Here is a 50502-nt window from a genome sequence, read left to right as displayed (position 1 = left end):
CTTGAGCATTGAGGAGTCCATAGGAATACCACCCGACATCGATCTTAGGACAAGTAGCTTGGAACACCACATCGAGCACTTTGAAGCATCTTGAGCGGGTAGCACAAGTCTAATTTAAGCCAAGTCGAGGTCAGATGATAGCACTTACATAGTAAATAACATAATATCCAAACTGATCTTTTCTTACTTAATTATTGGAAATCAGATATAGGATCATTTTAGTTACCCTATTAACAAAGAATCTCAAAGTTATAAAATTAGGTTGGATTATGATGAAGTATATTTTGAATGATAATTTTGATAAACAATATTTATACTATGTATATATTTATTTATTTGGTAAGTACTTAAATACATATCTACAAAGAAGACACCTAATAAACATGATAACAATCAAATATTCTCCACAACCCAAACTTGTATAATGATTATATCATTGGTCACAATCCAACTTATCATAAGTATGGGTTAGGCAACATTTAAAACATGAACAAGTGTATGCCACCCGGTGGGCCCGCCTGGTCTGCACGCTCCGAGAACGCCACGTCGGCGTCCTTTTCTGCGGTCGCGCTTTTGCTGACCAGGGCCCCTGATGGAGTCGCCGGCGTGCGGTCCGCTGTGGCTGACAGTGTGTGCCCTCGCTTTTGTGTTCGGTGTATGGTCCGAGTCACAGGGATCGCACCCTTCCGATGGGAGGCTGGAGAAGCGCGTCGGACAACCCCCTGCATCCGTTCCCACTCACTTCTTGTATGGAATGGAACAGCAGACTTCCCACGTCCAACCTCTATCTCTTCTCCACGTCGGGTGTAGGTAGCGATGGGACCCGCGAGTGTCCATGGCCGAGTACTCTTGTAAAGGGTGGTCCCACCCTTCGTTTGTCTCCGTTCCTCTATAAGATCTCTGCCCCTCTCTCTCTCTCTCTCTCTCTCTATATTTTGGAATCGGCGACTTCGGGACTTCGATATGCGAGCGAGGGGGCGAGCGCAGCTAAGAGGGGCAACAGGAACGAAAGAGGCGAATTGGAACCCTAGATGCGTCCATGCGTGCCGATCCACGCTTCTTTCGGACGAGCGATCTCGTGAACGCAGGAGGATCTGATCTCTTGCTTTAAACCCCTTTATCTTTATTCTGGTAATGGTCGTGCGCGCGCCTTTCTGGTCTCTTTCTTTCGTTTTTTTCTGTTTAGATGACAATGTTGTGATTTCAGGTCAGCAATCGGTGGTTCTAGGATCAGGGGGTTAGGTTTTCTGCCGATGATACCGGGAGGAGGCTGTGATTAGTTTGTCCTCTTGCCTTTCTTTGGAACTGCGGAGATCTTACATTTTGGCTATTTTTCCCGGCTGTTTTCTTTTGGTGAGTATTACAGAGGGTTTCGTGTTGCACCGCAATGGCGGACAAGCGCATGAAGGCGGTCGTCGAATATGATGACGCTGAGGATGGGAATAGTGAGGAGGGAGAGAAAGAGGACTCTGATGATTTAGAGCTTGGTCTCTCACTGGCCCATTCGGAGATTAGGGCGGGGTTTATGGGTGGCGGGCAGATGGAAGGCCATAGCAGGAAGAACTTGCCTTGGGAGGACCAGGGTGTTGGGTGCTCGCAGTTTGGCTCACCGCTGGAGCCTTTGAGGCAATTTGATTTTGGGCAAGGGAATGTGAAGGACTGGGTAGAAATGAACGATTGTAGAGAGGACGTGGTGGAGGTAGGTTCTGTGTCTCAGGTGAATTATGTATCACGTGACATCTGTTTGGAGATGTCCAATTCTGAATGTCAGAGGTTTGCTCAACAAAAGCGGCGTAAAGTCCTTGCTTCTCCAGAGTACTTTCTTGGTGCCTTGGCTCTTTTCTAAATCCATATTTTACTGTGTAGCGATGAATTCATCAGAAGCTTAGTTGTTGACTCATATTGTTGATGATGCTTTTTCTTCATTGTATTCTTATTTGTATCTAATGCATTAAGTTTCATTTCTTGCAACTTATCATATGTCACTAGAATGGTCAAGATGACATTGCATTGTCTTATACTTTGTACATATCCCTTGAAAATGATTGCTTTTGTTAGTTTACTATCCTATTTCAAATGTATAATGATGTTTCTTTGGACTATTAGAGTTGATCTACATTCTCGGAGTTACACCCCGTTAGCTTCTTGCATTCTTCTCATTATTTAATAAAGTACTGTTATTTTTGGATAGAACACCAATTTGGGTGTTATCACTGTAACTAACTCACATAGAATTGGTCCTGGGATGTTGGCACCATGTTTAGCATTTTTGGACAACTTTGCACATCAATAGGATGTGATCATCCATGATAATCATAATCACGTGTTAAGCATTCTCATTGACACAAAGATACTATGATTCTATGCCTATTCTATAATGATTGTGCAGTGGGGCAAGAGATACACTAGGCTTTTTGCAAATTTAGTCATCTGCAACCTTAGATCAAAAGCGGACTGATAGACGTATGTAATTGTAATCATATGAATGCATCATGATTGACCTTAGACCCAAAGTGGATTGATAGTGTTTGCACAGCCATGGGTTATTGGTTTTGTCCACACTGACCTGAATGTGTGAATGAGTGGGACCGTTTACCTGTGAAACTTGGATTCCTTGATCACTATCACATCATTGGAAATTTGTTGTCTTAGGGTAAGCCACGTTAAATGCTTTATTTGGGTAGTATTATCCTAGTGTTTCAAAGGACTTCGTGAGTACAAAGTCACATGTAGGTAAATTTGTGCTTTAATAGTTCTGCCTATTTAATTTTCCCTGATCTGGTTCAGAGGATTGGGTGTAATTATTCCTTGAATTTATTCAATCTTGCAAGATGCATGAAACTGTGGACATTAATTAATTTATATGTTGGTGGCTATTGGTTTGTCTAGTCAGGCAGTGGTCATTGGGTTGTCCTGTGGCTCATTGGAAACCAAGCCATGGCATGGTAAAGTCCATATTCTCCCTTTTCAATCTCCCTATAACTCTGGCCTTTTGCTTCGGAAAGGGTAGAACTGGAAACCTCAGGCTCCTAGATCTGGTGCATTTGCACTGTTAGATTACATACCAAAGACCGAAGTGCTTAATTTCAACCTTGTTGACTCCTAAAGAACCAAATCCATGAGAATATTTAATAAACTACTAGTTCAAAAATCAAGTATTTATATTATTTTTAACAAACTTGAATCAAATGTTGACTTCGCCAGATTGGGCCAGGTTATTATGAAAGTTTTATTAAGTTAAGAGATATTGCTTATGAACATTGGTCGAAGGTGCTTTTATTGTCTTATAGCAGTCATTTAATACAAAACTGGTATTGGTGATGACATCGCGCATAACATCAACCTAGGGTGGTCAAAGAGAAACATATCCATGTTATTGTGAGTTATAAAGTACCCTTGGATTAGTCAAAATGTTATTTTTTTGGGAACCTCAAGCAAAGTTCGTCATATCGCAACGTATCACTTGGTATGGGCGGTACATATCAATCTGATAGGGGACTATTATGGGTAGTATATCAGTATGTCTTTATGTACCATGTGTCAGTATGCTTGGTACAACTCAGTACAGCTTGGTACGTACCATACATACCAAAGACCGAAGTGCTTAATTTCAACCTTGTTGACTCCTAAAGAACCAAATCCATGAGAATATTTAATAAACTACTAGTTTAAAAATCAAGTATTTATATTATTTTTAACAAACTTGAATCAAATGTTGACTTCGCCAGATTGGGCCAGGTTATTATGAAAGTTTTATTAAGTTAAGAGATATTGCTTATGAACATTGGTCGAAGGTGCTTTTATTGTCTTATAGTAGTCATTTAATACAAAACAGGTATTGGTGATGACATCGCGCATAGCATCAACCTAGGGTGGTCAAAGAGAAACATATCCATGTTATTGTGAGTTATAAAGTACCCTTGGATTAGTCTAAATGTTATTTTTTCGGGAACCTCAAGCAAAGTTCGTCATATCGCAACGTATCACTTGGTATGGGCGGTACATATCAATTTGATAGGGGACTATTATGGGTAGTATATCAGTATGTCTTTATGTACCATGTGTCAGTATGCTTGGTACAACTCAGTACAGCTTGGTATGTACCATACTGACAATTGGTCGATATATCGGTGCCGACTTGTCACGGACTTAGCTGGTTTTGCCTAAGTCGTGCGGCACTCTTGCGTGTCCGTCCGTAAAGGTCAGCCTCCCCGAAGCCTCCCATTGTCCCTTAGGACCAACAAAAGAGAGAACGGGTTAGAGAGAACGCCTCAATCGGGATCCACAAGCAAACATCTCCGAAAAACACTTCATAGACAATGCAAATTACAAACAGACCTTACAAGCTCTGAACAGTGGCACAACAAAGGGTAAAATGGTCCATTACAGACCGAAAATCTCTCGCACGTGTTCACAGGACACAACCTTTATTTACAAGCCTAAAGAGGCCACCGACCCAACTAAAATGAGATTATTAAGCCTTCGGCCGCCCCTCTACATGCTGTACAAGGCATGAACTTGCCAAAAGACACGAACATACATAAGCATTACATCAAACATCTTGTTTAGAAGTTTGTCCGTGACATTCTCCCCCACTTATTCCTTCGACGTCCTCGTTGAAGCCTTTGTCGACACTGCAACTCCTCGCCTTTGCTGAGTCTTCAATCTTTTGCTCCAGCTACAATGCGCCTCTTGGCTCCCAGCTGCTCTCCGCTGCTGTTTTTGAGTAGTCGAACCTTTGATCCGCCATGCTGCTTCAACTCACCAATGACTCTGACTCTGGTGTGGGGTTGGCTGAGTTGTGTTGATCCTTGTTGATTCCTGCGGATCCCCCAGATGAAGGAAAAGACCATCCTTACTGCGCCAGTCTCTCAAATGCCTCATGCTGCTTGAACTGGTTGGATGCTTGTTGGAGCTTTAACGAGCATCGTCTCGCAAACTTATGAAGTTTTGGGTCCTTCCTCCACAACATTTGCTCATTGACTCTTCTTTCACTTAGTTGTCACATCCAAGTAGGTTCGCATCACTTCCGCTTTCGATTGTCATTTCGTTGGGAAATGAAGCGGACAATCTACTCTCAGTAGCACCGATCACCGTTGGTGAGGATTTGACAACTATTGTCTTCCATTATCTTCGAAGGGTCTTTGAACTTGTGCAGAGCTCCTCTGCTGGATAGATAAGAGAATTGGGGTACTCGGTTTCGCCCATTCTCTTAAGGGTTGAGAAGGCAAAGGTTACTTGACTTCGCCCGCCTCCTCCAGGTTGTACTCCATGCATCGAGCTGGTTACTAGCCTTCGCCTGCTCTTTGCTCACACTTCTGAAGCACTTGAAGTGTTTGCACTCCTTGCGTTGAGTTAGTTACTGTGATTCACCTTTTCAATGCCATCGAACTTCTGGAATGCAGGAAGTTTTCACCCCAACTTGGAGTAATTCTCTCATAGGTTTGGTCGCCTCTGGGATTGTACCGTCTTCTCCATCAACCCTGCCGCCTACTCCACTGAGTAGCAAAGGTACAACACCGCGTACTGCCTACTTCGTTCCTTGGTTATGCACTCTTGCATGACCCGAAGTCCTTCACTTTCGGCTATCTTGATGAGAAGCCCATTGACACCGGTCTTACGAAGTTCTTCGGCCTCTGCCCTTCAGCCTTGTCTCGGTACTTGGAGATTGCCTCTGCATTCTCCACCTCCTCGGCCCCTTTCACGACCAAGCGCTCTCCCTCCCTGAGAGCAAGGGATCAATGACTTTCACGGAAGTCCCGCCTCTGTGGTACCATGGCGCTACCATGCCCATGGCACTACTATCCGTCGCCTCGCATCTACATCCCTTTTCTTCACAATCAGTAGATATGCCTCCGTGACACTCCTCCGAGTCCACCTTCATTCTAACTGATTGCTTGATTTTGGGTAGTTAAGTCCCTATGGAATCGTCGTTGCATTCTCGCCCCTTTCGACCCCCTGCTTCAACACCTCTGTGTTCTCCAAGCAGTCTGTTTGGTCGATGGAAAGACAGACTGCAACTCCTATGCATGGCCTCTGCCATCACGTTGTAGGGTTTGCACTGATTCTGTCCTCCTTAGCTTCCTTGGTAGCAACGTTCTCTTACTCGGCCTTATCCTCTGACTTGCCGGGCTCCCTTAAGCGAATATGAGCTCTGGAGCAGTCTAACTCTCCAGCTGCTTCGATCATACCTCTGCATGATCAAGTCCCTCCCATGGAACTCACTGGTACTTGCATTCGAACTTTTCCCTTGGTGGAACCCAGCCCCCATATGCCGATGACCAAGGCTTTCATCCGATGCAAAATTCGATGCACGCACGGAAGACCCGCCTCTGCGGTACCATGGCCTTCACTCCTTGAATCCATAGCTTTTCTTGCCGTCGTGTTGTTCACCGAAGTGGAGCTTCCAGTAGCTCCCGATCATACCTCCATATGATCTAGTCCCACCCGGGACTATATCGTGTGTATCGCATTGCCACGAACTGTTCCACCACGATCCGCTGCACCATGTCGCCTCTTGGTGACATCCCCATTGCATTCTGATTCTTGTGGAATAAACTCGAATTGTGAACCCTCCATGTGTGGCAGTTGCCAATACATCGCAGGGTCTCTTCCACCTTCGATTTTGTTCGCTCCTTTGGCAATCAACCTTCATCCACCCACTCTTGGGTCACACCTAGATGAAGCACCGCTCTAGGACAGTCCGTCGCCTAGTAGCTCCCGAAGTCCACTAACTTCACTGTAATTTGTGCACCATTGTCTGGATCCTGGGCCTCTGCCCCTACCAGCCCAATCTCCGCTGCGCACCACTTCCTTCATGGCAACTTGAATGGCAACACTGTGGCATATTCTTCAAGAGTACTCGCCTCTGCGTCCTCTTGCCTCGTGCTAAGGCCTTCTGAACCCAACTTCGCCCCCGCAAATTGAGTCGCCTTAGTTCCTCCATCAAATGCCCCTCCGAGATAAGGTGCATGTGCCCAGAAGCTCCCTTCATCTTTAGCACCATGCAAGATGAGTCCTCTCTGATAGAATGAATGACCCATGGAACAACATGATCCTACTCTTGCCTCTGCAAGAGTTCATATCCTTGACCTCTATCTAGGGAAAGCACTGCGCCTCAGCTCCATGTTCCAACTTCTATGATGGCTCCCTTCATGCGGCTTAGGTACTTCGTTAAGTTACACCCAAGTTGCTCCGCTCCTCGTTTTTTGCATTGAGTCGATGGTGGCCCTCGCGCCCACCATTCCACGGGTCAGCCCTCCCTCGAGTCCAATCTCCATATCGACTCCAAGTGTACCTTCATTTAAGTTGCTTTGGGTCGCTCCCCCACTTGATCTCGCAATGCATCCACCAATGCATTCTCTCAAGCGAGATCATGCGACGACTCCTCGCCGTTTGCTCTGTCCATCGAGCTTCGTGGAGTTGTTGTTTGTTGAGGTACTCCTCCTCAACATGTGAGGTCCGTCTCACATGATTCTCCCTCTGGAGAGCCGGGACTTATCCCTCCTAGATAACTGTCCCATTGGAGCAACATCTCTCTTCGTTTCGAAGACCACCATCCCCTTGGACTACTTCGATATGCTGAACAAACTGTGCATTGTTCTGTCTCCTGCAAATGCACTTGCTAGATTGCTACTCCACGTCAATACAGCCCTCGCTGCACCACTCAAGGCCTAGCAACATGCTGAACTCGTTGCACACTTCAGCCTCCTACATACGTATCCTTCACATGCCGAAGAGAAAGTTTCAATGCTCTATGGCACCGAGTTTCGGTCGCCTTGGGATGGCCGCGAACATTCCATCGTCCGCATACAAGCCCATGCATGAGTACCGAATTCTTTGAGTTAGCAATTTCCCTCACCTCTGTGAGCTTTGCACAACTCTTTCGATCGCTGAGCAACTCATTCCACCTTGCATGGTCTCATTCTTACCAAGTGCCTCGCTTGCCTTGAGCACCATCAAGTATGGTTGTCAACGTTGAGCCGTAGCTCAAACTCAACCATCCCAACCTTTGTGCGCTCCGCATTCTTCCAAGTTTATCTGTTCTCGTGGTGCTTCTTGCGCGAAGGGTTGGCCATTCCTCTGAATGCCAATCTCAGATGCCCGCTCCTCCGAGCGACTCCTTTTCCCTACATCTCCATGCCCGTTTTCCCCCAAACGGCCGCGCGTGTGCTGACTGCCCTCAACGCAGCCCCACTAGGTCCCCCACGTTTGCATGCTAAGTGTTTCTATGAGTGCTTGTCCCGCTCTGATACCATCTGTCACGGACTTAGCTGGTTTTGCCTAAGTCGTGCGGCACCCTTGCGTGTCCGTCCGCAAAGGTCAGCCTCCCCGAAGCCTCCCATTGTCCCTTAGGACCAACAAAAGAGAGAACGGGTTAGAGAGAACGCCTCAATCGGGATCCACAAGCAAACATCTCCGAAAAACACTTCATAGACAATGCAAATTACAAACAGACTTTACAAGCTCTGAACAGTGGCACAACAAAGGGTAAAATGGTCCATTACAGACTGAAAATCTCTCGCACGTGTCCACAGGACACAACCTTTATTTACAAGCCTAAAGAGGCCACCAACTCAACTAAAATGGGACTATTAAGTCTTCGGTCGCCCCTCTACATGCTGTACAAGGCATGAACTTGCCAAAAGACACGAACATACATAAGCATTACATCAAACATCTTGTTTAGAAGTTTGTCCGTGACAGACTGGTAGGGGGAACCATGCCTGCAAGAATATTTCTATGAATATCCATGCTTTTTGGGCTCACATTTAGACAATGTGGAAGCGATAGAAAATGACTTTTGTTTAATGAGAGATGCCAAGGATGTATTCTGTTACTTAATATGGTGAATAATGATTGCATTTGATTTTTTTTCTCTCTTGCCCCTACAATTTGAAAGATTGTTAGAGGATGATCAAACCAAGGGTTAGGAGTTTTAAATAGGTGTATTTTGAGTCTAATTTGCTTTTGAATCTTAATTGCAGTGTCTCAGCTAAGTTTTCAGGACTGTCCTTGATAGAGAATCAGTTTTTTTGTTTTGATCATTTTTGGGATTTCCAAGGGATCAATTAGTGTCTGACCGGAATGTCTGGTTGTTTATCAAAGAGAGCCATTTTCTGGGTAGTTGAATGAATTGAGCTTAATGAGGTTGCCTTTCTCTACTCCTTTTGTCATTGTATTTACTGAATAGTTCTCCTCTTTTCTTCTATCCTATACTTCAACTGCTGTAACTGTATTTTGCTGTCCTTTGTGACTCCAATGAGACCTTATCTTTCAGTGTATTTTGTCTCCCCAGTGCTGATTCCTACTAAATCTGTGGTCAGTCCTAAAATAAATGATTGGCCTGAATTGCATGGTCTGTGGTCAACTAGTTCCCGTTGGGAAGTGAGTTGATTCAAGGGCATGTTTGGCTGTTTATCATGTACCGAGATCTGGAGTCTTTCTATGAACTTTCTCTCTTTTCCCTTTTCTTTCTGTTTTTTTAAGGCTACTTCACTTTTCATTTCTTTTTCCCATATATTATTCTTATAGTTGGAAGATAATTATTGGCTTTTCACTCTCCATAGATAGAAAGTTTGCTTGTTCCTAATAGAAGTTTGCAGTGCTCACTGTCCCTCTGTCGTGTGAGAAATCCATGCTGTTTGGTCTATATTTTGCACAATGATTTAAAAAGGTGCTCGGACGAGGCGAGGCGAGGCCCGAGCGCCTCGCTTCACTTCCAGGCGGCGCGCTTCAAAGAGGCGTCGACGCTCGCCCGAGCCCAGGCGTTGGGTGCTTCGGGCAAGCACCTGGGTTAAACCAGGCGGCTGAACCAGCGTTTTAGGTCTGGTTCGGTCTTCGATGCTTTAGTTGGTTCAAAAAAACCAACTAAAGCACCGATATCAGCTGTCGCTGTCGCTGTCCAACCCTAACCCTGCTCGTTGCCGCTGTTGTTGCTCGCTATCGCTATCGCTGTCGCTGTCGCTGTCGCCGCTCCCGCTGCTCGTCGCTCCCCCCCGCTGCCGCTGTCGCTGCTCGCTGCTGCTGTCGCTGCTCGTCGTTGCCGCCGCTGCTGTCGCCGCTCCCGCTCTCGCTCTCACTGTCGCTGCCGTTGTCGTCGCTCCCGCTCCCGCTCCCGCTCCCGTTGCCTCCTTACACTACCGCTGCCGCTGCCGCTTCCTCTTTTCTCAGTCAGCACCCCCTTACACTCCTCTTCCTTCTTCTCCTTCTGTGTACGGTTAACAGTATACTAATAATAGTATTTGTATTTATTAGATTAATAATATATTATTTTGATTTTGTATCTTAGATTTTCTTAATTTAATAGCATATTTTTATTTAAAATTTTAAATAATTATATTTATTAATTATATTATATATTTTTATATTTTAGTGCATCGCTTTGCTCGGGCGAGCGCTTAGCGCCTCGGGCGTTTTTGGATCTTGATGCCTTTTGACGCCTAGCACTTTTTAAATCACTAATTTTGCACATAACAGAAAAATCAAAGCTTTAGGATGGCCTGCTGTCCTTCCTATGTCTTTTTTAACAATAGTCAATTAATTTATTTAGTTTTCTCGGTTTGTCTCTTGGATTACTAAGTCCAGCTACAAATACTTTTAAATGATTTGTAATATAGGGTTAGGGAGCTGCAGCCACTCTTTTCTAGGGATTGCATGACTATAGTATTAGTAAAATCTCTGCAAATAAACTGCTGCTTTCAAAGCCTTCTGACATGTCCCAGTAATTCAAAAAACAATCACTTTCAAGCATTAGTTTCTCAAATCTGTATGCTAAAGTATCTGCTATTGAATGGGCTCCTAGAATAAAACCCATTCATTGTAATATTGCTAAATTTATCAAGTCCTACCCATCTCTACCAATATCTAAATTGGTAGGATATTCTTTCCTTTTTTTTGTCTGTATTCGGTCATTTACCTGATGAAGGTAGGAGATTCTTTCCTTTTTTTCGTCTGTATTTCACATTTCAACATTTATATATTTGTTGATAACTTAACTTGCTGAGCTGCAATTCTTGATTATTGATTATGATTCAAGGTAAATGTCAATGGATAGCTGATATTTAATGGATCTGGAATATATTATTATGTTCGTTGGATATGCTTGTCAAGGCCTTCGTCCCTTCTCGACATATATCCCTGCATCGTTGTGTTTCAGATTTACCTATATACATTGACCTGTGGACACACCAAGAAGGGTGGATTTGTTCCAAGAGAAGGAACTTGTGAGAGAGTGGGAGATGCTCCACTCAGTTTCTTGAAGGGAGCAGTCACAAGTTGTGATCCCAACTCACTTTTTTTTTTCTTTGATCCCAACTCTAACTACCTGTTCTTAGTAGTCTGACATCTTCTGAAGTTTTTAAAATTAATTTTGAACTGATTTTTTATCTTCCTGTAATTGTTAAATTCTTTTTGGCAATCAAATCTTCCCTGACGACTTGAATTATTGGATTGTCCTATCTGCTTCTGGATCAAACCTGACTCACTTAAACTGGTAATTTAAGCCAGTGTCCCACTATTTTTCTATTCATTTTGAATTTTCTCTCACGTTTTTCCTTCTTTTTCCTCTCTTTCCTTCATTGTCTCATCTCACCAGCCACTCCTAATTGGTGGTCATTAGCAGCACAAGAGTTGTCACTGTTCTGAGGAATTCTATGAGAAGTGACTTTGAAGTTTAGTGCAGAATTGATATTTTCTTTAAGAGAAGTGTTTTCAAACTGTAGCATATTATTGACATGTTTTTTTTTGTGTTAGAATTTCATTCCTCAGTCTAATACGATAATTCCAATCTCTTTTTATAATCTTTTCATAGATGTATTGTATTTCCATGACTTTATCATTTATAATTATCCTGAATCAAGCACACACTGTATATGTACTTTCAGTGGACTTGATGCCTTAATCATTTATGCAATACCTATGATAAAGTTCAGCCCTTATTTTAAAGAACTGACAAGTTTTTGTTAAGATATTGCTAGCCATAATCATGAATTTTCGTTAGGATATCAATGTTAAGACCTTTGTTCCTTGTCCACATATATCCCTGCATCAATGTGGTTCAGATATACCTCGATGCATTGACCTGTGGACACACCAAGAAGAATGAAGTTGGAACAAGAGGAGAAAAGAACTTGTGGAAGAGTTGGAGATGCTCCAATCCCTTGTCTCTTAAGGAGAGCAATCACAAGATGTGATCCCAACTCTCTCTTACTGCTTGTCCTTTGTAGTCTGATGCCTTTTAAGGTTTTCTTTTAGGTTAATCTTGAACTGATTTTTTTTCTCATTCTGTAATAGACTAATAGTTAAATTCGTTTTGGCAATCAAATCTTCCCGTACGACTTCAATTAATGTATTGCCCAATCAGCTTCTGGATCAAGCCTTACTCACTTAAAATTATTGTTTAAGCAATAAAAATCTCACTTTTTACCTTTTTTTTATTGTTTTCCTTGTTTTTTCTTCTTTTTCCTCTCTCCCCTTCACTGGCTCATCTCCACCAACCACCCCTAATTGGTGGTCAATAGTGGCATGAGGGTTGCCACTAGTCTGAGGAAATTTATGAGAAGTGACTTTGAAGTTCAGTAAAGAACTGACATATTCTCTTTAGGAGAAGTGTCCTTAAACTATAGCATATGATTGACATGTTCTTTTGTGTTTGAGTTTCATTCAGTGTGATAGGAAGATTCTAATCTCTTTTTAAATTCTTTTAGTAGATGTTTCGTATTTTTTTGATTTTATCATTTATAGTTATCCTGAGTCAAACACTCACTTTATATGTACTTTCAGTGAGTTTGATGCCTTAAATCATTATCATGATATCTATGATGAAGTTCCACGTTTATTTTAATGAACCGAGTAATTTGTGTCAGGATTTTGCTAGCCTTTATGTACATAATCATTAATTTTCGGTCCCTTTCTCCTGAAACTATCTCATTTTTCCAGAGACGCAACTTTCTTCCTTGCTGAAGTGACAGCAGCAGCAGTGGCTATTGACTTCATTCCACTAAGTTCATCATATTCAGTTGAAGACAAGAAGGCCTACCACTTGAGCATTTTCTCAAGTGATGATGCTTTTGTAAAGTCCAGCAACACCATTGATGGAGTAGGCTTCGATGGAGACACCATAACTGCAATAAGTGCTAAAAATGTGGAATTCAGGATGGATTTTTCAGATGATCTGTTACACCTGGTGTGTCTTGCACTTGCTTTTGATACTTTATTCACTGTTGGTTGCTTGAAGCTTAAACTACATTTATGTTAAGTAGGATATGCTTTGCAGATTTTCTCTTTCCTTGAACAAAAAGATTTATGTAGAGCAGGAGCAACATGCAAGCAGTGGTTAGCAGCTAGCACACATGAGAATTTCTGGAGGTGTTTAGAGTTTGAAAATATAAGGATCTCCCAGCAGAACTGTATGATTTCTTCTCTATTCTTATTATTGTCTCATGAATTGTGAAACTGTAAGTGAAAAACAGTATTGGCAAATATGAGCTAGTTTATGTTCCTGAATTGTAAAATTTCATCCACCTACTTCTAGCAGGTGCAGAGTGTCCATCTATGTGGACCAATCTTTTTCTTGATGCACTTCGCAAAGTTGTATCCCACAATTTGTTAAAGTTAGTGCTTTTCACAATGAGACCTACTGCTATAGAATATTAGCTTACGGTGAACCTTGAAATAAGAGCAACCAGTGGTCTGGGAAATGCAAAATAATGGAAAAGGAGAAATGGGCTAACATAACTAAATTTTAAGCGGAGTGGAGATTTTTAAGCAGAATAGACACTTTTTATGAAGCATTGGTGGTCGATCTCATGGTATTAGGCCTTGTTCCCTAAAACTTAAAAGAATGCAAATTTTATACTGCCAGTTTAACAACAGGTAGAGTAGGATAGAAGAACAAAATTAAGAAAAAGGTCAAAATTTTCCACTGAGTGATTTATTTGAAGCTAACAAACTACTACTGTTCAAGTCAACAGTTTCATGTTATGTACTCTGAGCAGAAAAATGCTGGGATCCAAAGTGTTTTTTCTTTTCATTCATATTTCATTGAGCACTATAATTCAATAGAAAGAGACTTGAGTGCCAGTTGAGCACTTAATAGTATCCTGATCTTATACTAATGGGGACCATTAAGCAAGTAGCTTGTGCACTGAGATCAGCATCTTTTATTTAGTTGTTCATGTTTATATGACATTTTAATGTTATTATCCAGAAAGAAATACAACCATGAGACACTTAATTTCCATCCTGTTCTGACTATCCATCCATCTTTTGTTTCCAAACTTGCGCATTCATTCTCTGAGTTTGTTGTTCTTCTGATATTGAACTTCTAAGCAACTGGAAATCTTCTATATTTGCTTCGTGTATTGAGTGCATCTTTTATATTTGCATCTTGTGTATTGAGTGCAGTCAAAGTGACTATTGCCTTTCAAAATTCTCTGATGTTTGTTTATGAAAGACGTTGTTCCTAATATTAGTATTATATTTTCAGAGTTATAAGCAGCTAACTTTTTAGGAAAAAAATTTACTTGATCTAAAACTTCCTAATTTGATATTTGAGCATTTCCTTTTTGTGGAATCCCTTGATTTAGTGAGATTTATAGAGTTGTGTTTCATCACTTTGGTTATTACGTGTTAGCAAAATTAGATGATTTCTTAGATAATCTATCAACACTCCCATGCTATCTAATATTATGAAGTTTTTAAAGAATTCATGTTCTATGATGCTGACTTCAATTCAATCACTATGTTGTGTTTTTAGAGGCTATGTACATCTTAGATTGTCATCATGGAACTATGTTTTATAGATATGGTCCTTTAGTCTGTCCAAGTTTATGACTGAACAACGTCTAGAACTTAAAAAAATGAGCAAGTTGCGGAACATATTCTCCTATATGCAGAACTACAAGAAAGAAATGCAGTAATCCTATTTGATATTTGAAATTAACTAAATTATTGGTATTTTATTCTAGAGTAAGTTCAGACTACTTGAGTAACTTCCTTAATCCAAAGGGTATATACCAATTTTCACAAATTAAACTAAATTTCTAGAAATTATAATGAAAATTTTGGTGTTTTTATGACTTAATTTGTCCTTTTTTTTCTGTTGACAATTTAGGATATACTCTTTGGAAATGAGGCCGTGCTGGCATTTGTTCCAAAGCACTTTTTGCAGATTTAAATAGCTTCTTGCTGTCTCATATTGCATAATACCCTCTCCATTGAAAGAAAGAAAAAAGATCAACTGGGTGTGATATGCCCCATAATGGACTAGCATGCGCATTATAGAAGTATTTATCTTTATTCTATGGTGGTAAACACTCATGTATGGCTTATACTGGTGCCTCGATTCATGCTTCCCAGCAGCAATGTGCAATGATCTTCAAAATGACTCATCAATCATTTGATGATTTTCTGAATATTTAGTATGCATATTATATTATTTACCAGTGAGGATGCATATGATACAAAGCTTATTATCGGTATCATTGAGTAATTTGCTCATTGCTGACATGTTGACTCAATGTGTAAATATACTTATGCAAATGGAAGCCAACATAATATCATCCAATTATCTTGTTATGTTCCTGAGAAATTTTTAGTCAAGAGCATCAACTATTCATCCTACAGCAACAATAACAAGTCATAATGTTTGAACTATTTGGGGTTGGCCATATGGATTTTTTGGTGTTGTGCCAGTTAAACAAAGAGTATCTAAATTTTTAACTGGTAGAGTCTTCTTAGTTTTCCATCTTTCTCGTACCACTAATACTAATTATCTCACTTTTCTAAGTATAATATTTATAGATCTCATAGGGACATGTTTGTACCATCTTAGACAAATTTCCTCATTTTATCCTCTGTCAAAATTGTTCACAATTGAATACTTTTTCCAATCTAACCTGGAAGTTCACAATCCACTCCACTTTTCTTGTCTGAGTACAACCTTTATATATACACACGCACATACATGTTGTTTCTTAGTCATCCAACCATAAAGGATTGTTGGCCTGACACTTGTCATAAGGAGTTGGTAGAGGAAGGGAGGAGGAGGTACGGAGGAGGATTATAGGATCAGAAGGTGATAGAGGATCATGAGGAGGCGGCGACAACAATAGTGGAGGATGAGGAGGAGAAAGTACCACAGGTATGTGGCGGGCGATGAGCTGGGGAGGGGTTGTGTGAGACGTGCATGAGTAATGTGTACGATGAATTTTAGGGTTATTACTTATTACTGTTAGGGTGAAAACTAACAAAAGAAAAGGCCATATTGCTTGATTATCAGGCTTGGATTGGGCGAGAAGTCTAGGTCATAGGGCTTGTCAGGTGGTAAGCCCCGGACAACCTATGGTTTGCTTGTCAGGTGGTGAGCCCTGTACCCCCTATGGTTTACGAGTTGATTCATGCTCAAATTGATACTCTCTGGTTTGTATCAGTCTGGGTGAAATTGCATATCTTGCTTAAAACTTTTACTTATTAGAAAGTTTTCTCCATCCAAGTTAAGTATGCTACAGTTTGATTCTTTTATATTATTAAATTTGCATCTCATATATATTTTCTTTATCCTACTTAATTTAAAACCCTTAGTTTCCATGGTTTCTCTCCATTACTCAAGTTTAGAAAATTTCATTTAAATGAGCTATGCTTAATGAGATTTGACATAGTTTTATGTTAATTGTCAATGTCTTAATACAATCATTCATCTTTTTCATCTGGGTTTGGGATTAGCAGTAGTGGTGTTATAACTATTTATTCTTCTAACTAATGGTCAGGAGTATCATTGTTGACTTTTGTACCATTCAACGCTAATGACCATAAAAATATTCTCTTGGTAAATTTCTTTTATTTTCTTTTTGTCATTCTAAAACACATCTCAGAACTTTAATTTTCATTACCTCTTGGGTTTCCCCTGCTTGTGTCATGTGCTTATGAATTTATTTTCTTGCAGTTGTTGCTATTTGCCATCGTTACCCCAATGCTACTGAAGTAAAACTGCGTGGTACTCGAAATGTTGAGGGCCTTGTCATTGTTGCAATGACTTCTTTAAGGTTTGTCTTCCATATATCCCTGGATTTTGCCTCGTGCCATCTTTTTGTTTTGTCAAATATTTGGTCATTGTTGCCCGTATTGATTTGTCAAATCTTTCAGGCATCTTGAAACTTTAATCTTGGACAAGGGGCGGCATAGTGAATCTTTTTTTCTTAGTGAAGCTTTTTTTCTTACCTTGACTGATTGTCCTGCGTTAACTACTTTGAGAATTTCTGATGCATTTATCAGTAATTGCACTCAAGAGGTAACTGTATGCCATGAAAAGTTACATGACCTTCAGTTGGTAAAATATCGAGCTCTCCGTATTACTGTCAGGTAAATATATTGCTTATTCGCTGCGATATGTTCTTTTGTTATAAGCAATATTGCAATTTTTTAACCAACTGTTTTTGCATAACATGGGTACTTCATAGATGTCCTCAACTTCAGACTTTGTCCCTGAAGCGCAGCAGCATGGCTCATGTTTTGCTTAATTGTCCCCAGTTACGTGTGTTGGATTTATCTTCCTGCCACAAATTACCTGATACTGCAATTCGGTCATCTGCTATGTCATGCCCTTTATTGACATCACTAAACATGTCATCTTGCTTATGTGTTACTGATGAAACCATACGTGAAATATCTTTCACATGTCCAAATCTGTGCATTCTTGATGCTTCGAACTGTCCAAATATCTCATTTGAGGTTAGTCTTTGGGTCCTGATTTTTTTCAGCATTCATTTGTTTGGCATTTGATGAATACATGCTTATACGTGTACACGTGCTGGAAGTCGGTGACACTCCCCATGTTGATGGATTTGAGGCTTGAAAGTTGTGAGGCAATAACTTCTGCCTCTATATCTGCCATATCTCAGAGCCAGATGCTAAAGGTTGGAGGTTTTGATTCCTTGTCTTGTATTTAGTGAGTTTATATTAGATTCTTTCTCTCACCATCAGATCCTGCAGTCATTGGAGCTTTATAACTGTGGCATGCTTACTTCTGTCTCACTGGACCTGCCACACCTGCAGAATATAAGTCTTGTATATTTGCGCAGGTAAAACTCAGTTTATCTTCTTTATTCTCTCCTTTTATATTATGTAGTTTCTCCTGTATCATCGGGTGCTAATAAACTTGTATGATAGATTTGTTGATCTTAATTTGCGGAGTCCTGTGCTCAAGCAGATCAAGGTTTCTAGATGTTCAGCACTTCACCGCATTAGCATTACATCAAATGCACTTCAGGTCTGCTTTCCTTTTATATGACTAGAAATTTTGTGTTTATTTTATTTTTTAGTGTTATTTGAAATTGAGTGGTTTTGAACTCTACAATTCTGATTCCTGTTCATGCAGAAACTGGTATTGCAAAAGCAGGAAAGTTTGACTACTTTGTTATTGCAATGTCAAAACTTGCAAGAAATGGACCTTAGTGATTGCGAGTCTTTGATGGATTCTATTTGTGAAGTGTTTAGTGATGGGGGAGGTTGCCCAAAGCTACGGTCATTGGTTCTTGACAATTGTGAGGTTTGCAATTTATGTAGCCATTGTTTTTCCCTAATATTTATGAATTTTCTGGACTACATAATTTTTAGTCTCTTCTCATTAGGGCAGCATACCACAACCATCTATGGTTTCTCAATATCGCTTTTGCATCATAAATGGTTGTCCTCAGATAATGTAGCTTTGGTTGCAATAGTTAATTGTTGCCATATGTAGTGTTTTTAAACATAAAATTCTTAAACAGACAGGTTATGGAAATTTTTGTAATGTCAGGATAATTGGAAGAATGATGACATTAAATAATGAGGTAATTTTATGACATTGCTCCATGTAGGTCTTTTTGTGCATTGTTGTATAAGCTTTTTTTTAACTCAAACTACACTACCTTTTTTTTGTGTTAAACTATGTTGATTTTCACAAACATTTCATTATTTCCATTTGTGGTATTGATTACTCTTGTATATTATTCTTTAATCATTTCTAACAGCCATTTATATTGAGAATAGTCTTCAAAAATCATGGAGTGCATTGACTAACCATACCTTTTTTGCCAATTATTCCTATCACTTAATATGCAGCACTGGAATGACAGACATATATATTCAGTCTAGCAGTCATCTGGAGTATATCTACTTATCACTTTTTTTGTTTCATTATAACCTTGACTAGGCTTGTTGCTCTTCTTTGATTATTATTGAATATATCTAGGATTTGTCCTAAATATACTTTTTTCTGATATTCTGTTTGTTCAGCGCCTAAGTATGGTCAAAATTAGCAGTTGCACTCTGGTGTATCTATCACTGGCTTGGTGCCATGCTATGAATGTGATTGAACTATCATGTCCAAACCTTGAAGAACTAAATCTCGATGGCTGTGATCATCTTGAAAGTGCATCATTTTGTTCGGTCAGTTGATCATTCTTGACTCAGTTTATAAATATGTTATTATGACACGCTTTAAATTGTGAAGGCATCCGTCTGCTAGAAGTTTGACGGTTGTTGTAAGTACTGTTGTTTTCTTAGCTTAAGTTATTGTGCTATGTGATTAACTTTTTTTTGGCCTGTAGGGATTTGAAGTTGGAAAATCAAATTGGCATAAATTTATATTCTAAGATTTTACCATTAAAGAATGTGTGCAATACATCCTTAGTTGTGTATCTCAAATGTTGTTCCCCCGAGAAATATGAAACAACCCTTAATACTTTGCACCCACAAATTTGAAGCATTGCTCATGAAAATTGTCTGCTTTATCAACAGCCTTTATTCATTAGGAAGCTGATCCATAGGTGAGAGCAGGAAAAATTAAGTTTACAAATGTTAGGATTATTCTTGAAATTATAAATGAAATCATCTTAAATATTAAAATTGTGGAAAGTTGAGAAGAAGTGCAACGCTGTTAAAGTTTTTCATGTACGGGTATGTTGGTGGAATAAGTTTGATGCACATTTTCTTGAGTATCATTTTAGTAAAGAATTTTTTGGAAACTGATGCTATTATTTTGTCTTTTTCACCATATTCACTTTTACTTGTTTTATTCAGCAGTTATCGTGTTTTTCGTTGCCTACATTTCTGTTTTTGTTTTTCTACATAGTTCATTTTGGATGATTATCAAAATTTTCTGATATGCAATTTTGTATTACGTCAAATTTTACTGTTTTAGCATTAAGTGGATTGTTCAATATCTAAGTAATACTGATCGTGCAATCATTATCTGCCTTGGTTGCAATTCTGACTGGTCGCTTTTTTAGGTTGGTCTTGAGTTGCTTAATTTAGGTATCTGCCCAAGACTAAGTGATCTACGGATTGAAGCTCAAAACATGTTAGTCTTGGATCTTAAGGGTTGTGGTGTGCTATCGCAAGCATATATTCACTGTCCTCGCTTGAAAGTCTTGGATGCTTCGTTCTGCAGGTTCCTTCTTTGCCTCTTCTGTTTTTGAGTCTTCATCATCTTTAAACATAACTTATTGTGTCATCCTTCATGCAGAAAATTTAGTGATGAATCATTGTCTACAATAGCTGCATCATGCCCTCATATTGAATCTTTGATCCTGTCATCGTGCCAATCTGTTGGACCTAATGGGCTATCTTCCTTGCATTTTCTTCGACGTCTGACTCTGCTCGATTTGTCATACACATTTTTTATGAGCTTGCGGCCTGTTTTTGACAATTGTTTGCAGTTAGTGGTAAGTTCATTATTCAAGTTCCCATTCAATTTGTATGTTGTGTAGATTGGGTAATTCTGATTTATAATCCCATGAGGTCTTTTATTTTTCCCTTTCTGTTTCATTAAATGGGTTGTTCGCTGTCATTCATGCTGATTTCCAGTGCATAGTTTAGATCAAAGTTCCCTTTGTTCTTCTTTAATCTGGTTTCAGTAACTTGAGCAAATAAGTAGTGTTAATAAATTATTCTTTGATAATGATTGCTCTCAACTTCAATTAGGTGTATACTAATTATTTACTAAAGGAAACTGGACCTGATGAGATTCATGGAATTTTAGTTGTACATTTTATAGTAAAACAGGGTTATTAAACTGTTAAATGTTAAATTGTGCTAGACTCATTATTTCAAATTTAACTTTCTCTCTTGTCATTATGGCATTGATCTGAGCTACTATCTCTTAACCTATAAAAAGATTTTGTCCTTGCACTTTTAAGGGTGACATTATTTGTACATCAAATGCAATCTTTATGCTTATGAACAGAGTTCTATGCATGCAGGAACAAATAGGTGTTGATGATTGATTTGGGTATCTTTTCATGCAGGTCTTAAAACTTTCTGCCTGCAAGTATCTCACAGATTTTTCTCTTGATGCCCTCTATAAAGAAGATGTGCTTCCAGCCCTTCGTGAGCTGGACTTGTCATATTCATCTATTGGACAACTTGATATACTAAATCTAATCACTTACTGTACAAATTTGGTTCATCTGAATTTGAATGGTTGTGCAAACATTAACGAACTTATCTGGAGCTCTAGTTATTGCCATTCATCTAATATGGCCATCAATAACTGTTCGTCTGCAATATCAAAAGAAAATGACGAGAGCTTTAGGAAGACTGGCCATCTGCTTCAGATTCTGAACTGCACCGGTTGTCCAAATATTAAGAAAGTTCTCATTTCTTCTTCAGCTAATTGTTTGCGTTTATCCAAAATTAACCTCAATTTGTCCATAAATTTGAAGGAAGTATATCTGACATGTACCAATCTCTGCATGCTAAATTTGAGGTAGGTGATATTTTGAAGATTTTCCTTTGTTGACGATCTGTTTGCCTTTTTTTAATGTATTTCTAACCTTCTGTGTCTCTGTTTTCCAGCTACTGTAGTTCCTTGGTGATCTTGAGGCTCAATTGTCCAAGACTTAACAACCTCCAGCTTCTGGTAATGGTCGCTACCCATGGTTACATGATTGTGTTGCCACAGTTATTAAAAAATTCTGCTGTCTTTTTTTTTTAATACTTTCTTCAACTTCCTCTCATTTCTGATGTTTTATGTTCAATCATGACTTTCATATTTAAGCAAAGACAGGCACTCCTCACACTATTATATTCTTAACTCTTAATTCTCTTTTTTTTTTTAGAATAGTTGGGTTTCATCGCACATGTACATATATGGGACAATCGTTGCCTTTGTGGGTCTGTTTGATGTTTATTTAATGCCTTATGTATGCAAATGTTCAACTATCAAGAATTTGCATTGTTGTAGTGTACCAAAAGGTCTTCTTGTATACACTGTCATGTGGTTATATATGCAATTATTTAATGGGTGTTATATATTACGTCAATTGCAAGTAATGTGTTGCACTGTTCATGTGTCATGCCTGTCCTGCAAAAGCATTCTGTAGGTGCCATAATGAAAACAAGTTATACTGGGTATCTCCTTCTGCAGTTTGTTTCTCGTTTCATGTTTTTCTTTCATGACATTAATTTTTTCTGTATCTTAATTTTTTAGGCTTGTAGCATGCTGACTGAAGAAGCATTAGAAGATGCTATTTCCCAGTGTCAAGAGTTGGAAATTATCAACATCTTCTCTTGCTCCAAGGTGAAATAATTTATACCTATGAGCTTAGTGAAGGATTTTCTTGTTAGTGTCCTGCTACTTGGTTATGTATCAAAATGAGATATTAGATAAGCCTTCAATGTTGTGGAGTTTCAATATTTTTTAAGTGTTTAATATAAATCAGCACAGAGGAGACAAACTGTGAAATGGCTATAAAAGCTTTGACAGTGGTATGTCCAGCAAATGCCAAAATCTAGGGACCTATGTGAAATGGCTATAAAAGCTTTGACAGTGGACCTATGTGACATCAGCTATGGGTTGAAGAGATAGGGGGAGACAGCTGTCTCAATTCGTTACTTGATTGGGCTTAAATGACCGATGTTGTCTAATTAAGGTTTTTAAATTTAGGGATTTGTAGTCTGTATCATATATTTGCATTATTGGGATCCTATAAACGGATTGTTTAACTAGTATACTCCCTTGGGATAGAAAGTTGTTCATATATAACCTATGTTTGTTGTTGTTTTCATTTGGCAGATACTTGCCAAAGATTTTGATAGATGGCGAATGGTTTGCCCGAGCCTGAGACGAATCCAAAGCAGTCTATAAAGTGCTATTCCATTTCGAGTTTTCAGGTAATCCATCTGTTGCAGCCGGTACGAGAGAAGCAAACACTTGTTTTATCCTACAAGGCATTTTGCATCTTTTTTTTATTGTACATAAACTGTGTTGCCTTTTGTTTTTTGTTGGGTTCTTTTTATTTGTACATAAACCGAATTGACTATTACGTTTTGCTGTTTTATCATTTCATCAGATAATGAATCATCATAGCGTACGATTATATGGTCACATTGAAAAGAAAAAAGAAAAAAAAACTGTTCGGTGAGCTTGATATAGGTGTAGTTTTCTTAGGACAATGTATTTAATTACTTTTGTATAATTGTCATGAAAGTTCCATGAAGCTGTCTGTGTTCTAACTGTTTGTAATTGTAAAATTTTGTGCCCAACAAACTTGAAGTTAATGTACGTATGTGAAAATAGAAGATTGGAAATTAGTATGATTCTATAAAAATAATTTTTAATTTATATAAAAATAAAAAGTAGTAAGGAAGGATTTGTTGGTGTCCTCCCTTCTACCATCAGGGGAGAAACAGCCGAAACGGAGAACAAATAATCCACAGAACCAAGTATCATGTTTTGATAACGCAGCGGGATTCGGCGGAGAGGGCATGAGCAACGGAAGATTTCGTGTGTTTTTTTTTTTAAATCTTTTTAAATTTATTCTTTCAATTTTCAGGCAAACAAAAGAGAAAGCTGCAGCAGGGCTGGTTTCGTGGACTAGTAAAGTGTGATCCTAATATATGATTTTTTAATAAATTTTTTAAACTTGTATTATTGATTAAAAATAACACTGCCAATTGGATCAAAACATATTGGAGTTTCTTTTCCTGCAGCGAGCCACAGTCCACGAACTCCAGCGAATCACTCGGTGGGGAAGCGTCGATGGGAAGATAAAACCCGGGAGAAAAAGAATACTTTCCTCCGTCGCAGGAAGAGTTTTATTCTGCCGCCGCTGCCCGAGCTCTCCTCGTCGCATCCTCGCCCGTCTTCCTCTCGCCATCATGTCTCTGTCTCTCTCTCTCTCTCTCTCTCTCTCTCTACCCCTGTCCGCTTGATCTCTCTCCTTCTCGACTATTCTATTGGGGTATCCAAGGATTCTGACATCATCGCTTGTCAATCTGTGCAGATGCCGCTGCCTCTGCCTCGAAGCCTTTTATCATCCCTCGCTTTTCCCCCTCCGGCGCTTCCCCGCTCGTTTCTTCCTTCACGCGCGCCTTCCCCAGTGGTAATCAATCCTTCCTTCGGCATTCTGCTGAGTGCTCCATTTCATTTCAAATATGATTCTTGTCAGAATTTGACACGGTTGACGCTATGTCAAGGATTAGTTAGACATGAATCTATGCTACTAGGTATTCGACACAGGAATCTAGATTTTTAATCTCGTATCACATCTTATTCAACGGATAATCTTGTGATCCTGTCCTGCATCATGGGAATCTTTGTGCTTTCTCACTGTAAGTGGATTTGGGTTATCCAGCTGCAACCATATATGAGACACAGTGTTTGATTTGTGGTGGAGTCTCCATTCCAGTCAATTTCATCATAAGGCTATATACTTCTAGCTGAATTAGATGATACAAGGTACAAGTAACCAGTGAGTAAACTACAACACTTAAATCTTTCTGTTTCCAGTGTGCCATTTTTTTTTTATTCGGGTAGATTAAGAGTCAATGAATATTGTCTATTTATATTTGTATCTAGATTCACAGTAAAGTTCCCTCATCAATGTAAGCTTGATAGGTTGGTAGCATGATTGAGGATCTCATTATTTTTTTCATTGTACTTCCAATGATATCCTACAGATATCTTTTATCTCTAAGAAACCTAAGCTTTATCAACAGACATCATTCGCTTTTTGACTGTAGATTCTGGGTGATATTGGACTTCGCTTGAAAATTGGCATATCATGTGTGAAAACATGGTTTAAGATGTTATCTACATGATGATATAATGTGTTTCTATAATGCTCCATCTCGAGAAACTATAAGGTGAACTCTTTTATCAAAATAAGAAATTCTTTTGCTCCAGTAACAGTAAGAGAAAATAGGCTCAGTACCCTTATGGCCTTTTATGATTGAGTCGGATGGTTTAAGGACATTGGTAGTATTGTAATCCTTATAAGCTTAGCTTTGTATTCAGACATACTATCATCGTTTTCCTATTTGTTCCTATTTAAAATAACAAGACTTTACTCACTGTCTTAGTAGTATGACATGATGATCCAGCTATCTTTGCGGAACAAGAGACCATCTACTTTTCTGATTTGCTCCTCTCAACATCAAGACACTGAAGAATTCACTTATTCTTATACTGATACTTGAATGTATTTATATGCAGTCATCTGGATTACATCCAGGAGAAGGAAGGTTAATCTTCAAAGAACATCTGTTTCTATTAGGTGTGAGCAGGGAACAAAGGAGAACAATGGATTGGATGTATGGCTGGGTCGCTTTGCTATGGTTGGATTTGCAACAGCGATAACTGTTGAAATATCAACAGGGAAAGGGCTTCTAGAGGTATGAACTTGAAATTATCCATAGAGATCTTCAATATAGATTGTTGCATGTTATAAATACTTGTGGGTAATAGTTAAATTTCTTTAGATGATATTTTCTTGCCTCTTATCCTGACACTTTTCTTGTTCCTGCTCTTGTAATAACTTGATCAAGAGAAAATTATTGTGAAATTTTCAAAGATGATCGAATGCTTATACTAGGAAATCTTGTATTGAAATTCTGAACTAATACATTGTGTGTCTAATTGCTCACTTTTGTCGATTAACATTCTCTCATTTCTTTTGATACTTGCGCTAAAGAAAGAAAATGGCCTTCATAGATTACATTGGACATTGAATTCATCGTGAAATGCTAACGGCAATCTTTGTTTTACAGAACTTTAGGTTTATAATACCACAACCAACTTTGGCATTCATGGTGACAACACTTGTGGATGCTCTTTCAGTGTTCTTCTTTCAGTCTGCCTCTCAAGATTAATTATTTTACTTTGTGTCATTATTTCTTTTATCCCCTTCAATGAGACAAGAATTGTTTGACTGTGTCTGATATTTTGTATTTTACAGTTCCTTATACTAGATAAAGCATACACTCTTCTCTATTATCATTCTAGATATTGTTGGGATTGACAAGTATTATGAAATTTCTTAATCCTATATATTAGAAGAATAAAAAATCCTAATATGCGAAAGTGTGTTTGTGAAAGAAAGAACACTTGAAAGGGGGTCTGATTCTTCTATAAATATTTTATATAATTTTAATTTTTAATTGGGGAAAGAGACAAGAATTGTTTGGTTTTGTGCTAGATATTTTATATTTTACACTTTCTTATACTATATAAAGCATACAATTTTCTCCATTATCATTCAAGATATGTTTGATATATTGGATTATATAGTTAGTTTCCTCTTTGTGAAGCTTAATAATGCTTTGCATTCTCATTCAAGATATATTTAGAGTCTCATATCCATGTTTGCTCCATTATCATCATCATCCTTATCTTTCTCGCATTGAATTCATTTTTCTTTTGTATTTTGAAGGCCTCGTTGGCAAGGACTTTCTAATCCTACGTGGCTCCACCGTTCCACATCTTGGCACGTGTACTTTGAGCTCGTTAACATATAAGTATGCTCGGGACCCACAATTACATTTTATATTTATTTTATTAACTCGTTGGCTATAAATATCTCTCGGCAATCGGTCGCCTTCGGCTAGGCCTGCGATTTCCGGTTCCACCAAGCGCTAACTTTCCAGCGAATTAGTCGTCTCCGCTCGCAGCTAATTTTCCAGGAACTAAATCTCCGCAGATGAACAGAGATCAGGAGTCGGCGTGGCTTGAGGCGCAGGGGATCGACATCAGCGAGGACCTCGTAGCGGCTGCCCGGCGGCAGCTGGCTTTCCTCGCGGCCGTCGATCGGCTGAGGCGTCTCTACGATGGCCCCTTGTTGGATCGCGCGATCTGCAGGTACGGGCATCCTTGGTGGAACCTTGCGTGTGATAGGGTTTACACGGTGACCTCCGACGTCGAAGATTGCAGGTTGCCTTTTTTGAAAGGTTGCCTCGATTTGATGAGGGATTAGGAATTAAAACTATGAGATCAGAACGAAAACTTAAACGTGCAAGTTATAACCTATGTCGATGTTGTTGCCTGGGTGTTGCGACCAACCAAAAAAATCCTTTTGTCAACCATTTATTGTTTACTCATTCAATCAGGCGGATGGGGAACGGGAAAGGGTAAAAGTCAACGAATACTTTAAGAATTAGGAAGATGCGAGATTGACGGCAACCATGAGGTATGTCTAATGCTGTTGTTCATTATTGGTTAACCAAATGATTCGATGAGTGTTGAGCCTACTTTTGTTGTCCATATGCGTGACATCAAATTTTTTTTAAAGCAAATTGGAGGGCCCTTTCATTTCACAAGGGGTGAAATAGTCAAAATGTAAGTTCGAAGGATAATATATTATACTGCGAAGATGGATGGCTTTAATTCTGTCGTTCTACAGGATGAGTGGTACAACCAAAGAGAAAACATATATTTATATATAAGATCTCACCTCAAACAAGTACAAAAGATGAATATGTTATTACAGATTAAAGCTAATGTGGCATTACTTTCTTTGGAATAATCCATCTCCATGCACGTTGATAGTGCCTGGTTGACAGCTGATCTATGTTCCCAGCAGATTGCTGAACGATAAGCCTATTTCTTTCAGTCCGCTATGTGCAGCACCAGCCCAAGCGACAACTTCTATCTTATTAGTTGATGTTGTGGTTTGTCCCTGTCTCCTCATGGTTTTGCACATCTCTCTGATCAGATTGGTATTGGCTCTCTTCTATCCAATCTCTCTTATCTTCAACTGTGTATGCTACGAGTCCATCCAAACACTTTAATCCTGATAGTTAGCATCACATTGGTGATATTTGCTAACTGAACTTGAAAGCTTCGATGTCGAAGATGTCTTGCCTGTTGTAGAAGTTCATAGATGGATTTTTCATAACTTAATCTAAAAATACACATCAAAAGTTTGTTTGCCATGACTTAAGGGATATCATGAGGTCATAGTAAGTATTTCTGAAAATTCTCTTAACAAGATTTTCCTTCTTTAGATTCTTTCCTCTTTCTCGTGAAGGTTGAACCGATCTTTGAACTTCTGTTTCATCAGAATTGAACTTTGGAGAATGAGATCCAGATTCCATGTTTTGACATGCAATAATGTGAGAAGAAGATGACATATGGACATTTTGCTTTCTAGGTACAAGGCTTGTTGGCTTCCTTTGCTGGCCAAACACTGTGAATGTGGAGTAACAGATGGATCTCTGTATGTTCCATTGGACTGTGAATGGATATGGCACTGTCATCGACTCAATCCGGTGGTCATCTATTCTGAGGATTATATCCTTTTTTACAACTGCTTCTTTCAATGTGTTTTGGTGGAAAATACCTTATTCTGTTTCACATTCAGGTTCAATACAAAAAGGACTGTAAGGAAACTTTTGGGAGGATCCTGAATAACCATAATGTTAAATCCTCTCTGCAAGGAAATTCCAAACTTGAAATGACAGAAAAATGGTCTAGGCTGTATCCTGAGGAACCTTTTGAGCTTGACTGTAGCAGTACTTCTTCAGAGGAAATTCTTGATAAGTACCCCGGAGCTGCTTCAAGTATTTCATATGACTTGGTTTCTGCTGTCAAAAGGCAGTCTTCTTTCTGCTACCAGGTTGCTAAACCATTACTGCCTTTTCAGTGTGCTGACAGTATTTGAGGTTCTAGTCTAGTGTAGTATAGCGATTGTTATTCTTTATTCGTCTAACTGTAAGAAACAGGAATGAGTTTAGCAAGGTATGATGAACTTGCAAAAAATTACCTTTTCTTATTTTTATCCTGTTCAGTCAAGGATTTCTTTGTCTAGCCTTCCTCTTTACGGTCAAGGATAACATAAAGGAGTCACTTGTACATGCCATGCTGTTTTGGTCAAGCAAATGAGCATGCTTACATGTGATGACCAGGAACTGTACAATTTGACAAGCTATAAATTCATAACAAGCAAGATCTGTGACTTTTTGATGAGTTATCGGTTCTACAGAACGTCATGAAGATGGCTAAAAGAAATTTTGAGTCTGGGAACCATATAACAATGATTCAGGACATAGTTCATGAACTAATTTCTTCATATAATAAATACTAGAGAATAGAGGTAATGATATTAGAAAATATATTAGGGCTAATAGAACAGGCTGGTTATGGACTTATGGAGATGACGTTTTCATGCTTCTGCAAATGATTCTGATTCTTAAAAAAGAGGACAATAAGATTAGAGTGGCAAATCGTTCTGCTATGTTAAGTTGATCAAGAAAGTTTGAAACGTTTTATCTTATCAACTTCTAGATAACTCAGGGAATTTGACTGGCACTGATGTCAAAACATATTGAAAAGAACTGTAAATGCTTGACTAGAATTAAGAATGGTGGCTGTTGACTTGAAACTGGATTGCCATATGCTTTTGCAAAGACTGATCCAGTACATGCCTATTGAATCTTTCTTGCCTATTAAGGCAAGAAAGAAAGTTTTTAATTTGTCTTCACCTTTCATTTTCCCATTAGGTGAGCTACTATTTATGTTGGAAAATTCCTCAAAGGCATGTCAAAAATAATAAAGATGTAGAATCATATTAATATAGCTTTTGAAACTGAAATCTTGACCTGAACATAGAGCTATTTAAAAAATGTGTAACATTTGTGGTTTTACAAATATGTATTTTAAATTTGATTTATGCTTATTTTGATGTGATTAGATTATCTTTTAAAAAAAGCTGTTTATTTTGCATAATTCTTTGTATGTTTCGATCTGAAACCACAAGTATAGGCATAATTCATGGTTTCTTTTTTTTCTTTAATGTTTGAAAATGGTCATTTTGCTCACACTTCTAAGTCAAAATTGATGCACTATTCATTTAAAGTCATTAGGCAGTTTTGTAGCCAATACTAGTCACACAGGACCACCTGAATATCTGGTTACTTGCTTCAATTTCTACATTGTGTGCATTTGCTTAATGTTGGATTGTTTTAGACTTTTGTATTATGCTTTCCAGTGAAGATTAGTTTTTGGCTTCCTCCAAAGTTGTTTATCACTTTCTGTAAGAAAATTTGTCAGCAGCTACTATATCTGTAAAGGACCAAGTGAATGATGGGATTCAAGTATTATTCAATTTTAGCTGGCCTTCTTGATACTATATGATGTACAGACAAGTATACTTTCTAAGGGATGCATGGGTTTTTGTCCTGCATGGTGTCTGATCTCTTTCAGTTTTAGAACTTATCCTTGCTATCTTAAGTTCAACTGGTTCATGCTTGAATGATCTTCTTACCGTAAAACTAATGTTGACAGATTGATGACATATCTAATTTGAATTTGTGTCCATATGATCTCTATTTGGCATGCTATGTCAAATTATCTCGTCGGAGTTGGGTGGAATGCTTTTTCATCTACATCATCTGAATATTTCCACTCCTTTTGGTTCACAGGAATGCTTCTTTTTTTTTTTTTTTTTTTTTCTGATTTCACCCTTGTTATTTGATAGGTCTCAAAACCAAGCATGCATGACAACCGCTTTCTTGAAGCAGCAGTGAACAGATATAAGGGGTTTCTGCATCTAATCAAGAAAAATCAGGATCAGTCAAAGAAACTCTTCTGCGTACCAACTTATGACATAGATCTTATATGGCATTCTCACCAGCTACATCCAGCTTCTTACTGCAATGACATGATTAAGCTGCTTGGGAAGGTATTGGAGCATGATGACACAGACTCTGATAGGTCCAAAGGAAAGAAACTTGATGTTGGATTTAGTGAAACTACAAAGCAATGGGAAGATACATATGGTTTGAGATACTGGAGAGCTGGCACAATGTACAGGGGCAAATTCCCTTCTCAAGTAATATCCCATTCATATTTCTCTAGCCATCGGGATGTAAACAAAACAATACCTTATAATTCCCAGCATTGCATTGCACTTACTCACCCAATGGTGGTTGAGGTAGTATTCAGAAATTATTAAGTTATTCCTTTCATTTTTAACTGAATCCAGTTACGACTGTGCTTTAAGCTTGAAGGCAAGGAACTTTTCAATATTCTGCTTTTAGACATGTTGATATATGTGATTTACTTCTAAAACAGTTTTCAGATAATTTACAATTGCATTTATTGGATTTAAGTAAAATCTTATAAAAAAAACAGTTTCAGGTCACAAAAACTTTCATGAAAATCATGGAATTTAATTCTCCAAGTTCTTGTATCAATCTTTTTTGTTTTTTTGGCAATATGATCGTGCTATTTGAGTAAAACTTAAATATTGGTGACAGTTGAAAAGTATCTAGAATTTAAAGCCTTGTCACGATAAGCACCAAGCATATCTCTTCCGAGATCCATATTAATGGAATAGGGATTTACATGCAAATAAAGACAACTATCTGTACCTTTCTAGTTTTAGTTACAATCACTCTCTTTTCTTCAGGTACTTTTGGAGATTGTGGAGGTAAAAAACTTACCAGACTGCCAAAAGGGTGACTTGTTTGTATCTTTTAGCAAGAAAAAACCAGACGTGCTCTTCTATGGAGGTGGTACACTAAGCATTCAATCTGAATCTGGTAAGAAACATGTAGCTAGCTTCAAATGTGAACCTACTGGAGAGATGATTTTGGCCCTTACGTCTAAATTGAATTCCAAGATTTGCTCATCTAGGCGAGCCAGTATTATTGGGACAACCTCAATTTCCCTTCAGGACTTGATGAATCCAGATTCTGAATTATCAATTGAGAAGTGGTTCGAATTGAAGTCCCATTCTCGAACTATGGACACTGAACCTATTTGTCTATGGGTTGCTATGTCTTTTACTGTTCCAGTCCCTGCTCCCTTTGAATTTCGGATGTTCAAGACACACCCTATCTCCACCAATTCATGCTTCTTACGACTTTCAGGAAAGGAAATGTTCAGAAGTTGGACTTGTTTCCTTGATCATAGTGGTGATGAAGTCATCCGTTTATGCATCAGGTATGCATAGCACATGTAGGCCTCCAAATAATAGTCTCCACATGATTGTAGTTGACGTATTTTGAGCTAGATCAGCGTGTCATTGTTGGGTGAGCGTCAGACGTAAAAAAAAAAAAAAAAGAAATACCTTCTCTCCTGCTGCTATGGTATCCTGAGGAACACATTTGGAATATAGGAAAATATTTTATCAAAATGATAGGAAGTAAATAGTATTTCATTCTTTTCATCTAAAATATCACATCTGACTAGACGGCTGTAAGCATGTAACATTCACCTCGATATTTATGATTTTGCAAAGTAGATGATATTCTATCAGAAAGGTATGGAATGCTAATTGGCTGTTAGTTTAAATTCCACAGAAATTTGAAGAAATCAAAAGGTTCAAACACTACTGCTTCAGAGAAGAAAGTGGTTGGCATATCAAGTCTATGGAGACAACAACGCCTGCTAGCAGAGTGTGTAGATAACAGATGGTCACTGAATGACTATAATTTCTCACTAGTTGTTGAGAAGATAAAAGGTCAAGATGGTTCTATACTTGAGATCAAAGGTGATCACCAGGTTAGTGCATCTAGTACAAGTTCAGTGAACTACTAATCCATAATGAAAATTGGTGTTTCTCTTGATATCTTACTCGTGAAGTGCCTATCGTTGTTATTTGGTCAAAAAATATTAACAATGCAATGACACAACTATTAGATATTCCTTCTTTTTAACCTGCTAAATATGCTGAGAGTGCTCGACTTGTTATGTTATGCAAGGAGTGATGTGGCTTTCCGGTTGCTGAATTCATGCCATGGTATGTCATACCATATTATCTAATGTCATACACCAAGGCTTGTTAGGAAAATATATGCAGGCATGACCACCATGGTCCATGCACCGATGTACACTAGATACACATTCAGTGGTACAAGACAGCACAATTCATCAAGCATGGCCCATAGTCACAAACCACATACTCTGTTATCGCTATGCTCCCCATCCACTCAACAGAGGAGTACAGCCATCCATCCATGCTTCATTAGTGCAACCCATGTATAGCAAATGCCAGGGATTAAAGTAACTTCTTGTATTTAATTGAAGAGGAAAACAGTTAATTGGTGCTGTGGGTGTCAAGCCTCTTACATTCCAGAATTTTGAAAGAAAATATTGCATGCTATGTGTAAGAACATATGGAGTAAGACATTTCTGAAGCTGATTTACGGGTACTTGAAATGTGAAAGAGTCATATTGTGGACTGGCAAAAGAATATTCTTGATTTATGTGCATTTTGTTCAACTGTAATCCTTGAATGCCATTTACAAGAGCAAAACAAGTGCATAAAATATTTTTGCAGCAAACTGAGCTTCATTTCCAGTTGTTACTACCCATGTTTGCTGCCACATCTTGAATTGCATTTCAATTTAGATTGTTTTGGAGGCCTCATCTTAGCTTTGTACAGTTTTTCTTCACGATAAGATCATGATATCCTTCATTAGAATTGCCGTGTCTTCAGAGACCGGTTAAGTTTAGAACGATAAAGAGAAGATTAGTGTGACCCCCTTGCTAAGATTAGCTTGATCGTTGGACAATGATGACATGCACAAATCGAGAAATGGATCATTAAAATTGCCACAGGCTTAATCAACCAACTGCTCCTATGTGATATCCTTTTTCAAGTCTTATATAACGAAGACAATAAAGAAGAAACCAGTTAGCCAAGGCAACATGGATGGGAAAATTAAGTGAGATTGGGATTTAAGCAAATAAAGTAGCTACCAGGTTATCATGGAATGAGACCCTCTGATAGTGCTAGAAGTAGAAATTTGTGAAACTGCAGATGATCACAAATCATTTCAATACAACTGGTTCGATTCAAACAAGAGAATATCACTGCCACATCATGTCAGTTTACTATAACTGAGAATATTTTATGTCTGTGAACATGAAGTCTTTTTATTTGCTCCAAGTAGCAATGTTCCGTAAAATCATAAATAAGAGTAGATTAACTTCTTTGCCAAACTGTTGAATGCCGATCAGCCAATCTATGATGCTATCTTGTATTCAGGCTGTCGTTGCACTTGGTTTTGTATGCACTTGTTAGTCCTTTGTTTTCTCGATACATTCAAGTTATAGGAATTTACTAACATCTCATCCTTTTAACAGATGAAGCTGTTCCTCGGAAAATGGCTGGAATATGAATCCGACAGTTTAAAGGAAAGGAATGACAAGGAGTTGTTCATCACACTCGTAGAGTTATCAGCTGAAAATCCATATGGCAAAGCAGTAGCATTGTTTGACATGAGATCGAGCTCAGTCGAGGTAATATAACCTTTTTGCCTGCTATCCAGATTTGTCCTTCAACAAAGTGCTCGTATTACTTACTGCACCTCCTTGGCAAATAGGTGAATGAGGAGAGGTTTGTTTTGCTTGGTGTCCTGTTGGCCTTCATACTCAAAGACATAATTAAAGGAGGAGGAGAAAATGCCCTCCTCATTCTCAACAAAGAAGATGCAGAAGAGATCTCCAAATCAAATGTTGAATCTGTTAAACAGAAGTCGGAAAGAGGTTTGACTCAAATCCCTCCCTGGCAGCAATAGTAGCTGTTATCGGAACAGGCGTTGACCTGAGATTAAGCGTGGAAACCGTGTGTGACGAGTGTGGAGGTGATATGTTGGCTGGTGTTCAGAGTGGCGGCTGTGGCGATGCTTGCGGCGCAACTGCGAACGCAACGATCGACCCATGTAATCTACTTACTGCTTGGATGATGAATAATGTGTTGGCGAGGCCTGCACTGTGTACGGACAAAGACATACTCTGTTGATGTAATGCAACGTTGAAGCTTTTGCTTCTCTTCGTACGTTGAGCTCTACTCACAGGTGCAGCGTTGTGACGGACGATCTCGCAAGCTTAGGCTTCGAGAGCTGAGACGTCAGTTCTGGTTCACCAGAATCATCGGGTCGGGTATGAACTAGATCAGATCCACAATGATGTGCTCGGCTTCGATAGTCGACGTGAAGTACGGATCACGTATCCCCAACTTCGACCCGTCGCCTTGCCGGATTTGGATCCGCATCTTAGTGCAGCGAGGTGGTTTTCTTGATAAATCTATATCAAAGATTAAATGATCGGAGCCCCTCAGCCGGCTGATCTTTCACGCGGTCCAAATCAATTCTAATCGAACCGTTGAGGGTTAAACCGAATCAAATCATTTTTTCGGTTCAATTAAAGATACTCTGAATTAGAACTGATTTGGATTTATCTAATAGAATAAATTAAAAAAAAATCAATTTATAATTTTAAATAATATTTTTTTTAAATATATAATATATATATATATATATATAATAATAATAAATCAGTTTAATTCAATTAAATGGAACCAGGGTGACTTCAATCTGAGTGATATCTTTTAAATTAAAATCGATTTGGTTCGAACTAGTTGGCCGAACTAAAGAAGGATACCCTCGAACTAGAACTATTATTGAAACATTTGTGAATCAATTCAGACCGAACCGATTTTGAATTGGTTTAGTTTCGATGTGATTTGATCTTTCGATTTAATTTAAATCAGCTTTCTTCTCGACGACCTTTGCGTCGCATCATCCTCTCTGCCTTCTTTCTCGTCGACAAAGCATGATGGGGAGCATCCTCTCGTCGAGCTTCTTAGATGATGGTGGTCGAGGAGACATAGTGATAGCCTAATCTTGATCGTCCATTGAGAGTGTAAGACTTTCAAATCTCGATGCAAACATCAATATTTACAATTTGTTATTTGAATTCATAATTCTAATCCCAAAGCAATTTGAATTCATAATCCTAATCAAAGTAAACTCCTAAATGACTTGGGAAACTGGATTCGATAAATCCTCACTCGAAGTCGGAAACGTAGTCGTGTCTATATCATGTCTTCTTCCTGTTCTCCGCATTCCTCATCACCTCTCTACTGACTGCTCTTTTGCCTCTTCTGCTTCCTCCCGCCTCGCTTTCGAATCGAACATGGGGAGGTCATCGCCGGCTCCTCTGCTTCCTCCCGTCGCCCAACACCTGCAGCAGAGCTCTCTCATGGTCTCCTCCCCGGTCTCAGGAAGCTTGAGCTTAGAGCCACCGGATGAACAACACATGAGTTTTTTCCTCTATCCCCTCATCCTTGTCCTAGCGGCTGTCACGTTAGCCTTCTCCTACTACCTCCACAAAAGACGCGTTCCAGACCGTCGTCTGCCGGTCTATTTGCCGCAGCAGGATCGACCTGCCCGCCCTACAACCGTGCCAAATTTAGCTACAAAGACCGACGTGGGCGTGGAGATTCCGGTCATCGTCTACGGCGACGGCAGGTCTCCTGCTGAGGCCGACGAGAAGGAGAGCTGCGCGATATGCTTGGATAACTTTGAGGCCGGAGGGGAGGTGGGGATGCTGCCGCGATGCAGCCACATGTTCCACCCTGCGTGCATCAAGAAATGGTGGCTCTATGCCGACTGCAAGACCTGCCCGCTTTGCAGGGCCGTCGTGATCGCAGAAACAGCAGCAGTAACAGAACCGTGAGAAACAGCAGCGGCCGGCGGTGCTCGCAGTGTTTGCAGCGGTCCATCATCGGCCAAAACTAGATGGCGGTGCAGCTATACATGCATGTCTTCTTCGTATCCTCCGATCCTTGCTTCCTTCCATGCGTCTGCAATGCTTGCAGCGAAGGATCCAATCGATGTAATCAACACCGTTGCTCAGCAACAATTGAACCTTTTGATTTGTTGTTAGTATCGGTCTCGGTTACAGTATTTCTAAATAGACTTTATTCTAAATCTATTCGAGAAATATCATATAACTAAATATTATAAATCCATCAGTCTAATATTAGAAATCATCATAAATAAAAAGGCATGTAAATGAAGGCGGAGAAACACTTAAAAAATAGAGATTTTTCTCATGAAATATATGTACAGCCTATATTTTTCATGATTAATTACCCTTTATATTTTGATCCTTATATTTTCAAAAATTATATTGGGATCTATGAATATTTAACCTCATATAAGTATAGAAATATTAATACATTTAATCTCATAAATATAATTTGTTTTCGAGCTTGTTTTATCCGTACCGTGTGTCGTGTCCTAAGTCGGTCACTAGGAAGATGTACTTAAGCCAACAGTGACCCACGAACGACTCCTGTGGCGCCTATCAGGACGACAGAGAGGATGAGGCGGTGGTTCTCCATGGCCGCAGCCGTCGTCGCTGCTCTCCTCGCCCTCGCCGCCCACGTCTCCCTCTACTCCCCCATCTCTCCTCTCCCTCTCCCTCTTCCCGTCTCCCCCTTCACCTTCACCCACAACAACCTCCTCCAGGTTCTCCCTTTTACTCCTCGCTGGTCCTGCTATGTGTGTGCGCTCATACTCACGTCTTCTGCCTGTGTTGTGGGCACGCAGAGGGCGGAGAAGCTGGGAGAAGGCAGGCTGGAAGGGCCCGAGGACGTGTATGTCGACGGCGATGGCACCCTGTACACCGCCACAAGGGACGGTTGGATCAAGAGGATGCATGCAGCAAATGGGTCTTGGGAGGACTGGAGGCTGGTGGGCGGCTCGTCTCTGCTGGGATTCACCCTCTCCGTCTCCGGTGACGTCCTTATTTGTGATGCCGATAAGGTTGGCCTCTCTCTCTCTCTCTCTCTCTCTCTCTCTCTCTCTCTCTCTCATTAGGTTACCTCTTGACAGGGTCTGCTGAACGTGGGAAAGGACGATGTGGTCATTCTTGCATCAGAAGTGAACGGCAGCAAGATCAGGTCTAACTTCCCCTCTTCTTCTCAGTGAAGCCCACAGTAATCTGCAGTAAGATAACCCTCCATGAAATTTCTGCACCACTACTGCAAGATTCCTCCGTGCAATGCATTGTCAATTGTCGTTGTCTACCACACCATTGTCAAACCTGTGTTTTGTTGTCATGTTTGCCATCCTCTTTGGTTGATGGTGATGGGTGCTCTCTATGCCTTTGATCTGCTTATAGCTTGTCCATTGTCTGTTCTGTTTTATTGCAGCATTTAGATCAGCCTCTTTCAAATGTGTGCCCACCATTGCTTAGCCACTGAATTGGGTTGGCAGCTTGTGTGACTCTTAGAACACACCAAAAAGCCAAAGGTCTGCGACGTTGACGTAGCATCATCTTTTATCGTTGTTCTTCTTTCTTATCCAAACAACCACCAATAACCCAATATTATTGTCATCTATCACCATCGAAAACGTAACTAAAATATTGAAATGAAGTTAGATACTTCACTTTCAAATATAAATTTTTTAAGTTCAAAAATTAAATATAATTTTTTTTATGTTTAAAAATCAAAATACTAAATAGATCTAACTAAAGAAGACAATCTATAATTAGCTCCTCACACATCTCAAGTGTTTTTTGGGTTTTGTGAGAATCACAAGTACATGTCAAGCTTGGTTTCACTTGTTGCATGTTATCTTGCATCAGTATAAAATGACATAAATTAAACATATATGTATGTCTAATATTACATGTTATTTCTACAATCCCACTGGAAAATTTTCGTATTTATCTTTCAGTACTTCCAATTACTATTTTTTACAATATTTTTCTTTTTATAAATATATGTATTTACATATAGTTAAGAATATGACCTTTATTAGATCTTGAGGAGAGATGCATTCTCTTTCAGCTGCTACTAGTTTCTACCTCAACTAAGATATGAACGAGCAATTACTGCATCCTGCAAAGAACCAGATGACACTGACACTACAAACGCGAGGTTTCTGTAGGTTTGCAGACGATGTCATCGAAGTTTCCGATGGCAGCGGAGCGTACTTCAGCGACGCAAGCAGTAGGTTCGGCCTTCACGAATGGTTTCTCGACCTCCTCGAGGCCAGGCCGAATGGCCGGCTCCTCAAATTCGACGCCTCGACGAAGGAGACGACGGTGGTGCTGGCGGACCTGGTCTTCCCCAACGGCGTCGCCCTGTCGTCGGACCAAGACTTCCTGGTGGTGTGTGAGACATGGAGGTGTGCAAAGTGCTTCCATGGCATTGCTTGTCTGCTCCTTGTTTCGGTTGTGTTCGATGTGCTGCTCTTCTGACTCGTATCAGTTCGAACCCAGGTTCCGGTGTTTGAAGCATTGGCTGAAGGGGAAGAAGACGGGGGAAACCGAGGTTTTCATTGACAACCTCCCGGGAGGACCTGACAACATCAAGCTAGCGCCCGACGGCTCCTTCTGGATCGCCGTCCTGCAGGTGCTCTGTTTGCACTCTTCCTCTAACCCGCCCTCGCTTCGGTCCTCCCCACGTAGCTGACACCGTGTCGCACTGTTTCAGTTGCGGTCGAAAGGGATGGACCTGCTCCATCGATCACCGACGGCGAAGACAGTGGTGGCGGCGTTTCCCAAGGTTGTTAAGGTGCTTCAGGCCATGGGAAGAGGCGCCATGGTCGTGAACGTGGGGAGCGATGGGAAGATAAGAAGGATGCTCGATGATTCTGATGGCAAGGTCATGTCCTTCGTCACCTCCGCCATGGAATTCCAGGGCTATCTCTACCTGGGCAGCCTGCACTCCAACTTCGTCGGCAAGCTAAACATCCGCAGCGATCATCCACTTTGATGGCAGCGAAGAGCAGAAGAGCTTGTCACCGAGCTCCATCAACATATACTCTTCCTTGCACCGTCTCACTCGACCTTCCTCTTCGGAATGCATGCCGTGTTTCGAACTGTAGCTTGAGTTCCTCTTTGGAAAGATTAAGACCCCAATAATTCTGCTGACAGGATATTATTCTAAGTTTAGAGTATCTATTTGCAAAATTTACCTAAATTTATAGTATCTCGAATAATTATGAAGTTGATTAGGGACGTATATGCAATTAAATGATTGATTAGGTTGTAACCACGCGATGGAGTTCTTCAGATTTACATCGACGGCTTCGATCATCCTTCGGCTCGGATGACTTGATCGTAAATATCGTTGAAGTGCAGGAGTATATGTGTAATTTAAGGAGGCATTTGTATATATATAGGGGTTGAAACCGCCTTTCCCGCCCGGTGCGTGGATTCGATTCCCTGTTCTTCTTCCCTTCGCCCAATTCTCCGCCGCTGGTAAGCGAAGTTAGGGTTTCTTTTCCTTCTTTCTTGTTGAACAATGTGTTCCGGCGATTTCTTTGCAATGTATTGATGTTTTTACCGAATCTTGCGTCATATATAGGAGGGATTAATCTACTATTCCTTTCTTTATTTCGGATGATCGCGAAAGCCTTGCGAGTCTGTACGGAAATTGACCTATCAATGTCGATCTGGAGGACGAGTCGGTTCGTTTCTTTTAGAAGGTACCATTATGATGAACGAGCCGCTTTTCATCTACGGTTTGGATGTTTTGAACAGATCTATGCTTTCTGCAGACTTTCATCGAATTGTTTGGTAATCGGTTTTAGTGAGGGTATGGGAACGCGATGCCCTTATTTTGACTTTACAGTTCGGTCAAATTTAAGAGGTTTGTTTATATGAATGCATCATACGGCTTTGAAATGTTTACACTTTTAGCTGATTGAAATCACTTTTTTCATCGATCCCAATATGGCATACGTTAGATCTATTTGCTGTGTGCTTTTTGTTGAACTACTATGCATAGAAAGAATGGACACTTATGCTTCCATTAAGAAGGTGATATATTGACTAAGAAAAAGAGATTTTAAATAGTTTGTGGGTAATAAATACCCCACAGAAAATTTTCCTACAAGGAAAGGAAAAAAGCATCAAACAAACTTGTGATATATACAAAGCATGAGGGATGGATTATGATCAAATGGTGTGAAACCGTTCAAAGTTGCATCCAGAGTCATCGTAAGTAAAAAAGCATGAGGGATGGATTATGATCGAATGGTGTTATTTCATTTACTGAATATCTTTAATGAATAAAGCGAAATTGTAAAGCCTGATATAGAAAGATTAAGCATTTGAAACCAACGGTACTTAGCTATTGCCATCTACTTTATCTTGACTTTGATTTCTGATTTTCGAGCAATTTCGTTTGAACTCTCAGACCTTTGACAAAATAATTGATTTATACACCCATACAAGTAGGATTGTCTGGTATTGTATATGACCATGCTTCTTCTATATGTAGGTCCTATCTATTCGGTATACAGCCCTAGTATATGGTTATGTGTCCAATGCTAACACCTGCTAGCTCGTGCAGAAGTCAAACTTGAAACTTTAGCAAGCATGTACAATGGTTTGGGCTAACTTGGTGTTTGTTACAAACTAGTCAAGCTAAGGGCTGATAATCAGTGACTCCTTGAAATTAATCTCTTAAGCATAATAGCCAGCATTTGACACTAAATCGCATGAAACCATGTTCCTACTTGTCCAAACCTTTTTCATCAGTAAATATTACTACTATATGTATATCTTACTATTTTTCACATTGATATAGGACCATTGCATGGGCCTTTAAAATGTCAAAATATCAGTTCTTAGTGATACTTAATGTACCATACTAACATTGAAATATTTCATGTTGATCTTAAATCATTTTATATGATACTTGTTGTTGACGGTAGGTGTTAAAATTTTGTCCTACAATTATCTGATCCATTGAGTAAACCAAGAAACCTAACAAGTTGACCTAAATGAAAATGAATAGGATCAGACTCAAGATTTTGACCAGATTAAGACATCGATGGGTTCATTATGTCAAAAAGTGTACAAACTAACACACTTGCAAATTTCTGTGCATGTATGTGCTTGTGAGCACTGTATCTCTTAAGTCCACCAGAGTCCTAGAACAACAACCTTTGTCAAGGTTGAAGAATCTGTGTAAGAATTATCACAGTAAGCCTTTTGTACTAAAGTTTTTCTCACAATTGTTAAAAGTGAAGTTCTGCTTTTTTAGCAGTAACTTTTGACCATGTTAAACGTGAGATAATTACCGAAGTGGCATACTGTCCTAAATTATCCCACCAGCTCTGAGTATACTTCTTCCTTTCATAAATAAAACCTCTGAGGCAGTTGTTGGTTCAATGCTCTGGAAAGCTTTAAGTTTTTTTGACTTCACTGAAAGTTAATCTTTTGACTTTATTGTTATTATTTGTCCATTTACCTTACACAAACGTTATAGTGCAATGCTATCCTTGCTTTGGTTAAGACTTCTGTGATGTTTTAGCTTATTCCTACAATTGTTAATGGAAAGAAAAGCAACAATTCATTGTATCATGAACATTTTTCTATATGACTGAAACCATAGAAATAGTGTAGCAGCTGCTAAGTTTTGAAATTTTGTGCCGAACTCATTGGCACTTGACTACCAAAGTGAATATTTTGCAGATAACTGGACTGGAGAAAAATAATTTGAGATATATTAAAGATGCCACCCTTTTTATCTATTGTTTAAGAGATTTGCTTTACATGGAGATGCATGACTAGTGTAGCTTCCAGCTTCTTGTTTCTACAATTGGTACGTTCTATTATCGTTGCCGAGCACTATTTAAATCATACGTGAATGAAAATCTTGAATATTTTATTTTCAAGCTGATGGTAAAAAAGTCATGGTACGTCATCCCCAAGGATGAAAATGTCGAATTGCTTACATATTTAAGGATAGTGGATCCCAAGGACAGTTGTAATCTTTCCACTTCAGGGAAGCATTTTTTTTTTGCATTTTCTAGGTGCATTGGTCCGTAAAATTATATGGAGAGCAATTCAACAAATCACATTGGCATCTTCCTTCTATTCTTAATTGTGTGATGTGTCTAAACCCTACAAATCTAATAGGGTCTCTTTTATATTCCATGTGCATCTCGAGGGATAATTTATGGTCAAACAGTGTGGAGGAGTCTTAATGGGTCCACATGGAGGAGCTGTTTCTGTCACCTAGACATGGTACAACTGCTTCCGTCAATATTTTATAGTTCTTTATCTTTCACAGATCTGGCTATTTTATATTGTGAAGTAGCACTGTAGACGAATAGAACTTGCTTTAGCATGCTTTAACTTGTTCTTGCGGATTCCACTTTAAATGTCATAATGAAGAAAAGGACACTTGATTCCTGACACTTGATCTTTGACAGAAATTGTGTACGTAAATTGGTGATTACTTGAGCAACTCAGTATCTATTTTTTGATATTTAATTATTAAACAAGAAAAAAATGATGCTCCCAATCCTCATTATACCTTTTAAAAAATATGCTTTCACTTCATTAAACGTTCTTCTGTCTTTTTTCTGTACATTATTTTGACATATTTCGATTACAAATTATTGTTTTGTGTATGAAAAATTATTGTTCATGTTCATGTTCATTGTCATGTTTTAGTTAACTTTCTTGCTATGTATGAAGCAGATAATTGATCACATTCCATGCTTCTTATCCAGATAATTGATCACATTCCATGCTTCTGTTAACTCCTTTTTGTCTGAGATAAAGGTCTTATTTCTGTTACAAGCATTCATCGTATGTTAAACTAGTACCTCAAGTTCCCTTATGGCCTTCTATCATGTTCTATCTACCTGCGTGTTTAATATACGACATAAAAGACCGTTGACATAGGCTGAGTAACGGAGAACATAGTTTATCATAATTTAGTGGCCTTGGTACTAAGTTGTATGATGTGAAGTACTCATGCCCAAGTCTTGCTATATAGAGGTAAGGGATGTGGAAGACACATGGGGGGAATTTTAAAGGTTAATCTAGCAGATCGAGAGAACTGTTTGAATGCTCAATTAAACCCATGGAGATCTCGAATTGCAGATGCTTAAATGTGATCCTGCAGTTCCTGCCAGTGCCACCCGTGACATTGTTGTTTTGGGTGGTCAGGGTTAAGGTTGTGGAAACAGTCACTAGGGTCAAAACTGCTATATGCTGACCCTCGTCAGAACTCATGCTGACAGGAGCATGTACACTAGCTTTGTCGGTGAGTGATTCAGTCAGGTTTTGGGGTTTGGATTTTCCCCTGATTTTGTGACCCCCATTTCATCTATAACCTCATGTGGTCCGTGGTTGGAGATGGTCGGTCGGTCCAACAGCTGGTGTCCGTATTCGTTTGGAATGACCGAATTTTGGAGCAGCGAGAAACATGATCAACCGTGTGGATGATTTGACAGAAACCTCATCCAAATATGGGAAAATAGACTCCATGTGTTTCTTCTCCGTTAGTGTGCTGAATCAGTGGGTCTTGTTTGTCTCTCCTGTCCCTTCCCTTTGATAAACCTTATTGATTACAAGAGTGGCACGTTCTCTTTTGCTCTATTATTTGCCACTTGCATCTCATTTTAATTACATTTCTCAAGTAAGCAGCGCCCCTTGTTTTTTCTGACTTTCCACTAGGTCCCTACATCTTGTGGTCAATGCTGTAAGATATTTCTTCTCTATTTGTTAAAAAAAATACATATTGGAATATATATATATATATATATGTGTGAGAGAGAGAGAGAGAGAGAGAGAGAGAGATTAAACTGGAATACAACCTTTTCTGAACATACCAAGTGATGTTCATAGCCACAAAACACTGTTTAGCCTGGCAAAAATTTATTATTTAATTTCTTGATACATTTATATAGCGTGAACATTACTTCGATTCATATGTTTACTTCTGATTTTTTTAGATACAACAATATCCTACTGAAACTGTTGCCTTCAGTAAGTCATTGTAATGTATTTCCATTAAATCGGCTTTGATATGTGTAGAGCACACGTTCTCCACTAGATTAATGAGACATATTTGTTCTGCTGTACCCCTTTTTATATTTTTCTCCATATTCTCGTAAAATAAATTATATAAAATAGACCCTTCACTGTCTGCATACCTGAATTCATGGTAGGTATGGTCCGGGCAGTAACTGACACAAGAAGGAATCTGGTGCTTATTAGTTTCCATACCCATATTAAGAAATGGTTCAGGTGAGGACAATGAGTCAAATAGTTACTGTCACAAAGGTGATATGGAGATGAAAATGAATCCAATTTTTTAAAAATAATTATGTTTGATTAACTTAAATTAGATTTGGATATTTTTTTATTGTAATTGTTGTGGATAACATGATATGATTGATACCTCGACGTTAGATGATCAACGATGCTAGATAATCGATACTTTAGTGCTTGATGATTGGGTGGTTGACACCATGACCTTACGCGCTTGACACCTCAGTGCCAATCTCAATTAGCAAATTGATTATCTTATAGTGTATGATTAGTGTATATATTTGAACATTATCTGTAGCACAGTGATATTTATATCTGAGATCAACACATCATATTTCCCATGAGCAACATGCAATACAAAAGTAACGGTTACAGAAGGCTACTATAGAAGTGCTCAATAGATATGTCTTAGACACATGATTTTTAATATGTTTGAATTATTCGATTTATTGACTTAAACATTGTAGAGATATTATCAAAAATATTCTCGACCTAAATTTTTGGGGATTCGGCTATAGTTCAATTTGGGACTTACTCGGAGAAAAGAATCAATTGGATTCAAACCAATCTTGATCTTGGACAATCAAAATTTAACTTAACAATAATTAAAATAGATTTTTTCAGATTTTTTCGGGTTCCTTTGTCCATCCGACTCATTTAAATTAGATTATAATTGACATATGGGCACAATTAGGTAGTCAAATATAGGTTAAGATAATTGCCATTTTATTCATTGTCATTTTTCGTTTCCTTTATCCATCCGAGTCACGGTCTCAGTTAGGACAATAATACACCTCATCGAACTGGAGTGGCTATATTGACAGTCGAGTTCGAGTGAGACATGCACGCATCCCTCCATGTTCTCACAGCCTTCCGTGCCGACTTGCTGTGCCGCTGCATTATTGGGCGGGGCGGTTTGTTTCTAATCATTGTCACCTTTGTGAAATGCATCGATAGGTCTCCCCACAACCATAGTATCCCTACTTTCCGTTTCTGTACTTTTAATTTCGGCATTCATAAACCTTTTCATTACGATGGTTCAGTATTTGTATGCAATTAGGGAAGCAGGCCTAACGTTGTGAGCGGCCTGCCTGTCTGCAAATGGCCCTCGGACGAGCGGCCATGATGTGACACCCATATGCCTACGGTGTACGTGAGACCTAGGTCATGTCACGCAACAGTCAAACAGTTTTCCGGGTACGCTGTTGCCCGTGGCTGTTTGATGCACCGCTCGTCTAACGAAATCTACGATCCTGAGAGACAGAATTAGCCGCATCGTAAAAGGGCTCCAAATATGCTGGTTATTTTATCAGTGTTATTTTCTGACGGAACGTAACATCAAATACTATATCCATGACAGGTTATTTTGTGTTTTATTCTTTTGTAGACGCAAGTTGTTTAGCTTCTTAAACGTGTTTTATTTTTGTCAGTCAAATTTAAGATCTAGTTCTGTGATCTGAGGATCGCACCAGTCCTAATTTTATAGAGCATCTTTTTCGATTAAGTGACAACGAGATGGTTTTATCGTAAGTGTGATGTATGGGTGACGACGCCACATTAAGAGTAATGTTTAGTGTTAGATTTGCAGTGCCAGAACGGACCGCAAGGGCTTAAAGCCTGTGCAGGCATTAGACGACGAGATCTGCTTTCCCGTTTCCTGCTACTCATACAAATCACGTACCATACTATAGTAATCACCGCATCAACTTCATTTGCCAGTGCTAGAAATCTTGGTATATAAAGGCCGACGTGCCTTTCTGCCTGACATTACAATGACTTTGTTGCCCTTGTGATCCAAAAATGGAGTCTACACAGGGATAGAGACGAGAGCACACTGCTAATTCGGTGAAAAGAGATGTAAAAGCAGCCTAGCCTAGGGACTTGAATCCTAGGCAACGCCCTACGACCACTAGGATGTGGCCATGTGGGATTCTGTAGCACTTTTTCTCGCAATCTATTTAAACCCTCCGTTCTTCTCAACGAGCCCGGACGAGAAAGAGAAGCATTCTGGAGCTTGATGTTTCCATTAGTCTAAGGTTGGTTATGTTATGCGCACTTGTTCCTCTTTGCTGGGGTGATCTCTCACTGACGGTCAAGCTAGTAGGGAAATATGAGGGTAAAAGCCAATTTCTTATAACGACGAGTCTGAATTGAGTTTCATGTTATCATCAAAGCTTGCATTGAGTTTGTGGCTGTTTTGCGCATTAGATTTTGAGTTGGGTGCAAAATAAATTCAACAGTAGCCAGGAGAGGAAGAGATTCGACGCTGGTTCGAGTTCCACTTCTCGTAAGTGATGCTTCATATATGATTGCTGCTTCACTCTCTTTTAGGCTTTCCTTTTTTTTTTTTCTGATGGGTGGTGTGGTTCAGCATTAATTGCCACTTGATGTGAGTGACAAATTGTTTTTAGCTATCTTCCTTAAAAGAACTCTTACCTATAATCAACAGGATCTGTGTTTTCCCAGTTAGTTGCTTCAACAAAACCATCAATGATCCCGGCAAAGTTCCATTCTTCTTGTTCTGACATCAGATGCTACTGATGTTACTGCTGAGTTGCTTGTTTGCTTAGGTGCTTCGATCCCGGATGTTCGTAAAGAACTCGGCAACTGCCTGCATACATTGTTGGCGATCGGGACACTCGGCGACGCGCATACGAAAGAAGACCCACAAAGACATGATGATCCCTACTTGGATACTTCAGAAGATTTGCCTTGTTTCACCATTGAAGAAGCCAAGGAACTACAAAAAGAGCTGGCGAAGCTACTGACCCGAAAGCTGAAATATAGCGCTCATGGATCAGAGATTGCCAATGACGACAGAGCTAACAGATTCCTCGGTCGCTCATTGCGGCCGGAGGCTGACGAAGCCACGAGCTTCCTGCTCGAGAATTCGGAAGACGTCAACCGTGGCGACCTGTCCCCCGATACCAGGATCATACTGCACAAACTGGAAGATGCGTTATCGTGCAACTACACTGCGATCAAAAAGGAATCGCTCTCGTTTCTTCTCAAGAGGATGTTTGTTTGTGGACGTGGGTTCGCACAACAGACTCGAAGCTTCAAGGGCGGCTTGATCGCTGAACCCTCGGTCGAGAAGGTACACTATTAACTCATTCACATCAGCTTTCTAGACTCGTATTTCTCATCATCGTACTCGATAGCAGATTCTGAAGGCCATTCTTACAAAGAAGATATACCCTCAAAGCTCCGCTCCAACATTAATGAAGAAGAGGTACTCGGACAACAAATCCATGGAACAAGTGCAGGCAGGGAAATGGGTTAAAACGGATTCCGAGTGTAAGAGATCCTTCTTTCTCGCATTCCATTTTCATAATCTTATATGTTTAATCCGGCACCTATAAGAAAGTAGAATCCTCCTCTTGCCTTGCAGATATTGTTCTTGAGATCTAAAAAGTAGCGCACCTCTTTGTCTCCGTCGAGGCGTTCTGGTGATTAACGCATCATTACGTAATCGATTAATCTCGTGATCGAACTTGTGTAACTGTGTTTTTCAATGTAATGAAAAATAAGTGTAAAGGAAAACTGAAGGCCTCTTTTTTCCGATAAAAGATTTGTGTTTGTGAAAATGCCACCACAACACAAAGAGAAGGATTAATCATGAAGTGCAGATCAAAACCAGAATTACACACTGATGAAGTTGCAGCTCTGCTGTGGGCTTTCTTTACCTGTTGGTTTTCCTTTTCCATTCAGTAGTGTCTTGCAGTGAACAGCACAGCATTGAAGAACTCACTCTATTATGGGGACCTTTGTCTCTTTTTGTGCACACGCTACTAACCTTTTGCTGGCTTTGGGAAGGGAAACAAGTAAGTGACAGCAAAGATCCAGCCTTTAATGCCCTATTCTTATGATGTTGTCATGTGATCTAATTTGCCTCATCACTGACCCTTAAAGACACGTGGCTATCCATATCACGAAGAAGAGATGAGATGGAAATTATCAGGAGTCGAGTCGGTTCGGTTCGGATCCGTCTATGCAAGGATACCTATGTCGTCGGGTCGGATCTTGGATCATCGGCCGCCCTCTTTTGTCTTGAATCCCATTCAAAGAGGGAAGAGAAATGTGCCCTTCGTGTCTTCATCTTTTCGGTGGATCTCGAGTTGCTGGATTAGTACGATTCGTTGTTGTTGGGTCCAGCCCATATGTGGGCTCGGACAAATTTGGGCCATGAGCCCAAATCAAAGAAATCAAGAGAGAAACGACAAAATTGGGTGCGCAGAGAGATTGCAGCATGCAGCGTGCGGCGACGTGCAGAGGAAAGAGAAGAGAGAAAGATTAGGTTTTGACCCAAATTTTATGTGGAGAATCATTGTAGTAAACTCTACAATCCTAACGGTGTTGTTCTGCAATTTACCCTATCTAAGGTATTTTCCTGTGATATCCACTTTGTGAGACCTAGAATTCTCTTTTGAGGAGATCCATTCTATATGATGAAGATATGCTATTCTTGAGCCAAGATCTATGATCTTGATGATCCTCTAGTTATTCTAGAGAAGACCTATTGTAAACCTGTTATCATTATTATTGTAGTGGAAGTTTGAGGTGGACTACGGTCCCGTGGTTTTTCCCACATTGGGTTTTCCACGTTAAAAGATTTAGTCTCATTGTGTGATTGATTTTTGCTCTATTGTTTATGCTGTGCTGATTGATATTTTCATTTGGATATCAAGTTGGTATTTTGATGAGAAACCTATTTTGATACACAAAGAGGGAAAGAATTATTCCGTTTTAACAGGTTTTTCCCAACAAGTGGTATCAGAGCAACATGTTGTTTGATGCTAGTTTTTCTTGTGTGATTAAAATGGAGTCCGATAGTATGATTAAATTGAACTCATCAAATTATTCAACTTGGAGGCGTATGATGGAAGATTTGCTTTATTGCAAAGATTTGTATAAGCCCATCAAGGTTAAAGATAAACCTTCTATTATGGACGATGAAGAATGAGAAGTTCAACATAGAAAAACTATTGCCTATATTAGAAGATGGATGGATATAAACTTGCATGAGCATATTTCAGATGAAACCAGAGCTGATATTGTTTGGCAAAGGTTAGAAAACCTCTTTGCGAAAAAGACAGTGGAAAATAGAATTTCTCTCCTCAGAAGGCTTGTAAATTTGAAGTATAAAGATGATGGTAACATTGTTGAGCACATAAGCCTATTTCAGAGTCTTGCAAACAAGTTGGTTGCTATGAAAATGAATATAGATGATGAGATGCAAGGATTATTACTTCTCAGCTTTTTACCAGAAAGTTGGGAAACGTATGTGGTGACTATTTGTAACTCCACGCCAAAGGGGACTCTAACCATAGATATGGTTAAAAACAGTTTACTAAATGAAGATACTAGAAGGAAAGAACATGGTGAATCTTCTTCTGGGGCATTTGTTACTGAAA

The 50502-nt window shown here is 39.3% G+C and overlaps 4 protein-coding genes and 1 long non-coding RNA gene across 8 annotated transcripts; all 5 read left to right on the top strand.

The window, feature by feature from the left end:
- Positions 1-919: 919 nt before the first annotated feature.
- On the top strand, positions 920-26781 carry LOC135627930 (F-box/LRR-repeat protein 15-like). 3 transcript variants are annotated; one of them, XR_010492727.1, is made up of 22 exons: positions 920-1131; positions 1208-1815; positions 12940-13186; positions 13277-13409; positions 16946-17045; positions 17146-17361; positions 17460-17730; positions 17817-17915; positions 17992-18080; positions 18169-18268; positions 18377-18547; positions 19276-19428; positions 20271-20431; positions 20507-20705; positions 21288-21748; positions 21838-21901; positions 22472-22561; positions 23057-23154; positions 23974-24143; positions 24267-24365; positions 25478-25656; positions 26694-26781. XR_010492727.1 is itself a non-coding variant. In XM_065134392.1 (18 exons), the coding sequence occupies exons 2-18, from the start codon at positions 1388-1390 to the stop codon at positions 23126-23128; spliced, it is 3054 nt and encodes a 1017-aa protein (XP_064990464.1). In that variant the 5' UTR covers positions 920-1131; positions 1208-1387; the 3' UTR covers positions 23129-23368. The 3 variants fall into 3 exon arrangements, 1 of the variants encoding a protein (XP_064990464.1); XR_010492728.1 differs by lacking the exon at positions 26694-26781 and adding an exon at positions 26032-26263; XM_065134392.1 differs by lacking the exons at positions 23974-24143; positions 24267-24365; positions 25478-25656; positions 26694-26781 and having other exon boundaries at positions 23057-23368.
- A 64-nt stretch (positions 26782-26845) lies between these two features.
- LOC135627931 (glycine-rich domain-containing protein 1-like) lies at positions 26846-35045 on the top strand. Of its 2 annotated transcripts, XM_065134394.1 has the most exons (9): positions 26980-27118; positions 27367-27446; positions 28410-28527; positions 28620-28874; positions 30735-31190; positions 31668-32203; positions 32563-32764; positions 34352-34507; positions 34591-35045. In XM_065134394.1, exons 2-9 carry the CDS (start codon positions 27442-27444, stop codon positions 34783-34785), a joined length of 1923 nt encoding a protein of 640 aa, XP_064990466.1. In that variant the 5' UTR covers positions 26980-27118; positions 27367-27441; the 3' UTR covers positions 34786-35045. The 2 variants fall into 2 exon arrangements, with proteins under 2 accessions (XP_064990465.1, XP_064990466.1); XM_065134393.1 differs by lacking the exon at positions 27367-27446 and having other exon boundaries at positions 26846-27118.
- A 1139-nt stretch (positions 35046-36184) lies between these two features.
- Positions 36185-36727, top strand: LOC135626385 (RING-H2 finger protein ATL66-like). Its single transcript, XM_065131627.1, has one exon. The coding sequence runs from the start codon at positions 36185-36187 to the stop codon at positions 36725-36727; it is 543 nt and encodes a 180-aa protein (XP_064987699.1).
- A 610-nt stretch (positions 36728-37337) lies between these two features.
- LOC135626165 (uncharacterized) lies at positions 37338-39989 on the top strand. The gene is made up of 6 exons (XM_065131270.1): positions 37338-37524; positions 37606-37821; positions 37891-37958; positions 38953-39192; positions 39287-39419; positions 39501-39989. Exons 1-6 carry the CDS (start codon positions 37378-37380, stop codon positions 39780-39782), a joined length of 1086 nt encoding a protein of 361 aa, XP_064987342.1. The 5' UTR covers positions 37338-37377; the 3' UTR covers positions 39783-39989.
- Positions 39990-44929: 4940 nt separating this feature from the next.
- LOC135627238 (uncharacterized) lies at positions 44930-48634 on the top strand. The gene is made up of 3 exons (XR_010492562.1): positions 44930-48185; positions 48253-48385; positions 48480-48634. It is a non-coding gene; the product is annotated as an uncharacterized LOC135627238 (long non-coding RNA).
- The last annotated feature ends 1868 nt before the right edge of the window (positions 48635-50502 follow it).

The sequence above is a fragment of the Musa acuminata genome, chromosome BXJ2-11 (assembly GCF_036884655.1).
Source record: "Musa acuminata AAA Group cultivar baxijiao chromosome BXJ2-11, Cavendish_Baxijiao_AAA, whole genome shotgun sequence".
NCBI classification, from domain to species: domain Eukaryota; kingdom Viridiplantae; phylum Streptophyta; class Magnoliopsida; order Zingiberales; family Musaceae; genus Musa; species Musa acuminata.
This window is presented reverse-complemented; position numbering and strand designations above follow the sequence as displayed.

Coding starts and splice junctions, on each gene's coding strand:
- LOC135627931 (XM_065134393.1), top strand. CDS start 26,961: ATGAACAGAGATCAGGAGTCGGCGTGGCTTGAGGCGCAGGGGATCGAC. Junction 27,119..28,409: donor TTGGATCGCGCGATCTGCAG/GTACGGGCATCC, acceptor TTTGCTTTCTAG/GTACAAGGCTTGTTGGCTTC. Junction 28,528..28,619: donor ACTGTCATCGACTCAATCCG/GTGGTCATCTAT, acceptor TTTCACATTCAG/GTTCAATACAAAAAGGACTG.
- LOC135627930 (XM_065134392.1), top strand. CDS start 1,388: ATGGCGGACAAGCGCATGAAGGCGGTCGTCGAATATGATGACGCTGAG. Junction 17,362..17,459: donor GCTCTCCGTATTACTGTCAG/GTAAATATATTG, acceptor GGTACTTCATAG/ATGTCCTCAACTTCAGACTT. Junction 21,749..21,837: donor CTCTGCATGCTAAATTTGAG/GTAGGTGATATT, acceptor TCTGTTTTCCAG/CTACTGTAGTTCCTTGGTGA.
- LOC135626165 (XM_065131270.1), top strand. CDS start 37,378: ATGAGGCGGTGGTTCTCCATGGCCGCAGCCGTCGTCGCTGCTCTCCTC. Junction 37,822..37,890: donor TTATTTGTGATGCCGATAAG/GTTGGCCTCTCT, acceptor ACCTCTTGACAG/GGTCTGCTGAACGTGGGAAA. Junction 37,959..38,952: donor GTGAACGGCAGCAAGATCAG/GTCTAACTTCCC, acceptor AGGTTTCTGTAG/GTTTGCAGACGATGTCATCG.
- LOC135626385 (XM_065131627.1), top strand. CDS start 36,185: ATGGGGAGGTCATCGCCGGCTCCTCTGCTTCCTCCCGTCGCCCAACAC.